Source organism: Peromyscus californicus, unplaced genomic scaffold (assembly GCF_007827085.1).
Source record: "Peromyscus californicus insignis strain IS unplaced genomic scaffold, ASM782708v3 Scaffold_2__1_contigs__length_46816999, whole genome shotgun sequence".
Lineage (NCBI taxonomy): Eukaryota > Metazoa > Chordata > Mammalia > Rodentia > Cricetidae > Peromyscus > Peromyscus californicus.
The window spans coordinates 29,086,418-29,147,365 of record NW_026294540.1 but is presented as its reverse complement, the minus strand read 5'-3'; the positions used below and the strand labels follow the sequence as shown (position 1 = coordinate 29,147,365).

The window sequence follows — 60,948 nt, the reverse complement described above, 5'->3', positions numbered from 1 at the left end:
AGCATGGTAGCAAACAGTAAGAGCAGGAAGCTGAGAGCTGACATCTTCAAATGTAAGCATGAAGACCAAAGAGGGAACTGAAAATGATATGAAGCTTATTTTCTTAAAGTCCACCTCTGGTGACTGTAGCTGAAGTTTTCCTGGTCCTACCCGACTCCTGTGGTCCCACAGTCTCTCAGCCGCTCAGACCCAAATGAACACACAGAGGCTTAATATTAATTGAAACTGCTCAGCCACTAGCTCAGGCTAACTACTGACTGTCTCTTACACTTAAACTCAGTCCATTTCTGGTAATCTATATGTCACTACGTTTTCTGTGGCTTTACCCGTGTGCCATTACATGCTGCTCCCTGGCTGGCATCTCCTTCTCAGTTCTGTTTTTCCTTCCCAGAATTCTCCTTGTCTGTTTATTCTGCCTATACTTCCTGTGTGGCTACTGGCCAAACAGCATTTTATTTATCAACCAATCAGAGCAGCATTATGGTGGTATTTTATTTGTACTGAAATGTGATTTTAATTGTATGTTAATAAATAAAGTTGCCTGGGGGTCAGAGCCATTAGAGCCATAGCAAAAGCTGGGTGGTGGTGGCGCACAACTTTAATCCCAGCACTTGGTAGACAGAGCTAGGTAGATCTCTGTGTGTTCAAGGATACAGCCAGCATTGGAGACACACGCCTTTAATCTCAATCCCAACCATAGAAGACCTGGAAGTCTCTACAGACAGGCAGCGACGAGGCAGTCATGTGTTTGGGTTTACAACCAATGAGAAGGCAGAACAGAAAGACTATCTAAAGACAAACACACAGGAAGTAGGTCTTTTTCGGAGAGCTCTCTTGACTGAAGAGGATCATCGCTGAAGCAGGAAGGGTAAGACTCTTAGCTCTGACCTCTTGGCTTTCTTCTCTGAATCTGCTCTGTGTTTCTTATTTAATAAGATGGTTGGTTACATCTACACAGCATATTCACAGCATACAGAACATCCCAGAGCAAGTGACACACTTCCTCCAGTAAGGATGCATCACCTACTGTTCCTCAAACATCACCAACAACTGGCAACCATGTGTTCAAAAGCCCAATATTATGAGGAATCATTCTCATTCAACCCATTACAGGCTGATATGAGGACTCTGGTGTAGATGGGGTCTTGAGATGACTCACAGTGAGGAAGAACTGAACAGGGAAGGAAGGAAAGGCTGATTAAAATGTGAAGCTCTGCCCCTCCCTCATAATCTACAGAGAGTTAATAATAGCTCAGGGAGATACGTTTTCTTCAGTGATGTAGCCCACTGGTAAGTGGTCCATGTTGCTGTAAATGTCCCCTTATCTTTATTACCCATAAACAACATTAATTAACTCATACACCCAAAAAGACAGGAAAGCAGAAAGGGGAGCTGGTTGGGAAGAGAGAAGGGATCAGTATGATGGAAATAAATAAAGTCAAAATATATTAAACATGTTTATAATATGCCATAATGAAACTCATTTTTATATACAATTAGTATAAGCTAATAAAATGCATAAATAAACTGAACAACAAAATAAACAATAAAAATAATAGATTTTGACTGAGTTTATCAACCCATGCTATTGTGTATTTATTTTTTTCTGAAATGAAAATTTCATCCAGGGAAAAACTCATTAAGATTCAGAAGTAAATGAGGCTTATCAGACTCAATAAGTAAATAAAACTCATAAGTCTCTAAAATTTCCTGAAACTTAGAAAAGTCATAGGCTCCCAACTTCCAGGTTGTGTAGGTAGTAGGATTATAAGGAATTATAAGGGAACTTCAGGGCTGTAGCTTTCTTGTATCAGAGATGCAGCAGTCTTCAACCAAGACTCAGTGGTGGAGCTGTTTTTTAATCGCCTTTGTGTATGTAAGCAAGCCCTCATTCATGCTCTTGTAAGTATCCCTAGAAATTCACTGGTTCTCTAAGCTAGACTGGAGTGGAATCATTCCTTTGGTCTCTCTTTGGTGCCATATCTGGAGTAGATAGCTGTTCCTTCACAACTCTCTAGGAAAAATCAACACCATTGACTTCTCAGTTTAGTAATTAATTGTAGTATGCTGCAAATAAAAATATTTGGTAAAAATTTAGTCATTAGTTTACAACCTACAGCTCTAGAAGATCTAGCTAACAAGGAGGACCCAAAGAGGGACAAATGGATCACCCTGGGAAGAGGAAATAGATGAGATCTCCATGAGTAAACTGGGATGAGGGGTGGGCAATGGAGGGTAGGGGATGGGGGATGAGAACATAAGGGAACGGGATGGTCGAGCTAGAACAGAGATGGAGTGGCAGAGCAATAAAAGAGATACCATGATATAGGGAGACATCATGGGGATAGGGAAAAACCGGGTGCTAGGGACATTTCCAGGAATCCACAAGGATGACTCTACCTTAGACTACTAACAATAGTAGAGAGGGTGCCTGAACTGGCTTACCCTAGTAATCAGATCTGTGAATATCCTAACTGTCATCATAGAGCCTTTCTCCAGTAACTGATGGAAACAGATGCAGAGATTCACAGCCAAACACCAGGCTGAGCTCCAAGAGTCCAGTCAAAAAGAGAGAGGAAGGATTCTATGAGCAAGGGGCATCAAGATCATGATGGGGAACATACAGAGACAACCAAACCAAACTAGTGGTAACTCATGAAATTAGATCACCAGCTGTGGAGCCTGCATGGGACTGGACTAGGCCCTTTGCATAACTGAGACAGTTGTGTAGCACAATCTGCTTAAGGGGCCCCCTGGCAGTAGGATCAGAATCCATTCCTGGTGCATGAGCAGGCCTTTTGGAGCCTACTTCTGTGATGGGACACGTCTCACAGTCCTGAGGCAGGGAGAGGGGCTTGGACCTGCCTCTACTAAATGTACCTCCCCATGGGAGGCTTTACCTTCTTGTAAGAGGGAATGGGGGTGGACTGGGGGGGGGGGAAGCTGAAAGTGCAAGTGGAGGGAAGAGGGGGAATCTTTGGTATATAAAATGAATTAAAAAATTCTTAATAAAATATTAGTTATTAGCATCACTATAAAAATTCTCATTTTCAGTAGTAGTTGTTGATAAAACTAGTAACTGATGTTTATTTTATCATCAGAAATCAGGGGATTTGGTAGTAACAATGAAGTAGAAATAGAGTCCCACAAGAACCAGGGAGTTGAACATATCTATCTTAGATTGGTGTCATTATATCCTTATGCTCCATGACAAGCTCAATGAACACCCAGAATCCTGCATGAGTACACAAGATTACCACATCTTCATCTTTGTATTTATTCACAATCTGAATTGGTTTCTGGTCCAGTGGGATGCAGCATCATAACAGACCACTATGCATCAAGCTCCACTTACAGTCTCATCTCTTGACACAACCTTTAGAAGGATTGGTTTTTCTGGTTGAAGAAGTCCTTGCTTGGCAATTTTTAAAGGGATCTGCAACAGTCCAGCAAGTACAAGAAGCAGTCAGTGAAACAACACCAACCACAAATACCAAGAAGAGACATACAAATGCCAAGAGTGTTTTACAAGGACACAAAAACTACTTTTACCTCCCATGTCCTTCCTTAGGTGTTATCTACCTTTTTGGAGACAGGGCTTCTCACTGGCCTGGAACTCACAAATTATATAGTCTAGCAGCTTAGTAAGCCCCGGGAATCTGCTGGTCTGTCTCCTCAGTGCTGGGATTACGAGTGCATGCCAACACACCTGGTTGGTAATAGGTGGGTTGGTTGGTTGGTTGGTTGGTTGGTTGGTGTTTGGTTGCTGGCTGGATTTTTTGGTTGGTATGTTGGTGGGTTGTTTGGTTTGTTTGCTTGCTTGCTTACTTGCTTGCTTTGTTTGCTTTGTTTTGCATGAGTTATGGGGATTAAGTTTAAGTCCACATGCTTTCAAGGCAAGAACCTTACTGACAGACCTATCTTCTGAAGCCCCTGAATTTAGACAGTCATTATACTTAGGTCTTTATAAAGCAAAAGATGCAACTCTAAAACTGAAATACTTAAATTATCCAATAGATATTGCAAAGAAATTCCTTGGACAAATAAATCAATATGCTTTTCTGCAAATCAATGCCCCAGTTAAAAAGCAAAACTCCCCAAAAATATAACTTCTGAAAAAGCACACTCACCTGAGTTTCCTTACAAGGCTGGAAGGAGAAGTTCTGCAGGACTCTGACAAGAGCAATTTTCATGTTCATGAGAGCAAACCTCATGCCAATGCAGTTCCTGGGTCCATCCCCAAAGGGCAGATATGTGTAAGGATTAATGCTACCCTGGTTTTTCTTGCTGAACCTGGTCCCACAGGAGTAAATGAAGACAAGTTAATGAAGCCTAAGAATCCACAACAGTCACTTGCTTGATATTTTTTAGATACCCATAAGCAGTAGTAAACAGGAAGCTTTCCTGAGCCAGTTGTGGAAATTCTGGTGTGACTTTTAGAGTTTCTTACTTGTATACAATGCATTGTGATTGTTTCCCTGCCACATTAACTTCATGTATACCCTCCCTAACTCTATTCACTGTCTTCTTCACAACTTGTCCCCTCCTATTTTCATGTCTATTTTGTGTGAATCTTTCACAGGTTGTCACAGACATTGTGTGTTCATGACGGCAAAGGCTATGTTCTAGCCAGAAGACACTATTGCCACACCTCCTCTACTCTTTAGCTCCTACAGTCTTTCTACCACCTCTTCTGTGATGTTCTCTGGGCCTCAGAGTGGGTGATATGCCATAGGAATTATACAAGTCACAAGTGTGGGTGATATGCCATAAGAATTATACAAATTACAAGTCTTCCCTCTTGCTTTACCATGGAGGAGCTTTTAGTCATATTGAGATGAAGTAAATGCTGTCTAAAACAAACATTCATTTTTAAACATGATCTTTGCATTTAGTATGATGTGTTCATTCTCTGAGACATAAGAAATGAAGGAAGAAAAGTATGTTATTGGCTGAACTAACACTCGTTAAAGCAGGAGGATAAAATTCTTACCACTACTGAAATTGTTTCCCTTGCACTGTCCTCTCTCTGTTATTCTTCTTTCTCTTCTCCATTATTATTTTTTCTACTTTATTTCTCTTATTTCCTTCACTGCTTACCTTCCCTTCCTCCCCACTTCTTTCCATCTCTCACTCTGTTCCTTCCAGCTTCCCATCCTCCCTTCCTCCACCCTTCCTTTCCCTTCCTCTTTCCCCTCCCTTTCTTCCTCTTCCTTTTCCTTCCTTCTGTGCCTTCTAGCCTCCCTTTTTCTTCCCTTCCTCTTACTTCTTTTTCTTCTTGCTCTTCCCTTCCTTCTTACTGAATAGTTTAAGTCAGATGATTTACAAAGACATACAATGCTACTCTAACATAATATTATCATTAATTTATTTCTCTATGTGTTCCTTTGAGTATAAAAATCTAGGAAGATAGACAACTTTTATTCAAATTATATAACATATAAATGATACTTAAGAGAAATTTTTTGGTTTCTAGAAAAGTGGCAATTGCAATATGACTATGTGTTTTAAGCTATTTTTTAATAGTTTGGAAAAATTCTAATGTATATAAGACTATTATATTTCCAAAATCATAATGATGATTTGTGGAGGTATGTGAATAAACACCACACATGGACAAATGGTTACTGGTCACATAGAATTCCATTGAGAGTGCTATGGATATTGATTTGTATACAGTACCCTCGTGAATTTGTCAAACATTCTCTGTTGTAGACATTCATCAACATATTGCTTTATCAGTGTTTGGAGTAGTCCCTAATACACAATAAACACAGGCTATCTGTCTCATTATTAAATGAATATAACAACAGTATGGTCAATCATCTGTGTGTTACAAAGCTATAGGAGATGTAATTGCTGAGACTGGAAGGAACACAAAAGTCATCTGGTCTGGAAGACAGAAAAACTAATGAGCTCTGGTTAAGTTCTTTAGCAAGTACTATACATAGACTTAATGATGTCTAAATGGCACATCATGACCAACAACATAAGGTACCAGAAATCAAGAGGTATATAATTAGAAGCAATGAATGTCTAAATCCTAGTCCTTTTGGCTTGCCAGCCTCTGCCCTAAAAACACTATTCTTTATTTTGCTTACCAAAAAAACAATTAGACTGTAGAACTATGACTGAAGCCTGACCTTGCCTCTGGGTTTCCAGAAGAGACCACCTGAGCCACATCCAAAAGAAGAGTGCCTCAGACTCCTAGACAGCAGGCAATATGGCTTTGAAAAAGTCACATAAGGTAAGAAAGTGGCCAGGACAACAGCCAGAGGCAAATAATGGAAGGACCTGTGGTCTCCTCTGTCCTCAGCAAGGCTGCTCAAATGACAAGGCCCTCAGATGACACCATTACAGCTTCAGTGAAGAACCCAGGAGGCAAAGTGTAGTCAAATGGAAAATGTAAATATTCTCTAAAGGTGAGGGGAGCAGCTAAAGGGAACAGCAAGAAAAACCTAGGCATGAAAAGCCTAATGCATAAAATGAGATAGTGTGGAGGACATTGTGACAGATGCTACTCTTGTCTTAAAAGTTTGAATAGGTAGATAGGTAGATAGATAGATAAGTAGACACAGAGACAGACTGCTCTTGCTACTTATGTGACTTCAACGCCAAGAGACAGCACATCATGCTTGGACTAGTCCAGTTCTGGGTAATTTATCTTTCCCATATCCCTGTACCTTTCAGGGTGGAACTCCTCAGGCTCTGGCCAATGCTTTGGGTCTCTGTGAAGAGCAAAGGTTGGTACTACCATCACAGTCCCTTTGGGAATGAGCACCCCATTGATTTCAACATCTTTCTTACAGACCCTCTCAAGTCTTCCAGCAATTGGATATAATCTGAGAGTTTCATTCACCACCATGTCCAGATACTCCATCTGGACCAGGGTATTATAGGTGGCAGGTGCCTACAAAGGGAGAGAGAGATTTTCATAAATTAAGATTTTGAGCTAACTTTCATCTGTAGAGAACTACTAAGGGGTTACACTACCAAAGAAAAACTCCTGTTGATGAAAGACCTTAGAATTTAAAAAGCATTTTAATAACTGATACTTGAAAATGCTCAATGCACCTATAAGAAATGTAGGGTAATTATGAAATATGGACACTTTGTGACAATCCCAAACCCAGGACCTAAAATCCTCAGCATTACTATATACTACTTTTTCTTTCTTATGTAGGGAACCATAACTAACAGATCATAATAATTAGAGTCAACAACTTGACACACTTAGAGTTACCTTTTCACAGAAAGGGCACATACATGTACTTGAAGGTATATAAACATCGGAAGAAGAAAAATCCTTATTGTACTTATTTGAAAATATCCCATGTGGCCATTCTTTCAAATATATATAAACTGTGGAAGCATTAATAGGATAAAATTTTAAATGATCTGAGGAGATACTGGTCTCTTCTATATTAAAGGTGACAAAAGACAGATATAGTCATTGCCATCAAAATGCTCAGTTCCAACCCTGGTAAAAAGTTACAATGAAAACAGGATCCATCACTCAGCCACATTCTCTATTGCTGGTCCAGTCCACTGGTTGTTCCCTCAGGGCTTGCCTGGGAGCTCTGAAGAGAACGATAAGCCAGACAGATGGCCCCACAGACCACATAACCTCACATCCCAAGCCTCCCAGTTTGGGCAGAGTTGTAAAGACCAATGTGAGAAATGTTTGACTATTACTTTATGGGACTTTCAGACAAACCGTAATGTAGGGTTAAGAGTTTGACTCAGGCCGCCTATGAGTGGAGAGAGATGTGTGGGACAGAACTAAATCAATCTGCCTAGCCCATTCCAGCCAAGGCCAGTCACACTCAGCCAACAGCAGGCAATAGCACACCCCATGACATCAGCAGACCTGACTACCGAGACACTTGACTAGCCAAAGTTCATCTTCCATGCCACTGTGATTTGGTGGTTGTTTTTGATGACAGATAATGGATAAAGCTGTACCAATATTCATGAACAAAGACATTGTTTTCCTAAAAGCAGTAAGTAGCCAATGCCTGTTTCCCATTCATTTCTCTTTTTAGAACCTTAAGTAATGGTGGTAAAGGAATCGATGCTTATCACTTCATTGAAAAAATCTCACTGATAAGGAATCATTCATGTCAATGTGTCTCCTCTTCCCTTCCTCCCTCTCCAGGTCCCGTCCCCTCACCTTATTGGGCAGAGCTGCATCAATTTCATCCTGCAGTTTCTTCTGGACATCAGGGTGAGTGGCCAGTAAATACAAAGCAAAGGAAAGAGCGCTGCTGGTGGTCTCATAGCCAGCAAAAATAAAGATAATAGACTGAGCCACAATCTCCAGATCGGATAAAGCTAATGGGAAAGGAAATGCATTTTATTTTATTTCATTTGTGTGTGTGTGTGTGTGTGTGAGAGAGAGAGAGAGAGAGAGAGAGAGAGAGAGAGAGAGAGAGAGAGAGAGAGAGAGAGAGAGGGAGGAGGGGGGAGTATGCCATGGCATTCTTGTGAGGGTCAGAGGACAATTTGCAGGAGTGATTTCTCTCCTTGCAACATTTGGGTCCTTGGGTATGAACTCAGGTCTTTGGCTTGGTAGCAAGTACCTTTATCTGTTGATCTATATTGCTGGCCCAATAGACACATTTTAGGTAAAGGAGATCAGTATTTTTTTAAAAAATTATGATTTGTGGCACAGGAGACCACTTCCTAAATATAACACCAGTAGCACAGACACTGAGAGGAACAATTAATAAATGGGTCCTTCTGAAACTGAGAAACTTTTGCAAGGCAAAGGACATGGTCAGTAAGACAAAAACAACAGCCTACATAATAAGAAAAGATCTTCACCAACCTCACATCTGACAGAGGGCAGATCTCCAAAATATATAAAGAACTCAAGAAACTAAATATCAAACTACTGAACAATCCAATTTAAAAAAAAATGGGCTACAGAGCTAAACAGACAATTCTCAACAAAAGAATCTCAAATGGCTGAAAGACTTTTAAGGAATTGCTCAACATCCTTAGTCATCAGGGAAATGCAAACCAAAATGACACTGAGATACCATCTTACACCTGTCAAAATGGCTAAGATCAAAAACACTGAAGACAGCTTATGTTGAAGAGGATGTGGAGCAAGGGGAACACTCCTCCACTGTTGATGGGAGTGCAAACTTGTACAGGCACTTTGGAATCAGTATGGCAGTTTCTCAGAAAATTGAGAGTTAATCTACCTCAGGACCCAGCAGTACCACTCTTGGGCATATACCCAAGGAATGCTCAATCATACCACAAGGACACATGCTCAACTATGTTCATAGCAGCATTGTTTGTAATAGCCAGAACATGGAAACAACCCAGATGCCCTTTAACTGAAGAATGGATAAAGAAAATGTGGCACATATACACAATGGAAACTACTCAGCAGAGAAAAACAATGACATCATGAAATTTGCAGGGACAGGGTCTCTTACTGAACTAGAAGCTCATCATTTCAGCTAGTTTGTCTAGCCACTCACTGAGTTCTGGGGCCTCCTGTTCCCACCCTCTGGCTCTAGGGCTATGCAAGCACATGTAGCTTTACCTAGCCTTTTTTGTGGGTGCTGGGGATCCAGACTAAAATTTTCATGTTCACAAAGCAATTGCTCTTAACCACTGAGCCATAACCCCAGCCCTGGGAAATTGACTCCATATAAGTAAAATAGATGACACCATTTGCCCTTTTAAAAAAATTATTCTGCCTAAAACTTAGTTTCAAACATTTTGAGTAAGTATGAAATAGAAAGGTTTGAGTGCATGAAACATTAGCAGATCTATGAACTATATTGGTCTTAAGAAACCTGAGGCAGTGGTATGAAAGCTACTCAAAGTGTGGTCTGTGGACCAGTAGCAACAACTTGGAAGCTCTTAGTAGAATCTCAAATCCACCCCACGTCTCCCTGGTCAGTGTTTGAACTTTTATGAGCTGTGATATTTATATGCATAAACCATTGGACAAATGAGTATTACCAATCTTCAAAATGTAATTCAGAAATGAGAGAAATACAGAAAAAAGGAATAGCTACAGAGTATTTAGAGTGATGGGGTAGAGAAAAGGCTCAGCCTGTTAAGAATATAGGCTACATACCCTGATAATCAGATTGGTGACTACACTAGCTGTCACCATAGAGCCTTCACCCAGTAACTGATGGAAGCAGATGCAGAGATCCACAGCCAAGCACCAGGCTAAGCTCTGGGAGTCCAACTGAAGAGAGGAAAGAGGATTCTATGAGCAAGGGCAGTCAAGATCATGATAGGGAAATCTACAGAAACAACTGAACCAAGCTCATGAACTCATAAACTTTAGACTGACAGCTGTGGAAGCTGCATGGAACCAGACTAGGCCCTCTGCCTGTGGGAGACGTTGTGTAGCTTGCTCTGTTTAAGGGGCCCCTGGCAGTGGGATTGGGGTCTATCCCTGGTGCATGAGCTGGCTTTTTGGAGCCCATTACCTACGGTGGAACACCTTGCACAGCCTTGATGCAGGGGAAGGGCCTTGGACCTGCCTCAACTGAATGTACCAGGCTTTGCTGACTCCCTGTGAGAGGCCTTACCTTTCTAGAAGAGGGAATGGGGAGTGGGTTGTGGGGAAGGCTGGAGGGGAGCAGGAGGAAGGATGAACATGGGATCTGTGGTCGGTATGTAAAATGAATAAAAAATTTTAAATAAAAAAGAGAATGTAGGTTGTAGTTGAATAGTGGTGGCACATGCCTTTAATTTCAGCACTTGGGTGGCAGAAGCTTGTGGATCCCTAAGTTTGAGGTCAGCTTGGTCTACAAAGCAAGCTCCAAGACAGACAGAAAAAGTCTGTCTAAAAAAAAAGAATGCAGGCTGTTCTTGAAGAGCACCTGAGTTCGGTTGTGGGCAACTCACAGCCACCTGTAACCTCAGTTCCAGGGATGCTCTCCTCTAACCAACACAGGCACCTGCACTCATCCATTCACACAGACATACACACATACACAGAAATAAATTAGAAAATAATTCCTTAATTGAAATGGTAATGACTAGCAATATTCTAATAAATGGAGCCTCATTAGAGATTTTGTTTTTAATCTCAAATGGAAGAAACATCAACTCCAGATAAACTGCATCTGTGGAATGCTGCACCCTGATGCTGTGAAATGCAGCCCTGTTCCCTAAGACCCAAGCTTTTGACTAAAGCTAAACTTGACCAAGCAAGACTGTCCTTATGTATGTGCTCCTTATTTAACAGTTTTTCTTTACAGTACAGGGATTACAACAAGGTAGTCATCATGTTATCTTCCCATAAAGTATAAACTAGCCGGTCAAGTATAAACTTGCCCACAGTCATTGAGCATGAATCAGATGCCATGGACAAGACCAAGAATGAATCCTAATTATAACTATGGGCCTTCGGTGATAATATGAACATGTAGGTTCAATGCTCATAACAAACATATTGCTCCATTGAGGAATGTTAAAAATGGGAGAGTTTGATGGTACAGCAAGATGGCTCAGCAGGTAAAGGGCCTGCTGCCAAGCCTGATGAGCTGAGTTCCATCTCCAGAAACAAAGGGCAGAAGGAGAAGACAGAATTGTGCAGATTTTCCTCTCACCCGCACACGCACACCATTGCATGTGCACGCCCACATATATACACAAACAAAATAAGTGAATTTCTAAAATTTATTCTAAAAAGGATGGGAGACTGTGCACATGAGGGGGGCAGGAACATATGAAAGCCTGTATAAACTCAACTGAAATTGACTGTGAGCCTATAATTTCTCTAAAATTTGTAAACTACTTTTTAAAATATATAAAATTAGAGTAGAATAGGAAAGAACTTAGTCTGTTCCAAAGACAAGTTTCCTTGATGAGGGATGAAGAGTGTACTCATCTGATGCTGTAAGGCCAAATGTTTAGACTGTTGTTAGGGATTATGCTGGTTTAATAAAGTGGTGGTTGTAGATTCTCCTCTAAGATCCATGACTTTACCAGCCCTGAGTAGTTAGCTGGGTTTTCAGTACCAGGCATGGTTTCCCTCTTGATGAGAAGGTCTTAAATACAATTAGAGAGCTGTTGGTTACCACCAAGGTGTGTGTGCCACTACTGCTGTGGAGCCTAGTCTGAGTAGATATATCTACAAAACACTCCCACACCCAAGGTTCAGGGGACATTGCAGATGAGGGAGCAGGAAGAGCCTCTGTGATCAGGAAGTCCTCTGTGAGACTGTCTCCTAGTAATATCAGAAGCTATGCCTATAAAGTCTCAATAACATGACTGCCCAAACACGAGCTGACAAGGATGACACCAATAGATATGCCAAAGTGCACGGGGAGAGTTCATGAGGCCTCAACACTACACAGAGAATGACAGGCAACTAAGCAATGCTGAGAGGGGGAGAAACAGTCTTCTCCAGGGAAGAGCACAGTTATTCGGTACCAAATTGCCGTTGCTGAAGGCATACATATGTATAACGTCATACAGACTTAGCAGATTATATTTAGGCATTTATGTATATACATATGTGCATTCAATAACAATGAAAAAAGAGAACGTGAAGTTGAAAGAGAGCATGGAGGGGTATATGTTAAGGGTTTGGAGAAAGGGAAAGGATAAATCTTGTGATTATATGTATTATGATCTCAAAAAAAGAGCTCAGATGCCCATATGGAAGGCTTATTCAATGTACATGCCTGAACGAACCTGAGTGTCAAAATAAGTAATGATAGTGAGGGAACAGAATTAATACATGGGATTGTGCAGGGGAGGTGAGGAGCAGGAGCAGGAGAAAAACAAAGGGGAGAGAGGAGAGAAGAGTAGGAGGGGAGAGAAGAAGGAGGAGGAGTTGTGGAGGATGAAGGAAGGGAAGGAAGAGGAAGAAGGAGGAAAAAGAAGAAAATGAAACAGAAAACAGACGGCTTGCCCCTCTCTTACACAGAACAAAGCTCATAGCTGCATAGGATGGGATGGCATTAGAAAGCCATCATTCTTCAACCATCACAGCAATGGTTTCCTCAAAAGCCACCCATGATGGGATAAGGAGCAGGTGAAAAGCTAGTAAGAGTAGTGGGGTATGTGCTTAATCCCAAGGCTTTCTCCACACGTTCCATATCAACTACACAGGAAATCAAAGCTTGGCTGTAAATCAAGAGCTGGACAAGCATTCATTCCAGGTTTCCAGTGACCATCACCACTGTAGGGCTGTTCCTCTCACTGGGTGTCTACATGAAAATCTCCACGCAGAGCTTTTGACTCGGGCGATCTAGATGAGGCCCAGTTGGTATCTGTTCTGTAGTACCAGATCCAGAGACCACTGGTGATCTCCAGTCCTGAATTGCATGCTTACGGCTGCCCTTCAGGCTTTGAACACAGTAATAATCCTGTGCTTCTAGAAAGTTCCTCTGGCTGCTGTATATAATGTCTACATCTGTGGGTTGGGGTGGAGTTTTTTTTAAGGGGTTGGAATTGTTTGTTTGAAATTTGGAGACATAGTCATCTACTTGAAAATCCTTCTGAATATTTCCAGGACAAACTCCTCACTCTGAGGTTCCCCATCAGCAAACATAAAACATTCTTGCTTACCTTTATGAGACTCCTTGATGTTGGAACTCTGGGAGTTTATCATCAGCTGAAGAAAATCCACTCTTTGCTGAAAGAATAATTTTTGAAAGATTCAAGGTCAGTTGAGAGGTCAGAGTGAGTCACAAGTGCAGAACTAGTCACCATTCTGATAATAATGCTTATTGAAAGTCCAGAAGTCTGGCTGGGCTTCCCAAAGTCAATGATAAATAAACAAACAACAAAAAAAACCATACACATGTCCATACACATGCTTTGGAGAGCAGAATGCTTTCCTGGGTGAACACTGGCTCTGCATCCAATGGCTTTCTTTGGTCTTTCCTGTCTTTGACCCTGAGTTCTCTGGCTTCTGAACAGTCCAGGTTGGCCCCTTCCCTTTGCATGTGTGCTCACACAGAAGTTCTGGACTTCAGTCTGATGTCCTCCCATTTTAATCTCAAACCATTGTCCTTATGATGAAACTTGGAGGCAGAATGACTGAGAGAGACAAGTCTGGGCTTCATAGCAAGATTATCTCAAAAAACTTAAAAGTAAAATGATAAGCTTGGAAATGAAGTGATTTCTTGCCAGTATGAGGTCTGGGGAGTTAAAGTACCTGGAAAGAATTTGTAAGCAGAATCATTATCCTTTTAGGAAAAGGAAGTGGTAATTTTGTCTCACTTTTTTTAAATTTACATTAAATGATGCACACGAAAAAAAATTATACATAGAAATGGAATGAAATGAAAATTTGATGCATGTATATATTGAATGTTGCTTAAATCAGGTTAAGTATATTTTTCTCAACATCCATTACTCATCTGTGATGAGAACTTTCAAAGTCCATTTCTCTATAGCTTTGGGGATTTTTAGAATGACTTCAATGAGCATAGGAGTACAAATGTCTCCCACACAAGCTTATGTCATCTTATGACTGACAGGAAGATGGCTGGATCACATGGGAGTTCTATTTTTAACTTTTTGCTCATCTTTTTCCTCTGATGTGAACTAAGATCACTGAAGACTTAATCTTTGAAGAAATTATCCATTAATAATGGTTGTTCCTTCAACCACATCACAAGAGCACTTGTTCAGCTATGTTCATATCAGCATTGTTTGTAATAGCCAGAACATGGAAACAACCTAGATGCCCTTCAACTGAAGAATGGATAAACAAAATATGGTACATATACACAATGGAATACTACTCAGCAGAGAAAAACAATGACATCATGAGGTTTGCAGGCAAATGGATGGATCTAGAAAAAATCATCCTGAGTGAGGTAACCCAGACTCAGAAAGACAAACATGGTATGCACTCGCTCATAGGAGGATACTAGATGTGGAACAAGGATGACTGGACTGCTACTCACATCACCAGGGAGGCTATCTGGAAAACAGGACCCCAAGAAAGACACAGGGATCTCCCAATGACGGAGAAATGGAAGAGATCTACATGAACAGCCTGGACATGAGTGGGGGTAATGAAGGGCAAGGGTCGAGGGAAAGAGAGCTTGGGGGAGTGGGAGATCCCAGCTGGATCAACAACAGAGAGGGAGAACAAGGAATAGGAGACCATGGTAAATGAAGACCACATGAGAATAGGAAGAAGCCAAGTGCTAGAGAGGCCCACAGAAATCCACAAAGACACCCCCACAACAGACTGCTGGCAATGGTCGAGATACAGCCCTAACTGACCTACTCTGGTGATGGGATGGCCAAACACCCTAATTGTCGTGCTAGAAACCCCATCCAACTACTGAGGTATCTGAATGCAGAGATCCATGGCTAGGCCCCGGGTGGATCTCTGGGAGTCCAATTAGTGAGAATGAGGAGGGTTTATATGAGCGAGAATTGTTGAGACCAAGGTTGGATAAAGCACAGGGACAAATAGCCAAACGAATGGAAACACATGAACTATGAACCAATGGCTGAGGGGTCACCAATTGGATCAGGCCCTCTGAATAGGTGAGACAGTTGATTGGCTTGATCTGTTTGGGAGGCATCCAGGCAGTGGGACCAGGTCCTGTGCTCATTGCATGAGTTGGCTGTTTGAAACCTGGGGCCTATGCAGGATCGCGTGGCTCGGCCTGGGAGGAGGGGACTGGACCTACCTGGACTGAGTCTACCAGGTTGATCTCAGTCCGCAGGGGAGGCTTTCCTGGAGGAGGTGGGAATGGGAGTTGGGCTGGGGGGAAGGTGAGGGGGGCCATAGGGGGGAGAACAAGGGAATCCATGGCTGATATGTAGAACTGAATTGTATTGCAAAATAAAAATACAAATTAAAAAAAAAACAAAAAATGGTTGTTCCTGTCTGGGTGTGATGGCTCACACCTTTAATCCCAGCACTCAGGAGGCAGAGGAAGGTGAAAACCAAAATAATAATAATAATAATAATAATAATAATAATAATAATAATATGATTATTAATAGCTTCTCTGTTGGGATCTTCCAGTCCAACATCAAAGTCATAAACTCTGTTTCCAATATGAAACTCTAGAATAGGATTAAGCTGGATACCCAGGGCAACTTGAACCATTGTTCAAGGATGACATGTTTGCTGATCACATGTAAGGATCTGAATTTTATTTTATCTCCAGCACTGAGAAAATAACAAACTTTGATTTTTTTTAGATCTATCCATGTAGTTTTCCATAATTCCCCCAGTTTACATCCCCACAAATCATATGCAAGCAATATCTGTTTACTAGCATATGGTGAAATTCTTGCCCTAAAAATATTTATTCTGTGGTACACTAATTGTCAGGCATATCATTAATTTTAAATGCTTTCTCTGGCTCATTTTATTTCTCTATTCCCAACCACTACACTCTTCATTCTCTTCTAAATATCAAAAATTCCCTGTCCTTAACCTACACTCCTCATGTAACTTTTAAAGATGCAGAGGAAATATATATGCATATTTGTTTTATAGAAAGAGGGAGAAATGCATTATCAATAAATGAAAGTCCTCGTGTGAGTAGTTATTACCTTTGCTTTCTCTTGCATGCGATCCTCCTTCATTTGCTGTACAGAAGTTTTAAAAAAGCTTATAACATCTTTTGGAAACAAGCAGATATTTAATGCATCGAATACTGGGATAAGGAATGGAAAGAGTGCTAGAGGGGAAAGAGAAGAGAAACCGTGGTGAAAATACAAATTTTACCTGGAATGATTACATTTATTCCAAACACTCAGAACAGTAAAAGTTATCAGGATCTCAACCAAGACTCTCTCTCTCTCTCTCTCTCTCTCTCTCTCTCTCTCTCTCTCTCTCTCTCTCTCTCTCTCTCGCTCAGGTTCCAGGCCACTAGCTGGGAAAGGGTGTGTCAATGTACAGCCACTGACATAGAAGTGATATCAATGGCACCTGCTGCATGGTTTCAGGGTTAAATCCCTTGACCTCTCACCCTTGACATGTTGGACTAAGGTCTTTTTGGATAAATCAGGCTTCAGTCTAGTTGCTGCAATTAATTGTGATGTTCAAGAAAGAGCTGTCACGCTGGAGAGATGGCTCAGTGGCTTAAGTGCTTGCCTTGCAAATGTGAGGCTCTGGGTTCAGTTCCCAGAACCCACATTAAAAGCCAAGTGCAGTGCCTCGGGAATGGCAACATGAGAGGTGAAGACAGTGAATTCCTGGAAGCTTAATGACTAATGAAACTTGGTGAAGTTCACCTACCTACTTGGTGAAGTTCCAGGCCAGTAAGATAGCCTGCCTCAAACAAAAGGTGGCAGATGCCTGAAGTTGTCCTCTGACCTCTGCATACTTATATATACTCCAGTGCATACACCCATACACCCATATACTCCAGTGCACCTACCCACCCACCCATGAACACAGACACAAATAATGATGATGATGATGATGATGATGATGATGATGATAACATTAACCAAAAACACAAAAAAAAATGAAGAAAACCTTATAAGATAGAGACAAAACAATATCCAGAAGGATATTTATGGTATTGAGGAAAAACTGATGCCATATGACAATACTTTATAGCATGTATAAAGTAGAAGGAAAAACACACTTCAAGCAGAGAGAGAGTGGATACTACTGACCAAAGTGCAAACTAATAAAATAAAAAACATGGAGGAAATCAATGAAAACAAAAGATTCTTCTTTGAAAATGTCTTCAGAATTGGCAAAACATTAGCTGGGATTGTTCTAGAATTAGAGTGATGGCTCAGATTACTAGCATGCATAGTGAAGTGGGAGGAGAATAATGTTATGGAAAACACAAGGGCATATAAAGGAATCCCACTAGTAATTGAGCGACTAGGACAATAGCCTCAATTATACATCTTAGCCAGAATGTACAAATTCCTAGAAATACACAAATTGTAGAAACTGACTCAAAAAGAAATGCATACAATGCATAATAGACTGGTGACATAATGAGAAGTTATTTGTTGCAAAGCAAGCACACAGAGATCCATAGCATTCCTCACAATCTAGAGAAAATGGAAAACTATGACAAGAGGAGATTATCGGATCAATGTGTTCCAGGATCATACTTAATCTTACCTCCTCCTATCTAGCCTTAAGTACAGAATTTAAAGTGCTGCTGATTTTTTAAAAAACGCTATCCACAAGGAAAGCCTAAAACCAGAAGCTTTCAATGATGAATTTTGCTAAATATTTAAAGAAAAGCATATGCCATTTCTTCCCAAATATGTCCAAAATATAGAAAGGACATGAAAACATCTCCAAAATTTTCCATAAGGTGAGTAGTACCCTAACACTGAGACCAGTCGAATATCTCACAGGAAAAGAAATCTACAAACTAACATCACTTGTAAATGTGGTTGCAAGATTTTCAACACAATATTAGATACTAAATCAAGTGACTATAAGAAGAGTTATATTACCCTAACTTGGTAGGATTCATCTCAAGGATGCTCTGCTGTATAACTGAGTGTATCAATACAAATGAAAATGAGCAAAACAGATGAACAGATGAAAAAAAAACAGAAAAGCCAACACTCTTTTGTGATTAAAGACATGTCCTTAATTAGTTCAGCACATTGTATTAGATATTACTATACAACTCAGGACTTCCCCTTGAGTATACATCAAAAAACAACTGAAAATGTGTTGAAACACAAACTTGTATAATATTCATAGCAAGGCCGGATAGTGGTGGCAAACACCTTTAATCCCAGCACTTAGGAGGCAGAAGCAGGCGGATCTCTGTGAGTTCAAGGCCAGCCTGGTCTGCAAAGCGAGTCCAGGACAGGCTCTAAAGCTACACAGAGAAGCTCTGTCTCGAAAAACAAAAACAAAAAGAATATTCATAACAGCACTGTTTCACAACAGCCAAAAAAGTCAAAACATTCCAAATATCCATCAGTCACAGACAGAACATGACATGTCCATAAGATGGAATATAATTCTGTCATAGAAGAAATGAAATACTAATACACACTTAAGATGCATGAACTTTTAAAACATACTAATTTGAAAGTGAGATACAAAAGGTGACATTATACAGTTCTATTTGTATGAAGTGTCCAGAATAGGCAAATCTGTGCAGTTAGAAAATAGACTTACTTGTTGTTTATGCCTGTGAGAGGTAAGGAGTTAGTCATTAAAAGTACAGAGTTTCTGAGATGACAAAAATGTTCCACAGCTGACAACAATGATAGCTGAAAATATTTTAAATATACTGAAAACCGTCTTTTGGCCTGTTTAAGTAGAATACTGACAACATATGCAGATAATATTTCACTACACTGTTACTTAAAAAGACAGAAAGAATGAAACATTAGGTCACGTACTCACTGTGAGGAACAATGGATCAAAGATGTCAAATTTTAAGATCTTCTTTATTTTTTCCACAAAAGGATCCTGTGGATTGTTGAGGGAATCAACATTCACACCAAATGATGTGGCAGTGATCACATCCATGCTGTAGGCCCCAAAAATGCTGAGGACAGAGAGAAATGGAAATTAACAGCTACACCTCTTCCTACTCCGCCTAAGACACATAAGGTGTGAAGTAGGAGTAAATTCATGTCCAGCTAAGATAATCAGAGTGCCACACAGAAACCCTTCCTATGATGCCCTTGTTCCAATCATACTCAATTGTGAGAAGTTTTTCAGGTGACAGTGCTGTACCTGTCTTTGTGCTGTGCATGGATACTACGATGGTTAGTTTTAATTATCAAAATAACATAATCTAGAAATCCCTGGGAAGAAACTCTTAAGGAGGAATTGTTTATACCAAGTTGGACAGGCCTATGGGGTGTTGCCTTGATTGTGTTAATGGATGTGGGAAGACATGATCCACATTAGCATTCCCTAGATGTGGTGGTTTGAATGTAATTGGCCCCCAATAAGCTCATAAAGAGTGGCACTTTTAGGAGGTGTACCTTTGTTGAAGTAGGTGCAGCCTTGTTGGAGGAAGTGTGTCACTGTGAGGGTGGGCTTTGAGGTCTCCTATGCTCAAGATTCCACCCAGTGTCCGAGTTCACTTCCTGTTGCCTGTGCAAGATGTAGAACTCTCAGCTACCTCTCTACCACCATATCTACCTGCACACCACCATGTCCCACCATGATGATAATAGACTGACTCTCTGAACTGTAAACCACCCAATTAAATGTTTTCCTTTATAAGAGTTGTCGTGGCACTTTGCACAGCCTTGGTGCAGGGAGGAGGGGCTTGGACCTGCCTCAACTTAATGTACCAGGCTCTGCTGACTCCCCATGGGAGACCTTGCCTTGGAGGAGATGGGAATAGGGGATGCTCTGGGGGGGAAGGCTGGGGGTAGGAAGAGGGAGGACAGGGGAATCTGAGGTTGATATGTAAAATGAATAGAAACTCTCATAATAAAAAAAATAAAGAAAAAAGAAAAAAGTCGTTATGTTCATGGTATCTCTTCACAGCAATGGAAACCCTAAGACACTGGGTTCAGTCCTGAGCTTTGTAAGTGTGGGAAAGATAAGCTAAATATTAAGCTTGTGTGTATTCATTTTACATTGTTCTTCACTGTGGATGTCAATTCTCTCCCTCTACCATGTGGCTCCCAGGGATCTAGCTCAAGTTATCGCTTTGGTGGCTAGTGCCTTTACCCACTGAACTGTCTTGCCAGACCAAGGAAAGATTTACTATTTCATTGATAGTCTCAAAAAATTTATGATGGAATATAAATTGTTTGACATTTTAACTTTCCTGGTACACACACAGCATCCAAGTACTTTCTCCATCTTTTCTACTGAATCAACACTAGCAAGTTTGTTTAGATAATGTCCCTTCTTTCTAAATTATCTTTTTTTTCTAGAATTTCAAAAATGACAATTGAGTAGATGGATTTTTTCCACAAAAGGATCCTGTGGATTGTTGAGGGAATCAACATTCACACCAAATGATGTGGCAGTGATCACATCCATGCTGTAGGCCCCAAAAATGCTGAGGACAGAGAGAAATGGAAATTAACAGCTACACCTCTTCCTACTCCTGTATACAGAGGTGAGACTTGTTCTCCGTAAGTCACCCTACCTTCTTATAGGAGACAACCCTTTGTAGGCTGGCCCATTATAGGCCCATCCTAATACTGCTACAAGGATGTCTCCAGTTTCCTCTGGTCTCAAACTTCAGTAGTAGTCTGAACTGTTGTAATCAGTTGAAACACCATACAACTCACTTTCTACTGGTCCTGGAGTAACCTAGCAATGGACACTTTAACTCCACAGCTGGCAGTTATGGAGTCTCCTAGCATTATTGTTACGATTTGAATGTACAATATTCCCCCAGAGGATCATGCATTTGACCACTTGGTCCCTGGCTAGTGGCACTTTCTGTGAAAAAAATGTGGAAACTTGGAGGTAGAGCCTCATTAGAAGAAGCAAGTCATTTTGGGCAGGCCTTGAGTCTCTATAGTCTGGCCATACTTCCTTCGTCCTGATCGTAGATACAGTGTGATCCACTAGCCTCCTGCTCATGCCGCCATGTCTTCATGCTGTGACGTACTGTATCCCCCTAGAACTGTAAGCCAACATGAAGCCTTTCTTCCTTCAGTTGCTTTTGTCAGGGTCTTTTGTCACAGCAACAGAAAAAGAACTCACACAACAACCCAGCCCCCAACGACCATGCCAGAACTCACTCTTTCATGGAGATGGAATTCCCATTCTCTGATCCATGCCTCATATTTCTCACCAACACATCTGCATACTGGTTAATGATGGGGAGCATCTATACACAAAACAAAACACCATCCATAGTGAGCTGAGGGGCCTCAGTTCCCAGTGGACACAGCTTCCCCAAAGACAAAGCAGGAAGTCCCATTAACACAAAGAGACATTCTTAGGAAGTTTCAACTCAGAGGACACTGCTTGGAAAAGGACTGTGATCTTCCACTCTACTTGTCCCCAGATCTGTTCCTCATGTTTCCAATGACAAGCTTATTACTTCATTACCTCCTTGAGCTTTCCACTGGTGAAGGTTGGAGACAGTAATGCTCGAATTCTCTTCCATTCCTCATTCTCAGCGATGGTGATGGCTTTTTTCAAAATTCCCGATGGACCAAATACCTAGAATCCAAAGCAAAAGAGATGTTGCCCTATATAGATTTGGAGAACTGCCAGGTTGTGGGGAAATGTTAACAGGCATCACTTACAAACAAATTGTTTATAACTATGTCATTGAATGGCACAGGAAATGTGTGTTTCAAATGCCTTACTCTCTGGGAGGCTGGAGGTAGAGAAAGGAGGGTGTGTCAGTTGTGGAGGTTTGATAAAGGTAGGCTTGAGTTGATCGATGTATCAATATGCATGCATTTCAATATTATGCCTAGCTCTACTAATAATATGTAATTAATAAATGCAATGAAAAATTTTAAGTGTATGTGTTGTATGGAAAGTCACAAGAGCAGCAGCTAAAATTGAGCCCAACTGTGGAAGAATAAAGTTTATCTCCTTTAAAAGTAAATGCACACTCAACATTCTGTTCAACATTGTACTGGAGTGAAGAAAAAAATAAAATAAAAAGTATATAGAAAGAAAAAACTTCCCTATTTTTTATTAAATTAAGGTCAAGATAGAGAATTCATGGAAGATGTAAACAAATATCTGGAACTTACAAATGAGTCAATTTGCAAAAATTAAGGCACACTGGTAAGTGAAGAATATGCAAAACTACATTAAATACACAATGACTTCACAATCATTCCAAAGAAAATGAAATACTTTAGGTATGAATCTAACAAAATCTAACAACAGCAATAAAAATGCTCATTTAAAAAAATCAGTGAAAATTTGAAGGAATGAAGAAATGTCAAGAATTCACAGATCAAAACAATCTGCTGGGGAGACGGTTCCGAGGGTAGGGGGGCTTGTTCTTTAAGCATGAGGACCTGGGTTTGAATGTGCAGCAGCCACATTTTAAAACATTTTATGGCCAAGAGTGCCTGTAACCTGATATTGGGGGAATGGAGACAGGCAGATACCAATGGTTCACTGACCCACCAGACTAGCCAAAACAGCAGAGTAGAACAGTAGAACACGTAACATCCTCCTTGGGGCCTCTGCAGGTTCACACATGCACACACATGTACACACACATTTATATAACTCTCACAAATGCAAGATTCAGAATACTAAAATATTGTGCTATGGACATGCATACACACACACATACACACACACACACACACACACACACACACACACACACACACACACAAAATGGAGTCTTATTCAGCCACAAAGAGGAACAAAATTATATCATTTACAGGAAAATAGATGGAACCAAAGATCACATTAAGTGAAGACAAATTCAGAAACACGAATATTACCTATCAGTGTCGATAATAGTTTTTTTTAAAACTATGTTCATACAACAAAATATTATAGGGACTGGAGAGAGGGGTCAGCACTTAAGACTCACTGCACAGCCTCAGTGCAGGGGGAGGGGCTTGGACATGCCTCAGCTGAATGTACCAGGCTCTGCTGACACCCCATGGGAGGCCTTATTTTCTTGTAGGAGGAAATGGGGGGTGGGTCAGGGGGAAGGCTGGAGGGGGTGGGAGGAGGAAAGAGAGGGGAATCTGTGATTGGTATGTAAAATGAATGAAAAAAATCTTAATTAAAAAAAAAAAAAGAAGACTTGCTGCTCTTGCAGAGGACTGGAGTTTGGTCCCCAACACACATCAGCTGGCTCATAAATACCAATAACTACAGCTCTAAAGGATCTGTGCCCTCTTTTGGCCTCTGTGGGCACCTACACACATGTGCACATGCACACACAGAGAGAAACACATACAAACATATACACAAAATAACTATTTAAAAAATAAAAAAGTCACAAGAAAGCCCACTGTTTGTACAATAAATATATGCCAATGCTGTAGAAAATAAAGATAAAATATTTCCAACTAAAAAAAGAAAATACAAGCTATGTGTGGCAAATCTAATAGACAAGGATGTGGGAACCTCGAGGTGAAGGAACAGCTCTGTACCTTGGCTGTTGATGGTTATACATAGGTGCACCAATAAACATGCATGGGGTTACATACCCTTGTGCACACACACTACAAAATAAAGAGATGTAAGATTGGTACTGAATAAAATGTATGGGTTATACAAATTTCCTGTCACAGAAGCATACTAAATTTATAGTTATGTAAAATATCACTATTGAGACAAACAAGACGAGGAACATATGGACCATTGTTATGTATTTTGGGCCAATGCCCTATGAAATTATAATTATTTCATGATAAAAAACCAACATATTGCCAGGTGATGGTGGCTCACACCTTTTAGTCCCAGCACTTGGGAGGCAGATGCAGGTGGTTCTCTGTAAAAACAAAGCAAGTTCCAGGACAGCCAGAGCTGTTATACAGAAAAACCTTGTCTAAAAAAAAAAACCACTAACATATAAAAACATAGGATCTGAGTTTGAATATCAAGCACATATTTAAAAAACTGGACATGGCCCTGTGCAGCTATAACCTCAGCTCTGTGAGGGACAGAAACTGGAGAATTGCCAGTGCTTACTGACTGACAGTCTGGCTCCAGGTTCAGTGAGAGACCCTGTCTCAAGGGAATAAGGCAGATAGAGCAGGACATCCAACATCCTTCTCCAACTTCCATATGTGTGTAGGTATGTGCATGGGCACGCATATGCATATATCTCATGCACATGCACGTAAACATTCATGCCTCGAAAAGACCCTAATATATAAATAAATAGAGAATAGACACCTACCCGACGATTTGTGAAGGTAGAATAACATTCCTTCACCAACACTGTTTTGATCATGTCTGGATCCGTGATAGCCAACACAGGCTGTCGGCCCTCATAAAACCTGCAAAGCAAAGAGGATTAAACCCAGCCATCTAGATTTGATAGTTGGAGGCATGCCAAGGAATCCAGAATCTGATCCAAATGTTATATAACCAACACCTTAGTTATGCAACATGAGCACCTAGTTCAAGTTAGGGATTCTGACCATAGGTCACTGGCATCTCATGAAACGAAGTATAATGTAGGACATTCAGGGAGGGGCAAACACAAAATAGCTCTATACAGAGATCATAATTAGAACTAAATTGGAGTATATGTTACCTGGATGGTGCCTACATGAATATTGCCCATGTACTATTTTTCATAATTTTGCATGATCAAAATATTAGAATACCAAAAAAGATATGAAGTGAATGGAAAATTGAAAGTAAGTAACTTAAGTTCAAAATAGTGGAATATCCAGACACTGGACTGAAACTCAGGTGAACCATCCCTGAACTGTCAAGTCCTGGAGAAAAATCAAAATATGCGACTTTCTCCTCCAAAATCTGTCTGTGAAGCACAACACTGGCAGACATATGGGATCTTTGGTAGGAAAAGCCTCCCAAAATCTTCATAATACATAGCTTATACTCCTGTGGGCTTTGACATTTCCCGTCTTCCCAATGGAAGTTGCCATAATACTTACCCCCACATTTTCCCATATTTTTTATGACATTGTTTGTCAAATTCCCAGAAGCCCTGGAAAGAGAAAGAAAATAAAAATCCATAACTATTTTAAATATACTCTTCTCACCTCTAGTTGGGGCACAAATGATTTGGATCTTACAAAATCAGGTTTACTGTCTACCCCTAGACAGCAGTGAGAGGGGCATTGTTATTCGTAGCTGTCGGAGTAGAAAGGAGATTAAGTTGCTAGAGGTATTTGAAATGGGGATATTAAAGTTTCCCGAATTTTCTCCCAACATTGCAAATACACAAAAACTCACCCTTGATTGTGAATAATTGCCTATGCTTGGCCATTTACCCTTCACTACAAATAACAGCTAACAACATGTCTCTAAAGATTTCGCTTCTCCACATGCTGTTCCTAAAATCCCAAGACTCTTTGAACTGTTCCCTCCATAGACACAATGGAGAAACAGAAGCTAAGGGAATGCCAGTGAGATCCACTAAACTCCTTACCCAGCATCTTTTTCATTTATTTCATGCCTCTTTCCTTAGAAGACTAACAGAATTGTGACAGTGAAGAGACCAGTGGCCTCCTTTAATTTAGAGCATTTAGTCTCCAGCAACTTTCTGAGTGAGAAGGCAAGTGAATAAGAATGATAATGAGTGGGCTGAAGAGATGGCACAGTGGTTAAGAGCATTGCCTGGTTTGCCAGAGGACCAGGGTTCAATTCCCAGCACCCACATAGCAGCTATCTGTAATTCCAATTCTAGGGGGACACCTTTGTGGGCACCCAGAACTCATACACAGACTTGTATGCAGGCAAAATACCCATACACAAAAAAAAAAAATTTTTTTTTTAAATAACAAAGAGAGTTTGCCTTTATTATGGCTCTCTGGCAACATGGAAAAATGGGGAGAGGCCACCTCTACACAGAACACAGCAAAGGAAAGTACTTTCTCCTCTACACATAATGTTGGAAATGAAATACTTGCAATGAGTCTCTGACACCTCAAAAGAAAACTTCTGCTAAGTTTCAGTTATAAATTCTAATTATGCAAATAAAAATTCCAGAAGCGCCGGGCGGTGGTGGCGCACGCCTTTAATCCCAGCACTCGGGAGGCAGAGCCAGGTGGATCTCTGTGAGTTCGAGGCCAGCCTGGGCTACCAACTGAGTTCCAGGAAAGGCACAAAGCTACACAGAGAAACCCTGTCTCAAAAAAACAAAACAAAAAAAAAAAAAAAAAATTCCAGAAGCATGGCTGTCCCTTGCTAGAATCTGCACTAGGAACAAAGGACATTGCCCTTGGAGGATCACAAGTCTGAACATCAAGTCCTCAACATGAGTGTTGGTATGTCAAAGGTCTGAGCTGATGAACTGCGCCAAACCAGATTTTCCAAAGACTAACAGCAAGGCCTTCAAGAAGCTGATCTTGTCTCAGATGGAAGCCAAAAATAGTTTCTGAAATGCTACCTCAGTTCTACTCAAGATCTTGTCTTTTTATTGATGGACCTAAGCCAATCTTGGCAAACACAAGAAGAAAGATAGGGAGCCCAGTGAACACTTACCTTCTGGTGGTAAGCAAAAATTGAACCCAAGAAAGGCAGAGGCTTGGGCCCAGGAATTCCCAACTTTTTAAAAATCCCATGTGAATGGGTTCCATACCTATGAAGTAGAAGAGAAAACTAGTAGATTGGGATTGTCATTGTATGCTATAGTGGCTCACCAGTTGTGGATACAGACACTATAAAATTCAAACAAGGGAGGCAACATGTAGGCAACAAATAACAAAAACTCCAACAGCAATAATTATTTTTAGTCTTCACATCTTCTCCATGGGACTCTCAAAGACCACAACCAGCAAGTGTATCTGAGAGTTTTCTCTTGAGAGAGGAAGCATATTCTCCACTTCCTTGTAACTCATACCTGAAGGTATTTCATTTCATCACTGGCCCATCCTCTTCCTTATCCACCTGTACTAAGGGATTTACATGACCGGACAGACAGGTATAGCAAACACTGATGAATTTTTTAAAACCTGATAAGCAAGTTTATTTCAAAGCATACATGCGATCTATACCACGTATTTGTTTATGCATTAGGCTCCCATTCCTGGCATTATCATAAACAAATGAGTAAATACATCAGTTGTCGCAAATATTGAAAGCAACAACCCCATTTTAACTTTTTGAAGGAAGGTCCTGGGATAGCTAGAGCTGAGAGAAAGAAGGAAATGAAACATTTCCATTAATTGTAAAATATTATCAGATGGAAAAGATGTTGCACAATACTTTAAATACTTACCTATTGTTTAAAGATAAATAAAAATAAAACCACGTTTGAATTTTTCATTTTCACATCATTATGAATGTCTAACTTTCCTTAGAGTAAAATGGTGACAGAAGTCACAGACTCATAGTCTCTCTCTCTCTCTCTCTCTCTCTCTCTCTCTCTGTCACACACACACACATGCATGCATGCACGCACTCATGCACACACACAGAAAGAGAGACAGAGATAGAGAAAGAGATAACAGTGATTCTCAACCTTCCTAATGTTGCAACCCTTTAATACAGTTCCTCATGTGGTGGTGACCCAACTGTAAAATTATTTCGTTGTTGCTTCATAACTGTACTTTTGCTACAGTTATAAATCATAATGTAAACATCTGATATGCAGAATGTCTGATATGTGACCCCTGAGAAAGGGTCATTTGACCCCCAAAGTGCTCTTGACCCACAGATTGAGAACAGCTGCAGCAGAATGAGCTGGGGATGGTGGCCACATATGCTTTGAATCCCAGAAATCGGGATAACCTCTCTCCTTCCCTCACTTGTACAGGACTCCCTTCATTGAAAGGAAATCCTGGGATGGATGTTTTGACTGATGCTCCCAGTAGAACTTAGAATTTTGGTTACAGATTGCCTGCCGTTTGAGGATGCCAAGAGATCTCAAAGCCAGGGAGGAGTAACTCCTTATACTGAGGCTAGAGGATTTGAAAGAAAAGAACCAAAGTCAGGTCTCATTTGCTCTAAAGATTCATCATTTATGGGAACTAGAGAGATGGCTCAGTGGTTAAGAGCACTTGTTGCTCTTGCAGAGGATCCGGAGTCAATTCCCGGCATCTATATGGTGGCTCACAGCCATCTGTACGTAACTCCAGTTCCAAGGGATAAGATGTCCTCTACTGACTTCCATGGGCAAAAATAACACATGTAGTGCGCATATATACATGCAGACCAAGCACTCACATAAAATAAAATGATCAAATATAATACAAAAAGATTCATTACTTAGAAGCAAATAGTTCAACAAATTATAGGTAGAAGGACTGAATTGGGGGAAGACAGAGAGCTCCAGGGAAGGATAACAAAACAAGGAAGAGTCTGAGCCTACCATATAGCCTGGAGTATATTAGGGGCATTGTATAAATGGTCTTAGAAGTGGGACAAGGGAGCAGAAACTAGCCATGTGCACATGAGGCAACACTAAACATCTCGTGTATCAGAGGACACAGGTGAAGATGACACAGAAGCTCCTCCCATCCCCACAATCCCAAGACCTTGCAGAAGAGGCCTCCTCCTATCATACGCAGTGACCAGCTATTTGTAATCTGCTTCTGCTAAGCTCTGGTTGGTTAATCTGGGGAAAAACCGAGACTGAATCAGAGTATACCCCAAGTATAACTGAGGTCACTCAATCCTCCTATCCACAGAAAGTGGAGTTTAGTAGAAGGGGAAGGCCTACTTATCCCCTTGGAGGGATTTGCATAAGACCAATAGCAGCACCTTAGGTCTTAGCATCTTACACTCAAGCAATGTCCCCTTCATTTTCTCTTTGGATTTTCCAAACAGGTAGAGGAAAGAATTATCCAATTCACATCCCCAAGTCTTGATCACTGAGGAGAGGAGCCTGGGCAGTTTACTCACAGGTAGAGGAGTACCAGGCTGGTAACCAGGAGCATCCAGGTTTCCATGGAAAAGTTTGGGATCAGGTCCATTGCCGCTTTCTTTAATCAAGTCTCTCTTTTGTGTTTTATTCTCAGCTCTGTGTGTTGTGCCTTTCAGGTCTGAGCCTGATGAGTTCCCTTCCCCACCCAGCTGTGATTCAAGGAGGCCAGCCTGCAGTGCTTAAGTACTGGGAAAGGGGTTGGCCTGGCCTTGCAGCCAATGAAAACACCAGAGTGTTCCACCCACAGTTCCATGAGTCAAGTGCACTCTCTATCTTAGCAGTTGGCATGGTACCATGGATGTGCCCACTTTGATCTTTGAATTCATTTGGTAATAAATATTAACCAAAAAAAATGCAACCAGTGATTTCATTATCACTGAGTGCAAAGGTTATTGCTTCTTATCAGAAACTCAAACGAAATCCTTGGCTTTAATTCTTTTCTAGTAGTTCTGTCCTTGTTTGCTTTCTGTAGTTATGATAAAAAAAAAACCACTATGATCAAAAACAACCTGGAAAAAGGGGTTTATTTCATATTGCAACTTATGAAAGAAAGTCAGGGCAGAAAATCAAGGTATAAATCTGGAGGTAGGAACTGAAGCAGAGCCCATGGCTACTTACAAACTCGCTCCCTGTGGCTTGGTCAGCCTGATTTATTCCCCACTGGAAATGGTTCAGAGAGCTGGGAAGGGTCCAAGGATCAAAGACACTGGGACATGAGAGTTCCCCCTCCTTTATAGACAATTTACATAGTGCCTTCTGAGTTTTGTGTGTATGTGTGTGTGTGTGTGTGTGTGTGTGTGTGTGTGTGTGTGTGTGTGGTTTTCAAATTCTGTTTTGTTGTATGCAGCCCATGGTCAGAGGATGTGGTGGTTTGAATGAGAATGGCCCCTGTAGGCTCATATATTTGAACACTTATTCCACTGTTTGGGAATAATTAGGAGGTCTGGCCTTGTTGGAGAAGGTGTGTCACCGGGAGTGGGCTTTGAGGTTTCTAAAGGCCATACCATTCCCATTCTCTCTCATTGCCTCTTGCCTTCGGATTGGATGTAAACTCTCAGCTACTGCTCCAGTGCCATGCCTGTCTGTCGCCAAGCTCGCTGATCATGGACTCACCCTCTGAAACTAAATTGCCTTGGCCATGGTGTCTCTTCACTGTAGTACAATAGTTACAAAGAAAAGGGGGGTTCTATCCTTCCTCTGTCATTGGTTTACCTATTTGTCAATCTTGATGCCTCTGGAACCTCCTTCCCTGCTGTTCTCCTACATCAGGTGTAGCTGATAGGTTTATTTCTACATCCTCTCCTGCATTCCTTTCATTGTCAGGAAGACGAATGGAACCAGAGATCACCATGGTTAAGCAAAATAAGTCAGATTCAGAAAGACAAGTATTGCACATGGAATCTTTTTAGGTTTTACTTTATTTTTTCAGTCATGTTGGGAGTGCGTGCACATGTACACCCATGGGTGGGTACCTGCAGAGGCCAGAAAAGTACAGTGGACTAGAACTCCCCTAGAACTGAAGTTACAGACAGTTGTGAGCCACCCAACATGGATGCTGGGCACTCAGCTTCAGTCCTCTGTAAGAGCAGAAAGTGTTCTTAACCACCTAGCCATCTCTCCAGGTCCCTCATATGGAACCTTACAAACAAAAGGCCTAGACAGAGAAGAATGGTTATAAAGGAATAAAGAGGGGACCATAGGAGGGTAACAAGTTTGAGTAATGAGAGGAAATATGATCAAAGGGTCTTATGTAAAATTTCATACTGAACTCCCTTAGAATTTTGGACAATTTATTACACTCATTTTTTTTAAAAAAAAAAGGAAGCCAAGTAGTTTGTGGTGGGACAGTAGGAAAACTGTCTTGACAGCTTGACATCAGGTACTGCATTGCACCTCACCCATCACAGGCTCAATGGTGTAAAAAACATAAAGTCATTTGAAAGATTGCTTTGGGAGTTTCAGGGCAACCTGCTCACACAGAGCCACCTTGCTGTGACAGTTTCCCTAAGAAGATGGAACACAAACACCTATTAACCCCAGATAAGGAACTGATGACAGACCAAAAAACAATTACACCCAAGTCCAACTTGGCAAATCAGCTGGTTTATTGAGATTACCTGCAGGAGTAGGGGTGAGAAGTTCCTTATCGGAACATGGATAGCTCAAAGACATCACGCAAAGTTTGCTCATCCATCCCAGTATGAGTAATGACTCAAAAAAAAAAAAAAACTTGAGCCCTATAACTCTCTGGACATTTTTCAGGTACCTTAATAGGTCATAGAGTCTCCTCTCCTCAGCAATCCTTAGTGCTTATAAAGCTTTGAGACGGGAGAGCCTTGTACAACATCAACATCAAGGACTAACTGATCCTTTTGAGTTGTTTCCTTCCTGAGTCTTAATAAGCTTCCCTTTAGAATTTCGTGAGTGTTATGCAGATTCATTTTTGAATTTCCTGAGATTTAAGGCATTTCCTTCCAGGATGGAACGACTCAGAGAAAACCGCCGCATAACAACCCAAACAAGTGCTTGTCCACATTCAACGATCAAGCCACGCATAGGATGCCACAGCTGTGGTCCAAATTGGCCCTTTAACTGCTATATCTGTTAGCAGAACTTGTCGGCATCTGAATTTCATAGGAATGCAGATTGTGAGCATTGAGAGGGACGGTCACGGAGGTTTCCATAATACTGCACAGGAAAGCCGAGAGGACAGAGCCTGTGTTCAAGTCACAATCCCCATGGCAGTTCCTGAAAAGAGGACAGGTGAAACTGTGAGAGTGAAATTAATGCTGTAGTAGAGACCCCTATGAAGGGACTCTAGCCAGCCCAAGCATGGCAAGCATGGCTCTGGCAGGCCTTGACCTTCTCCCCCACTCTATCTGTCTTGCTAAAAACCATTAGATTACATTCCTAAAGCTAGCCACCAAGGTCTATTCCCTTATTTGACCTCTTCCTCCTCCTGAAACTGACCATTGAGGTCCAGCTATCAAAGTATTGAAGTTCAGCAATCAGAAGCCCCCTTTGGCTGCCATAATTAACATGCCCAATTAAAATTAAACAACTCTGCCGGGCGGTGGTGACGCACGCCTTTAATCCCAGCACTCGGGAGGCAGAGCCAGGCGGATCTCTGTGAGTTCAAGGCCAGCCTGGGCTACCAAGTGAGTTCCAGGACAGGCGCAAAGCTACACAGAGAAACCCTGTCTCGAAAAACCAAAAAAATAAATAAATAAATAAATAAATAAAATTAAACAACTCATCCTAACATGGGGTTTCTCATTTTACCTTTATAAACCACCCTTTGCCTATGAACATGTCTATCTCCCTCTATCCAAGTGCAGTCCTTTTGTTGTGCCCAGATTGTGACCCCCAGAGAGACCACCAAAGATGAGCATGCCGGAATGCAAAAGCAAGGTTTAATTCTGAATATCCAATACAAGCCTAGGCAGGGACTTCGTCAAATACATCCAATGCAGTGGAGGCTGGAAGAAGTGCCCGCCTGTCTGCAAGCTCAGTTTTTAAAGGAAAAAAATCACAAGGTTACATCATTTAGGGGTGCTAGTACGGGTACAATTCTGATTGGCTCGCTTCTAGGGGCTTTCTAGAAATCATGGCTTAATCTTACTTCTGAGGGAGTGGTTGCCCACCACCATTTCTCATTGGCTGCCCTCAGGTGGGGGCATTTCTGTGGTCAGTTACCCTGGAAACCAGGGAGAGGACATTCCATAGTCCGGCAGTCATTACCTAGTGACTACCTTGTGACTCTGTACTTTTACACTTCCTGGTTTCTGGAATCTGGACTGACTTGTTTCAGTAACTATTGGCCTATTCCTAGAAGGAGAAATCTTAGGCCTTAGTTTTTTGGGTGAAAGCATTTTGGTCTTATTTCTAAGATGGCTCATTTTGGTCTCACACTTTGTCACCACAAGGCAAAGGCCCCTTCCCCATCTCCCTTGTCCCCTTCCCCTTCTCCCTCTTCCTCTATCTCCTGGCTTTGTCTCTTATTACCTCCTTTTGCCCCTCTGGGGCAAATAAATCTCCCTTGTGCTGAGAACTTGGTCTTGGGGTGTCCTGAGCAGATACTGGTCCCTATACCCCAGATGCTAGAGATGGACATCTACAACATCTACTGAGGAAAGACAAGGCCATTCAGCAGAGGGTAACATGGATGGCAGCCAACAAGGCCATAGGGACAGAGAGAGCTCTATATGCTACCATCTGATCTGAATGACAGATGTGGAATCAGAGGACTTGATTCAAGGCCCAAAGTCTGAATACCCTGTGGACTAGGTGCACCACTGTCCTTTTTCACAAGGTCCTTCTATTTCTGTAGAAGGGGGCCTTGATTAAAAGCACACATGTGGTTCACCTCTGGAATCTCTGGGATGAAAGGATCCTACACAAAGGCATGAAAAGAAGTAGAAAGGAGCTTGGGTATTTCTTGCAGGCCGCAAGAATATATTATAGAGATTCAGCTGTGTGTTAAAGCTATTCCATGACTGGCCAAGAGTCCTGTCAAGAGGCAAGCCATTTATTACAAATATTTGGTGCTACCCAGCCTTTAACATTCCAGCTGTCTTCTACTATAAAATTCCTACGTGCTAAAATATTTTCAGACCTGCTGAACTTCTAGGTAACTTCCCTGCGGGAGCCAGTACCTGGATAAGGTCAAGTAAGCAAAGACAAGCTGGCAGGAGACTCATAGCTTTGTTTCTTGTGCAAATGAAGCCCAGACCATCCCCCCTGACCCAAGGCCCAGTGGCTCTCCAGAGCAACTGACTGAGAACAAAAGAGGTTTTTACATATCTAGGTGAGAGTTAGAATAACATTCCTGAGGAGGCAGAGAACCATGTGACCAGGGAAAGAAAGGGCAGGCATTTTCTGTAGAAACGGATAGAACAGCATGGTGAGAGAGAAGAGAGGAAGACAGAGGTTCCATAGAGGGTAAGCAGATCTCAGGTAGAGTTTTCTGAGTGCCAGGAGTAGAGAGTAGCAGTGATGGAGAAAGAGGATACAGAGGACGAAGATGAGGCTGGAAGCATAGGAGTTTAGTTGTTACAGGACTATATGAGCTAGGGAGCTGGACGGAACTGCAGTTATGGAGACAGGATTTCATCCCAGAGAAATAGAGTAGACAGATATAGAGCTTGGTATGTCTAGAGTTATTCCTCCTGCCTTGAATGCCTGGTGGAGCTATAGCTGAATTGATAGAATTTTGTCTTAGAGGAATAAAGTTAATACACATAAGAACATAGTGTACGTAGATTTTTTTCCCTGATATCCCACGCCAGATGTAGCTAACCCCCGGGAACCCTGGGTACTCCATAGGTATTAAAGGCACACATGGGAACCTGAAGATGTGCAGATGAACTAGGGTTGAAACTCCACTGAATTCTCATACATTTCTGTCATTTTCTTTCACTTCACCAGGCAACGTCATGTAGAGTTATGCTGCTATCTCCATTTCAGAGGTGTTAAAACTGAGTTTCAGTGACTGTCAGCAGCTTTACAGTTGCAGTTTTTTAATTTTTTTTAGATTTTTTTCATTGTATGTGTGTGAATGTTTTACCTATGTGTATTTATGTCCACCATGAGCATGCCTGACGACCTAGGAAATCAGAAGAGGGCATCAGATCCCCTGGAATTGGAATCACAGGTAGTTTTGAGCCACCATGTGGGTACTGGAAATCGAACCTAGGTTCTCTGTAAGAGCAACAAGTACTCTTAACTGCTGAATCATCTCTCCAACCCCACATATCAACCTTTATGGCCACAAAAACATTATCTATTATGTAAATATGGGGGGAGATTTAATTCCTTTAGTTGGGACTGGGAATATGACTCAATTGGTAGAGTGCTTGCCTATTATGCCCAAGACCCTGGATTTGATCCCAATTACTAGATATAACCTGGCATGGTGGCACAAATCTGTAATCCCATGGGAGTAAAAGATCAGGAGTTCAAGGTTATCCTCTGCTATATAGAAAGTGTGAAGCCTGAAAGACCCAGACACAGTTCCCCCAGAAACCCAAAAGAGTTGAGGAAAGAGATATCTTAAAAGTGAGTCAGTTCCCCCTTCCTGGAGAGGGTAAAATCAGGTGCTTTCAAAAGAACAAAGTCAGGATGTCTGGTGGTAATCGATTAACCACGAGATGCCCCTCTCCGGAGATAACATGACCAGACCCCAGAGATGAGTTGTAAAACTCCTGACAGGGCAAACAGATAAGCTAAAATAAGACAAAGTCCAGGCCCGGGAAAAACTGGACCAATCACGGATGGACTCGTACTAACCCCCTCCCCTCTAAGAAATTTTATGGGTTTTGCCTATAAAAACTAACTTCCCCAAGAAAGAATAGCTCCCCCCTGCCTCACTGCGCTGAGGCCAGTGAGTGCTGGAGATGAGTTCCCTGTCGCACAACTTGTAACAAAGATAAACCTTGCTTTTGCATTCTGGTATGCTCGTCCTTGGTGGTCTCTCTGGGGGTCATGATCTGGGCACAACAAAGCCCACTAGTGGAAGCCCATGAACTGTGGACTGGTGGCTGTGGAGCCCCCATGGGACTGGACTAGGCTCTCTGGATACGGAGGACTGTTGTTTGGCTCTAACTGTTTGGGGGACACCCAGGCAGGGGGATCGGGATCTGTCCCTGGTGCATGGGCAGGCTTCTGGGAATCCAATGCCTGTGGTGTGACGCCTTGTGCAGCCTTGGTGCAGTGGGAAGGCGCTTGGACCTGCCTAGGCTCAGTATGCCGGGCTCTGCTGACTCCCCATGGGAGACCTTGATTTGGGGGATGTGGGGATGTGGAGTGGCTTGGGAGAGAGGGCTGGGGGGTGGGAGGAGGGAGGAGGTGGGATCTGTGGGTGATACATGGAGTGAGTAGAAAATTTCTTAATAAAGAAAAATGAAAAAAAAGTGTGAAGCCAACCTGGATACATGAGACTCAGCCTAAAAGAGGGAGGAGCTTGAGAGAAGGCTCAATTAATAAAGTGACTGCCATGCAAGCACCAGGATATGAGTTCGGATCCTCAGAACATACATGAAAAGTCACATAGGGTTGTGAGCCTGTAGCCCCAGCCTGGTGAAGACAGGCAGATCTCTGAGGATCCCCAGCCCATCAGCCTAACCTAATCAGTGAGCCTCATATTGAGTGAGAGACGCTGTTTCAAAACATACAGCTGAAAGGTATGGAGAGATGGTTCAGTAAGTAAGAGCATTTGCTATTTTTTTGTTTGGGTTGGGTTGGGTTGGGTTGGGTTGGGTTGGGTTGGGTTGGGTTGGGTTGGGTTTGGTTTGGTTTGGTTTGGTTTGGTTTGGTTTGGTTTGGTTTTAGACAGGATCTCATTATGTAGCCCTGGCTGGCCTCAACCTCCCTATGTAGAACAGCAGGCCGGCATCAAACTCACAGAAATTCACCCACTTCTGCCTCCCAAGTGCTAGGATAAAAGGCATGGGACGTGTTTGCTGTTCTTGCAGAAAATTGGAATTCAGTTTCCAGCAGTCACTACAGGCAGCCTGTAACTCCAGCTCTAGGAGGTCTGGAGCCTCTGGCCTCTGTATGCCATTGCGTGCATGTGGCATACACACACACACAGACATAAGACATAAGGGTGTAAAAATAAAATAAATCGCCGGGCGGTGGTGGCGCACGCCTTTAATCCCAGCACTCGGGAGGCAGAGCCAGGCGGATCTCTGTGAGTTCGAGGCCAGCCTGGGCTACCAAGTGAGTCCCAGGAAAGGCGCAAAACTACACAGAGAAACCCTGTCTCGAAAAACCAAAAAAAAAAAAAAAATAAAATAAAATAAAATAAAATAAATCCTTAAAAAGAATAAAGGTGGAGAGTGATTGGTAAAGACAATTGATGTCAGTCTCAGGACTCTTCACACACATGCTTGCACATGTTCTCATGTGCATACAGCACACGCACACAGAGAATCGTTGTGGCAGACTAATAGCATCGCCCATTCCCTGACTGTGGGAAGATGCTGGAGATTCAAGATTGCGACAGCAATCTGACTGAAGTTCCGAGTCTTGCCTGTGGCTCCCCACTCAGCAAACCCAGTACGTGTCTTCTAGAACTAATACTCATTCTTATCATGGCAGGGGCAAACAAGAGTGAAGTCACAGCAATGTAAGGGTGTTGTGTGGAAGCTCCCTTTCTATGCCCCCAACCAAAGAGCACAGAATCCATGAAAACAGGAAGGGATTACTTTGTCGCAGCTGTTGAGGACTTAATGAGCTCACCCAAATCCAAAACCCTTTTTGTACTTTCAAAATGTAAATCCAGGCTAAGGAAAAAGCTCAGTGAATGGGGTGCTCACCACCTAAGTCTGAGGATCTGAATTGGATCCCCTTAAATCCAAGCATAAAAAGCCACTCCTGTGCCACCAGCACTTGAGAGGCAGAGGCAGGTGGATCCCTGTGAGCTTGACTCCAGTCTGGTCTACAAAGTGAGTTCCAGGACAGCCAGGACTGTTACACAGAGAAACTTTGTCTCAAAAAAAAAAAAAAAAAAAAAAAAAAAAAAGCCATGCCTGTGATCCCAGTGATAGGAAACAAAGACAGGAAAGATCCCTTGGGGTTACTGGCCAGTCAATGTAGCCAAATCAACAAGCTCCAAATCCAGTGAGTGACCCTGTCTCAAAAAGTGAGGTGGTCATGGGAGGCCAGTCCCCGTCCTGAACAGAAGAAGAGGAGGAGTGGATTGGGGGTTGGGGGAGGAGGGAGAAGGGAATGGGATGAAAGGAGGGAGGGGAAACCATGGTCAGGATGTAAAATAAATGAATAAATTTCATTAATAAATAAATAAAGTGAGGTAGAGAACAATTGAGAAAGACTCTCGATATTGACCCTTGGTTCCAAACATGCAGTTTCACAATGCAAGAGCAAACAGACACACAACCATTCACAAGAGGTAAAACCCATCTGGAACTAATTACGTTTTGCTCTGAAAAACACACTTAGTTAAGAGGCTCTTGTGACTATATATAATATGACCTTCCCCTGTCCTATCCACCTGTAAGCCTGTAGTCTCACTGGGTGGGATAGCCTGGTTATTCCTTGAGATTAAAGCCCAGGCAACATTAAGGCTAACTCACTGTGTAAGGTCTTAGCCTATTAATGAAGGAATGCTTTTGAAAATTACAAGGTAGTAATTTTCAGCATGAAGAAACAGGTACACTGAGAACTGAGCTGAAGATGTGAAGGTACATACTGTGTGCTGGAAGTGCATCCTAACCTCTGACGTGTACCGAAGCATTCACTGCCTGCTGAACGTGGAATGGACAGGTGACTCACAGCCAGGCGTAAGCTGAGTAACAGCCAGATGCAGCCCTGGTTGCAGATAGGAACAGTTGTTAATGAAAATACACTGAGCTGAAATTAATCATCCAGGTATTAGATACATACAGCCTTATCAATATTGAATTGCTTATCTTTTTCTGTGTCCCTACCAAGACAAAGTTCGTTCTTGCATAACAGTAAAGCAATCATTAGGCTCAGAAATAAATATAATCATGCTTATTGATCTATTCCCAGTTTTAGTACAAAAGCCTGGACTCTGGGAATCCCATGAGAAGAGGCTGAGCCACCCATCCCCCATGTGATAATTAAGGAGACAGATAAATGTGAAGGACAAAGGAGACTTAATCCCTGACACCATATTAGGAACGGATAAAAGGATTCATTGACTGCAAGTCTGTCTCCTAAAGTCTAACAGTTTTTGGATTGTGTGTGTCTGTCTGTCTGTCTATCTGTCTGTCTGTCTGTGTGTGTGTGTGTGTGTGTGTGTGTGTGTGTGTAGTATATGCATATGTGTGTGCAGTTGCACCCACCCTTATGAACACAGGTGTCTTCCTCTATTGCTTCTACATTTTTGTATATACTTTTTAATTTTATTACATTTTAAAGTCTGGTTTGGGATGTGTGGGTGTGTGTTACAGCATGCATATGAAAATCAGACTGACAATTTATTCTCTCCTTTCACTGTGCAGGTCCCACAGATGGAGCTCCAGTCTTCAGACTTGGCCACAAGTGACTTTATCCGCTTGAGCATATTATATTAAAATTTCATAAGTCACAATCTTTTTTAATATTTATTTTTAATCATGTATATGGGGACAAGAGTGCACATGAATGCAGTTGCAAATCCAGGCCAGAAGAGGGAGACAGATCCCCTGTAGCTGTAGTTACAGGTTGTAGTCAACAGTCAGAAGCAGAAGCTGGGAATGAGGTCCCCTGAAAGAGAAATACACACTCTTAGCCACTGAACCAGCTCTCAGTCCCACCCCTTTCTGTTTGTAGATATACTCTTTTTTTTATGTGTATGAGTGTTTTGTCTGCGTGTGTGCATACACACTACACACATGCTTGGTTCCTGCGGAGGTTAAAATAAGTGTTGAAAGCCCTCAAATTGGAATTACAGATAGTTGTGAGCCACCATGTGGGTGCTAGAAACAGAGCCCAAGCATTCTGCAAGAGCAACACGTGCTCTTAACTGCTGACCCATCTCTCTAGTACTCCCCCCGTTTTTAGTGTGTGTGTGTGCACACACGCGTGCATGTATGTATATGTACCCACACATGTATAGAGTAAAGTGCATTTTATTAAGATAAGGTGTCTCACAGAATCAACTAAGCAGATTTCATAGGGCTCACAGAGACTGAAGCAGCAATCACAGAGCCTGCACGGGTCTGTGCAAGGTCCTCTGCATACATGTTATAGTTGTTTAGTTTGGGGGTTTTGTGGGACTCCTAACAGTGGGAGTAGGCGTTGTCACCAACTTTTTTGCCTGCACTTGGGACCCTTTTCCTCCTGCTGGGTTGCCTCATTCAGCCTTGATACAAGGGTTTGTGCCTAGTCTTATTGCGTCTTGTTATGTACTGTTCAGTTGATATCCCTAGGAGGCCTGCTCTTTTCTGAAGGGAAACAGAGGAGCAATAGACCGGGGGTGGGAGGTAACTGGGAGGAGTGGAGTGAGGGGACACTGCGGCTGGGTTGTATTGTATGAGAGAAGAATAAAAATAAAATAAGTTATCATTGAATGTGAAAAAAGATAAGGTCTCTCAATTGATAGTTTTTAATATGTCTGTATGTGGTGTATGTGCATGTGTGTGTGTTCATATCTGCATGTGTGGAGATGCACATGAGGTTAGGGCGGTTCATGTATGTGTGTGCACATGCCTGTGGAGGCCCGAGGTTGGTGCTGAGTGTCTTCTTTGTCACTCTCTACTTGTTCTAGTTCGATTTCTCTTGCTGTCATTCAAAACTCGGCCCAAAACCAACACAGGGAGGAAAGGATTGCTTGGCTTATGCATCCAGATCGCAGTCCACCTTTGAGGAAAGTCCGGCAGGATGCCACTCGGGAAAGCAGAGGCCGGAACTGTGGAGGGATGCTCCTGGCTGGCTTGCTCACTTGTTTGCTTGCAGACCCATGCTTAGTTTTATACAACCTGGAACCACATGTCCAAAGAATGGTGCGGCCCACAGTGAGATGAGCCCTGCATCAATTAATAATCAAGACAATCACACACACACACACACACACACACACACACACACACACACACACACACACACACACGTGCCCAGGCCAATAGTCTCTGGCAACTCCTCAGTTGGGGTTTTCCCTTTCGAAAACACCACTCCGGGCTGAAAACTAAGGCTAACCACCGTTGCCTCATATACTGAAGCAGGAGTGGTCAGTTGAACCTGGAGCGAGTCAATATGGCTAGTCTCAATAGCTAGATGGCGCTAGGCATGCTCTGTCTCTTCCTTCCAAGGGTAGAATTACAGGAGGCCTGTCATACCTACGTGAGTTCTGAGAATCTCAACTCCAATTATCATACTCGTGCTTAGAGCTTTAACTGCAGAGCCATCTCCACAGCCCTGGTTGTTTTCTTTAATTGTGCAGATTAATAAGGTTTGCTCTGATACCACAATATGCATAATTGATTGTATCTCTCCATCCTCCTTCTACCCCCACCCTCTTTGCTCCCATCACCTACTTTTTAGTCTCTGATAATCCCTCCTCTAATTTCAGGGTGTCGCTGAGATCTACAATAACCTCACATGCTCAGATATCAAAAGTGTGGCTCCCAGTGGGATAGCGTTGAGACACAAAACCTTTGGGAAGTGACTGAGCATGAGGGCTCTGACCTTATCAGTGGATCAGCTCACCAATGGATCCATCGTTTCACGGGCTACTGGGAAGTGGTGGAGACTTTAGCATGTGCTACTAATTGTGCTATTACCATCCCTTGCCAGGAAGGTCTGGCTGTGGGAGTTCCTAAAAGTCCAAGTCTGGACATGAAAACAAGAATGGAAAAGAAGTGAAACATGAAAGTGATTATGTTTGATATAGTAAAGCCAGGAAGGAGCAGAAGGGATGCCAGCCACCCTGAGTTCTGTCTCCCAGGTAACAGTGGTGGGGAATAAAAGTAGGAGGCAAAAAGCGTGCACGGTCAAGCAGTCTCGGCATTTAGAAATTTTCTCTGGATTGACTATACACTATTGACAGCAGTAGGAATGCTGTTGTTGCCTGGGGGCAGTTTCGTCTCTAGTCAAAAGATGATTATTCGTCACACCTGCTCTTCTTGGAAGCCAAGGTCAATGGAGGAGAATGTGACTCACAGAAAAGGACAAGTCTGAACAGAAAGATGGAGCTGGTTCCCTTAGGGTTAGTGCAATGACTAGGGAATCCTAGACCGTGCTCCGGTCATGGGGAGCAGGATAACGTAAACCTTGTGGTTGACAACATGCTCATTATTGTGTCCCTGTAAATCCTGAAAATATCTTAATAACCTTGGTGTCTTCAACCTTGAATAAGGATTATTTATTATCTATCTGAGTGCTTGTTCAGGGATTGATTGACATGTGTACACGCAGAGTTGAGCAAGAATCCAACCCAAAACTGAGATACAAAATGAACACTTAGATGGCAAGCTTTCATCCTCTCACCGGGACATTTCTGTTTACTAGAAGATGCTGTCTCTAAAGTTGGAGGGAGTAGATTACAGGAGCCAGGCTCTTGAAGGGCATATTTTTTCCTTAACTCCCTGTGTCTCTTCCTGACTGCCGTGAGGTGAGCCAATATCCACCACCTATTTCTTGAGTCACCACAGACCTGAAAGCTACAGATCCAAATGACTATGGACTGAACCCTGAGAAAAGGAGTGAAAATGTTTCTTCCCATGAGCTTATTCTTCTCAGGTCTTTTAGCAACAGAAAACTGTCTAACACAAACTGCTGAGAAATAAGGTAGTTGCTGTCTCTAGACCTAATGCTGCGATTCACAAGCTTTTAGAATTGATTTGTGATGAATGATGAGAAAATATACAAACTCACAGAAGCTGAGCAACTCACCACTGGATGAAAACTGGGCCAAGACAGAAATCAAGAAGGAAATTTAAAACTTTTTAGGATTGAATGAAAGTGAAAATACAGCATACCCAAACTTTCGAGACACAATGGAGGCAATTTAAAAAAACAAGTTCATAGCACTACATACCTACATCAAAACACTAGAGAATTCTTGCATCAATCACTTAATATTTTTTTCTTTTTTAATGTTCTTAAATTAAATAGAATTATATCACTTCCCCCCTCCCCTTTCTCTCCCCAAGCCCCTCAGCCACCTTCCCTTCAAACCCTGTCATGCCCCCCACTCTCCACTTGATAGCATTTTTCTTTTACTATATATGTAACATACACAGATAAATAAATACAACCTACGGAGTCCATTATTGTTGTTTACCTGTATATAGTTTCAAGGCTGACCACTCTGCACTGGGCAACCAATAATGGGGCTCATCATTTATCCACCATTATTGACATCGTCCCAGAGATTCAGAAATAGTTCAATACACATAGACATTATAAACATAATCCACCATATATAAACAGACTAAAAAAATGATCATCTCATTAGATGGAGAAAAATCCAATATTACTTCATAACAAAATCCTGGAGAGACTAGTGATACAAGGGTCATATCTCAACATAATAAATACAATTTACAGCAAGCCCACAGCCAACATCATCCTAAACAGAAAGAAAATCAAAGTATTTCCACTAAAATCAGAAACAAGGCAAGGATGTCCACTCTCCCCATACCGATTCAATACAGTCCTTGAAGTCTTATCGAGAGGTATTGTAGTTTTATCTTAATATTTTGGGGTATGTCATTAGCCTTTATATGTCTTATTGGGGGTTGGTTGTTTGGTTGTTTGTTTGTTTGGTTGGTTGGTTGATTGGTTGGTTTTGTTTGGGTGGGTTAATTTTGAGGCTAAAACTCACTATTTACCTGAGAAGGACCATGAACTTCTGATCCTCATGAGTTCAGAGATCACACACATATACTACCATACCTAATTCCATGCACTCCTGGAGATCCAAGCCAGGATTTTGGGAATGCTAAACACTCTACCAACTGAGCTGCATTTCCCTATGCCTCCTTTCAAAACATTTTTTTGTGTTGGGTTTGGGTTTGGGTTTTACTTTTTCCTTAGTCCTTCAAGAGCTTCATGGTGTGCACCCAATAGTGTTTGTGTTAGAAAATAGATGACAAACCAGAGGAATCTGAAGTCAGAGCTTGTTCAACAGAAGTTACGAGCTTATTGTGGAAAACCTAAGAAGGGCTCACACCCATATTCAGATAATGAGAGTGTTTCTCTTACAAGCTAGGGAAGTTTTGTTGGGCTAGAAGATTGAGAAGGGAAGGGGATGTATGTGTGGTCAAGTGTGTAACACAAATATTAAAAGGTCTTATTAATAAAAAAAAACTCAGAGCCAGATATTGGGGTGAAAACTGAAAGATCAGAGTAACAGAATAAGCCAGCCATGTTCTTACCTCTACAAAATCCTCACCCCCAAGAGAGAGACTTCCTGTTTACTTATGCCTTATATAACTTTCTGTGCCCTGCAATCTTCCTTCATTCCTAGTGCTGGGATTAAAGGCTTGTGCCACCACACCTAGCTCTGTTCCCAGTGTGGCTTTGAACTCACATAGATCCAGACAGATCTCTGCCTCCCGAGTGACAGGATTAAGGGTGTGTGCCACCACGGCCTGACCTCTATGTCTAATTTAGTAGCTGGCTCTGTCCTCTGATCCCCAGACAAGCTTTATTGGGGTACACAATATATCACCAGACAGGTGGCCAAGTTTCCTCTTTCTCTGAAGGCATTGGTTATTGTGGTGTGGTTGAATTCAAGCACTTAGAATGTTTTGTAGAATACTCTGTGCCAATCTTAGAACAAAGAGTTCATGTTCAGGGTCAAAGATGGCAGCACAGTTATTCTATCAGTTTGCACGATGGAAATCATACTACAATAGTAGAGTTACAGATTATCCATGTTATTGATGTGCTAGTCAAAAAGCAACAGGAATCTGCTCAAATCAGTTTAAGGAAAATCCTATTCAAGTATATATTCTGAAAAACTACAACAGTAGTCACTAGATGAGAATATCTCTCCTCAACACTTTCTTCAGAGCCTTAGCAACATCCTTATTCCTCAGAGTATAAATAAGAGGATTCAGGGTGGGAGTAATGATGCTATAGAAAACAGAACCAACTTTGTCTTGCAATGGAGTGCGCTGGGACCTGGGCCTCATATAGGAGAATATGCAGGCACCAAACCAAAGGGAAACCACAAGGAGATGTGAGCTACATGTAGCAAAAGCGTTTCTCTTACCCCCAGCTGAACGCATCTGAATGACACTGTGGAGAATGAATCCATAGGATGTAGAGACAAGGATGATGGGGAGGAGGAGAAGAATAATGGTGCTGATATAGACTGTGTTCTCATACACAGTGATGTCCCCACACACCAACTTCAAAACAGCTGGAAATTCACAGTAGAAGTGGTGGATGATTCTTGAACCACAAAAAGGGAAGCTCATCAAGATGGATGTGTGGATTAGGGAGTTCACAGATGCACTCAGCCATGACATGGCAGCCATCATCACTCCCACTCTTTTGCTCATGAGCACAGTGTACCTCAAGGGGTGGCAGATGGCAACATAGCGGTCATAGGACATGAGGGCCAGGAGGAGACACTCTGCACCACCCAGAGACAGGTACAGGAAGTGCTGGGTGGCACAGCCCACAAACGAGATGGACTTCTTGCCAGACAGGTAGTTGTTAGCCATCTTGGGAATGGTTGTAGAGACGTGCATCAGATCCATGAGGGACAGCTGGCTGAGCAGGAAGTACATTGGTGTGTGAAGACGGGGATCGGCGCAGATGAGGAGGATGGTAAGGCTGTTGCCACTCACTGCAGTAAGGAAGACCAGCATGATCAGGAGGAAAAGACAAAAGTGGTTGAAGGAGTCATCAAAGAGCCCTTGAAGGATGAAGTCCTCCAGAGAGGTCTGGTTCCACCTCCACATGCTCCCTTTCTCAGCCCCTGAGTGAACAGGGAAAAGACAGAAGTGTCATGCAAGAAACACAGCTTTACAATGAGCACTTCTTTTCTCAAGAAAAATGTGAAGAATATTTTCTCTTTATTTTACATATTTGAAATGTCTTTGTATGTATTCACTGGACATGATACTAGGTCACATGTGGACATCTTGTACAAGTGTATATCTATTTCTAATGTGCAACAATTCTAATATCCAAATCATACTTTTAAAAAGGGAAACCTAAAACTCTTTCTTAAAAAATCATCATCACTGTGAAGTTCCAGAATATCTGCATTCTATTGAAAGCCCACTTTGGGAGCTGAGGTGATATCTCACCAGAATAACACAAGGTACTATGCAAGCCTAATGACCCAAGGTTGATCCCCGAGACTTAACTGAAAATTATCAGATCTGGATGGGGAGAAACACTGTCAAATGCTGTCTTCCGGACATACTATGCTCACTGCACTCATGAACTCACCACAGTTAGGACCACAAGCACAAGGTCAAGTCAGCAAAATCAACCAGCATCCCATCAAGGAGTGTAAACCAGACTGAGTAAGCTACAAATAGAAGGGGGAAAGAGCTCATGAAGATAGGGGAGGAACTTGATGGAGGAGGGAGAGGAAGGAGTCAGGGTGGGTCTGATCAGATACATATGGAATCCTCTGAGGGTTGCTGCTTCTGCATTCTTCTTTTCTTAAAAGATTAGCGGGTTTTGGTTCTATAAGGGACAGTCATATGAGAGTCACTGTATTTCATACTGTTCTTCTGCAGAGTAAAGGACAGTTTAAAGTAGTGGTTCTCAACCTTCCTAATGGTGCAAGCCTTTAATACAGTTCCTCATGTTGTGGTGACCACCCAACTATAAAATCATTTTCAATCCTGGTAATTTTGCTACCAATATGAATTGTCAGGTAAGGATTTTCCGTGATGATTCACAGATTGAGAACCACTGGTTTAAAGAAACACCAATGAATAGTAAGATAAAACATAACGAAGCCACTCCATACACACACACACACAGAGAGAGAGAGAGAGAGAGAGAGAGAGAGAGAGAGAGAGAGAGAGAGAGAGAGAGAGAGAGAATGAGCAGGAGATATCTCCTGCATATATTTGTGTCCATCAAATTGTGAATCATGAACAGGAGAAACTAGGATTGTAGCATTTCATCAGCCAAGCTTCCCCATCTATACTTTATCCTCTCCCATCTGAACACTGCTATGATTGGCCACTTAATCTCCATGGTGAAGGCTAACAAACAATTCTAAATTGATCTTACAAGTATTACCCTATCTCCCTTTGGTTTTCTTTTTTCCCTCTCTATTGTTTTATAGCAATGTCCACCTGATTGAAACACTCCCTAAAACATGAAGGAGGGAAGATGCTGGTGAGACTCAGGAAGTAAACAAACTTCACACATCTAGGAAAGCTGAAATTTGCAAGAGCCTTAAGGGTCCCTTCCCAAAGACGTGGAAACAGTAAAGAGAGGTTAGCTAGGCAGGAGACTCTAAGCAGCCATGTTGCTAAGAAGAGACTCTCTTCCAGTGTTCTCCCACTCTGTCCCTCCCCCAGCTCAACCATCCCATTCCCTCATGTTCTCATGCCCCATCCCCTTGATAGAGGCAGACATTACGGGATTAGGCAGAAACTGGGTGCTAGGAAATTCACAGGAAGTCACAAGGACAACCTCACACTAGACCATTAGCAATAGTGGAGAGGGTATCTGAACTAGCTTTCTTCTGTAATCAGATTGGTGACTATCCTAACTGTCATCATAGAGTCTTCATCCAGTAACTGATGGAAGCAGATGCAGAGATCCACAGCTAAGCACCAGGTCAAGCTCCAGGAGTCAAGTTGAAGAGAGGGAAGAGGGATTATATGAGCAAGGCGCATCAAGATTATGATGGGGAAATCTACAGACACAACCAAAACAAGCTCTTAGGAACTCAAGAACATAAGACTGACAGCTGTGGAACCTGCATGGGACCAGACTATGCCCTCTGCATACCGGAGACAAATGTGCAGCTTTGTCTGTTTGAGGGTCCCCAGCAGTAGGATCAGGATCTATCCCTGGTGAACGAGCTGACTTTTTGGAGCCCATTACCTATGGTGGGTTACTGTGCTCACCCTTGATGCAAGGAGAGAGGCTTGGTTCTGCATCAACTGAATATATCAGGCTTTGCTGACTCCCCATTGGAGGCCTTACCCTTTTGGAGGGAGGGCTTAGGAGTGGGGGAGCAGTAGGATGAGAGGGGAATCTGTGGTTGGTACAGAAAATGAGTGAAATAATTTCTTAAATAAAAAAAGAGAGAAGAGACTCTCCTACCAGTGGGGCTGGCTGCAGGTCATGCACAGAGCTCCAGGGCTGTGTTGCTCTCATGAATCATCATGAGTGTTGGAATGGGCTTTTCTGCGATGCAGCTACTTTTGAGTTCTCCCTGTTCCTGCAAGTAGACATTCCACCATTCTCCAATAAAATCCTTGGTTCACCACATTAAACTTTACTGTAGTCATTACTTTGGTCTCTCATGGATTCTGAGATGAATAGATGCAGTGTTGCCATGTGTCCCTGGAGAAAAGTCTCACACAGAACTCACTAAAGACCCACCAAGGTCATCATCTATTCCAGATTGTTTTTGTTCTCAAACAAAGAACTCAGAACTAAATGCATTCTTCAAAGAATAATTGAACCAATGAAGAGGCATATTTCTTAAGCTATATGTTGACCAAGGCACTCAATGTCTCACATTTAGGGCTATCGCCTTATTTCAGTCTTATCCTATGAGGATTAACATATGAAACTTTAGTCCAGTAAGATAGTTCCTGGATGAAGGAACCTTCCTCCAAGCTTGACAACCTAAGTTCAACCCACAAAGTCCAAATGACAAAAAAAGAAAACTAAATCTACAGTTGTCCTCTGACCTCCATACACATACCATTGAAGGTCATGGACATACAAATTAAGTAATTAATTAAAAAATAAATAAATAATGAAATAATTTTAGAGACACAAATGAAGTTCTCCTCTGCTACTCCTGATTACTTCAGTAGTTGAGAGATGTATATACATACATACTTAGCCATGTACTTCTCAATCTCTTACCTCATCTGTATCCAGCCAATGTTCTCAGTGGACACTCATATCAGAAGCACATCTCAGTATCGGGTTCCTTGCTTCCTCTAGGCATTTCCTGACATTTCCCCCATTCTTCTTCTGGCTCTTCAAAGACCTTTTTCTCTGCCTTCTATGGAAGCTGTCCTCCTGTGCTGCCTCAATAATACTTTCTGACTTAAGGGATAGCTGATGTTGGACAATTTACAAATAAAAGTTTCCAGGACACTGCAAACCCAGCATTATCATACCTGGCATTTCGTTAGCAAAGACCTGGGGTCAGAACAAGCATATGTGTGCAGTGGAGCTGGCAGGAGAGTCCAACCTGACACACTCACACAATGGCTACTATTATGCCAAACAAGCCCTCCCTTTAGTGCACATCACACTCCTTTCTCTAAGCCCAGACATCTTCATTCACCAGTGGAGTTGCATTATTTACCCTAATAGCAGCAGCACAGGAGCAATAGGACTCTCACAGACTGTCCACAGTCAGAACTCCTCCAGCAAACACCACCTCAATCTTGCTCAGATCTGTGTCCTTATCAGCCTATTGGCAGGACAGATTGAGCAACACAGCTTCTGCCATCCATGCTAGTTGGACATCACATGCCAAGTGTTCTCTCTGACTCTAAATCTCTCCTGTAGTCCTTTCTATCTCAGCTTCAGACACTGGGCAACAGGGATTTCCAGGGATGTGATACAGTTTTGATCATCACATTCCCAAAGCCAAGAAAAATTAGAATTTGGGTTTGCCTGCCATTTGGATTCCTAAAGCTCTCTTTATAGATATACTCTGCTTCTGTTATTAAGATTGAAATCAGCAGATCTAGTCAAGAAGGCCCTTTCTGACTCTAAAAATGTCACTAAAGACACCAGAATGGACTTGGCCTGGTGTGAGTCAGACATGAGGAAAGAGGAGCACCATCTATGAGAAATGAAACCTCTCCAAGCACATGGGACCTATGATGCCAGCTGAGCCAAGATGACAACACTAAATTGGCAGCTTAGGGACTCTCCCACAAAGAGTGCATTCTGGACCTCTCCTGGGAATGCCTACCCCAGACACCAGCTATTATATGTTCTGCCAAGACTTTATTTACTTGGAGTTTGAGGGGTCAGGGGAATAAGGTATCTGTGAAGCGTTGGCCCTGAGGATAATGCAGAAATAGTCTCACTAGGGATGAATTAACTATGATGAACCATTGCTAGTCATGGTTTCTTGTTTTAGAACACATATCTCTCTTGCCTCTGTCTGTCCAACCCTTTGATAGGTTCTAAGCGAACATCTGAGAAGGAGTGTGTCCCTAGAATGCTGAGATGCAAGCAGAGCATGGATATCTGTATTGAAAGACTCTAGAGAATCAGTCACTATGCTAGGAAGCCTCAGGAATCATTCTCTCTCCCCATCTCCTACACAGGATTGGGGTTATAGGTGTTCATGGCCATGCTCAACTTTTTACATAAGTACTGTAATTTAGTTGATACAATGCTTGCCTCGAATACATGGAGCCGTAAGCATTACATAAACCAAGTGTTGGTTACAGGTCTGTAATCCCAAGTGGAAACAGGAGGATCACAAATTCAAGGCCATCTTCGACTGACATAGCAGGTGTGAGGTCAGCATGATCTGCATAAGACCCCACCTCAAAAACAATGGCAAGGTGATAAAATGGTGCCTGAATAAGAAAGCAGGAGATGACACAGAACTGTAGTTAGTTTTATATGAAGGCTTTCCTGGTTCTGATTATTTTCTAAGTATTCTCAGCCAAGTCTGTAAGAAGTATAAGAAAGAAGAGATCTGTGTTTGGAAAGAATCATTCTAGCTCCTGTGTGGAAGTAAACAGCAGAGACAGGGATACCAGATTGTTGCTGTGGAGCTGGAAAGAGGGGTCAGCGATTAACATGCCTGGGTCTCCAGTTTGGAGACCTGAGTTTGCACCCCAGAACCCATGCACAAGTCACACCTGATACAATGCCTCTGTAATCCCAGCATTCCTATAGGCAGATGAGAGGGGGAAACAGGACAGTCCTTTCCCTAGTATACAGATAGCTGTCTCCTCTTTGTGCCCCCACAGGTCTTCTCCATAAAATCTCTTATTTGTCTACTTGGATCTGGGTAACTCTACCCAGGATGATTTTTTCTAGCTCCATCCATTTACCACTCCACAAGATGTAGCCCACACCTGACATGATTGGATGGCCAAGAACCTGAGATTAGATAGGCCATAGGCCAAGGAACAAAACACAGACTATTGTTCTTCTAAAGGAACACAGCAGTAATATGACTCCTAATGACTTTCTGCTATACCCATGCATCAGTACCTAGCTTGGCCATCATCAGAGAGACTTCCTCCTGCACTACATGGGAACTAATACAGAGACCTGGGATAATAATGTGAATTGAGTGTGAGACTTCATAATGTTCAGTCCTAAATGAGATATGTTCATAAAACCTCTCTGCTCAGGGATCAGGGAGCTATGTGGAAGAGGAGAGAGAAAACTAGAGAGACACCGGGCGGTGGTGGCACAGCCGGGCGGTGGTGGCGCACGCCTTTAATCCCAGCACTCGGGAGGCAGAGCCAGGAGGATCTCTGGGAGTTCGAGGCCAGCTTGGGCTACCAAGTGAGATCCAGGAAAGGTGCAAAGCTACACAGAGAAACCCTGTCTCGAAAAACCAAAAAAGAAAAAGAAAAGAAAAGAAAACTAGAGAGCCAAGGCTGATGGGTAATACCAAGGAAACAGCATCTTCCACACACAACAGGACTGATGCACATATGAACTCACACAGACTGTGGCAGCATGTTCAGGGCCTGGGCAGGTTTGAGCCAGATGGAGTCCCATCCTGAGTGGGGAAGCAGACATGAGTTCTCACCCCATCCAAGAAACAATCTGCAATTGACACCTGCTCTCAAAGGAAACCTTAGTGATCTCTCATGGAGTCTCCCTGGGTAAATAAACAATGCTTCCACCCAGCAGTAATGACCAACAGGAAGTGACCTCAGTGGGATAGTTGTCGACTTTGTCTCATATTGCTCTCTGCCTTTGTTGTCACGCTGCTCTTTTGCTTGTATGTTATGGTTTCTGGGTTTAAGTTTTTGTTGAGTTTTGGTGTGTGTGTGTGTGTGTGTGTGTGTGTGTGTGTGTGTGTGTGTGTGTGTGTGTGTGTGTGTTTTATGATTTTACTTTGCTTTTTTTAGTATTTTATACAACCCGATCACTGCTACCCCTCCTTCCTCTCCTCCCAGTCCCTCCCCTCCCAGGTCCCCTCACCCCCTCCCCATCCACTCTTCCTCTACTTCTCTTCAGAGGAGGGTAGGCCTCCCATGGATTTCAACCAAACATGGCATACCAGTTGAAGGTTGACCCAGGCAAACAAATGTGAGGAAAAATGTCCGAAAATACAGCAAAAGAGTTTAGAGACAGTCCCAGCTCCCACTGTTATGAGTCTCCCAAGAAAATCAAGCTACTCAAAAGTAAATTATATACAGAGGGCTAGTTCAGCCACTTCAATCTCTATGAACCCCTATGAGGCCAGGTTAGTTGGTTCTCTTGTGGTGCCCTTGACCCCACTGGCTCCCACAATCCTTCCTGCCCCTCTTCTGCAGGATAAGTCTGCACAATGTTTGGGGGTGGATCTCTGCATCTGTTTACATCAGTTCCTGGATGAAGCCTCTATGATGACAAATAGACTAGACACCAATCTATGAGTAGAGCAGATTATCATTAGGAACCATTTCATTAATTTTTTTGCCAGTCATGTTTGGTTTTATCCTAGGTCTCTGGGCAATCCAGACTTTGGGTCCTGGCCCTGCAGGCAGTCTCAGGGGTAGGCTCTCTCTTGTGGCATGGGTCTCAAGCTGGACCAGTTACTGGTTTGCCACTCCCACAGTTTCTGCACCACCTATATCCCAGCACAGGACAAATTGTAGGTTGAATGTTATGTGGCTGGTTGGGTATCCCAATCCAACACTGGAAGTCATGCCCTGTTACAGGAGATGGCCTGTATGCCCTATTCCTAGGGTCACCCTCGTACATTCTTGGAAATTTCCATTGCACTACGTTTTTAGTTTGTCCTGAGATGCCTCCCAATTCCAGTTGTCTCTGTGAGGACGCTCTATCTCCATCCTTCCTCCACTTAATCTTTCCTGTTCTCATACCCCCACGTCCTCTTCCGCCCATAATGTCTATTCTATGTCCCCTTCCCAGAAGATTTCCCCCTGCCCACTTGAGCCCTCCTTGTTAATTAGCTTCTCTGGGTCTGTGAATTATAGAATGGGTATGCTTTACTTTACAGCTAATATCCACTGATGAGTGAGTTCATATCATGTTTGTCTTTCTGAGTCTGGGTTACCTCACTCAGGATGACTTTTTCTAGTTCCATCCATTTGCCTGCAAATTTCAAGATGTCATTGTTTTTAACAGCTGAGTAATACTCCATTGTATGAATATGCCACAATTTCTTTATCTGTTTTTAGTTTGAGGGATATCTATGTTGTCTCCAGTTTCTGGCTGTTACAAATAAAGCTGCCATTAACATAGATGAGCAAGTGTCCTTGATGTATGATGGAGTGTCCCTTGGGCATAGGCCAGGAGTGGTATAGCTGGGTCTTGAGGTAGATTGATTTCCAATTATCTGAGAAACCACTATATTGGTTTCCAAAGTAACTGTACAAATTTGTACCCTGCACTGGGCTTATAGAGTCCACACCACACCTTTCTGTACCTTGGTTCTGGACGGTTGAACTCATATCCTCAGGCTTGCTCAGCTAGCATTTAGAAAATGAACCATCTACCCCAACCCAAGCTTAATTCTGTAGGGCTCCCTCCAACTCTGTCTTGTTCCCAATATCCCTTCAGTAAAACCATTCTCCAGCGATGACATTCAGGTCTCATGTCTCTTGCTCAGAACTCACACCAAAGCAAACACAGAATATCAGATACTTGTGTTTTATATATAAGATTGGTTATACAATTTATTAAATAAGCTGGTTGTGTAAGATTGCTGAGGCATAGGAATGTTAATTTATCCTACGCTATAGGATAGTGACAAGTGACAGGTTCCAATTCAAATATTTCTGACTTCCAATCAAAATGCAACAACAAATCCTCAGAAAACACAAAGTATTTTGGTGTTGTGGGCTTTGAGATATTGAATCTTTAGATCCCTATTTGGTGCTGCAGGTCCACTGCAGAACGAAGAAATCAGAAGCATCCCAAAAAGGATGTGAGATTTCATAAAGACAAATCCCAAAGCCCCACGAAAGCACTTGGCTGATAACAGACACTCAGTAAATTCTGTGTGAATAAACACTCATTATAAAAATTGTACATACATGTTTTCACTAAGAAAACACAAAATATGGCCAGCCATGGTGGTGAATAGCTTTAATCCCAGCACTCTGGAGGTCAAAGCCAGTGGATCTCTGAGTTCAAGCCATTGTGGTCTATATAGTGAGCACCAAACCACCCAAAGATGCATGGTGATACCCTGCCTCAAAATTATATATATATATATATATATATATATATATATATATATATATATATATATATATATATTCATTCTGACTGACCTCATTTTTATGAGAATGAGCTTTTATTATTTATTTGTGTGTGTGAATTTAGAGATGAAATGATAACCTCTTCCATCATGTGAGTTCTAGGGACTGAACTCACATCATCAGGCTTGGTAGCAAGCCTCCTTTACCCATTTAGCCATCTCCTCAGCCCCTCTCTCAATTCTTGTCTACTAAGTAAAATGACACTTTAAAGTCCTATAAATATGGCTTTCCTACCATCTATGCTTTCTTGTTTATTTATTATTTTGTGCATGTGTTTCTGTGTAGGTAAATGCTACAGCATACATGTGGAAGTCAGAGAACAGCTTTCAAGGGTCAATTTTCTCCCTTGGACAAGGTGGATTATGGGGATCAAATTTGAACTGTCAGCACCTTTGAAGCAAGAACCTTTTCATTTTGAGCCATCCTGGGCCCCACATCCACCCTTTCTTCTAAAACTTGCTTTAGACACATTTTCAATAAAAAGCAATGTGTCTGTCTTAGTTAGAGTTTCTATTGCTGTGAAGAGACACCATGATCAAGGCAACTCTTATAAAGGAAAACATTGAATTGAGGCTGGCTTATACTTCAGAGGGTTAGTCCATTATCATCATGGTGGGACATGGTGGTATGTAGGCAGACATGGTGCTGGAGAAGGAGCTGAGAGTTCTACATCTTGATCCACTGGCAACAGAAAGTGAACTGGGTCCCACAGTAGGTGTAGCTTGAGCATATGAGACTTCAAAACCTGGCCCCAATGTGACACATTTCCTCCAAGAAGGCCATACCTACTACAACAAAGTCACACGTCCTAATAGTGACACTCCCTATAGGCCAAACATTCAAACACATGAGTCCATATGGGCCATACTTATTCAAACTACCACAGTGGACCAATTATACTCTCTCTTTCAGCATGTTTTGCCTAGTTAATATAAACAATAATTGTAAAAGACCTTTGTTTCACTACCATACCTTTTTTTTCATTTTCATTGGCCTTTATGTGTCTTCTTTACCTATTTTATAATCTGTCCGTCGGACTCTCTGTCTCTATCATTTGGTTTCGATCAATTCTATCCCCCCTCATCATGTGTATGTGCATGTGTTTGTGTGTCTGTGTGTATGAGAGAGAGAGAACGATAGATACAGAGAATCCAGACCAGAGCTCAACCTTGGTTGTTACTCTTCTGGAGTCATCCACCCTTTCTGAGCCTCCTTAACCTGAAACTGCCCATTGAACCAGGCTGGCTAGACTGGGAGACACAGGCATCAGCTTGTCTCCACTTCTAAAACACTGGGATTGCGAGTTCATGCCACCATGTGAGGCTTTTTATACAAATTTCTGGGTACAGAATTCAGCTCATGCTTGCACAACAAGCACTTTACCAACTGAGCTGCTGCCCTGTATGAACTCCTCTAAAGAGATATTTTAGTATTGCCCCCCACTTCAAACAGCTTACTGGACCATAATTTGTTGTATGGCCTGCTGGAAAAAATATTGTAATAGTGAACTTCGAGCTTAAAATTTCACTCATGTCCTCCTCAAAGAGCATCAGAAATCTGGATCCTAAAAGTCTTAGTGTTTTGCCCTGATCAATGTAAGGAGTATATTTACCAAGCACTGTATCCAGGCCAGTTATAATTGCAATTCCTAGGCAACAATATCCCTCCTCAACACTTTCTTCAGAGCCTTAGCAACATCCTTATTCCTCAGAGTATAAATTAGAGGATTCAGGGTGGGAGTAATGATGCTATAGAAAACAGAACCAACTTTGTCTTGCAATGGAGTGCGCTGGGACCTGGGCCTCATATAGGAGAATATGCAGGCACCAAACCAAAGGGAAACCACAAGGAGATGTGAGCTACATGTAGCAAAAGCGTTTCTCTTACTCCCAGCTGAACGCATCTGAATGACACTGTGGAGAATGAATCCATAGGATGTAGAGACAAGGATGATGGGGAGGAGAAGAAGTATAATGGTGCTGATGTAGGCTGTGTTCTCATACACAGTGATATCCCCACACACCAATTTCACAACAGCAGGATACTCACAGTAGAAGTGGTGGATGATTCTCAAACCACAAAAAGGGAAGCTCATCAAGATGGATGTGTGGATTAGGGAGTTCACAGATGCACTCAACCATGACATAGCAGCCATCATCACTCCCACTCTTCTGCTCATGAGCACAGTGTACCTCAAGGGGTGGCAGATGGCAACATAGCGGTCATAGGACATGAGGGCCAGGAGGAGACACTCTGCACCACCCAGAGACAGGTACAGGAAGTGCTGAGTGGCGCAGCCCACAAACGAGATGGACTTCTTGCCAGACAGGTAGTTGTTAGCCATCTTGGGAATGGTTGTGAAGACATGCATCAGATCCATGAGGGACAGCTGGCTGAGCAGGAAGTACATTGGTGTGTGAAGACGGGGATCGGCGCAGATGAGGAGGATGGTGAGGCTGTTGCCACTCACTGCTGTAAAGAAGACCAGCATGATGAGGAGGAAAAGACAAAAGTGGTTGAAGGAGTCATCAAAGAGCCCTTGAAGGATGAAGTCTTCCAGAGAGGTCTGGTTCCACCTCCACATGCTCCTCCGTTCCTTAGCCCCTTAGTGATCAGGGAGAAGACGGGAGTGTCATGCAGGAAAGGCAACTTCACAATGAGTACTTCATTTCTCAAGAAAAATGTGAAGAATGTTTTCTCTTTATTTTACATATTTCAAATTTCCTTGTATATATTCATTGGACATGATGCTGGGTCACATGTGGACATCTTGTTCAAGTGTATATCTATTTCTAATATGCAACAATTCTAATATCCAAATCATACTTTTAAAAAGGGAAACCTAAAACTCTTTCTTAAAAAATCATCATCACTGTGAAGTTCCAGAATATCTGCATTCTATTGAAAGCCCACTTTGGGAGGGAAACCTAAAACTCTTTCTTAAAAAAATCATCATCACTGTGAAGTTCCAGAATATCTGCATTCTATTGAAAGCCCACTTTGGGAGCTGAGGTGATATCTCACCAAGAATAACACAAGGTACCATGGAAGCCTGATGACCCAAGGTTCATCCCTGAGACTTAACTGAAAATTATCAGATCTGGATGGGGAGAAACACTGTCAAATGCTGTCTTCCGGACATAGTATGCCCACTGCACTCATGAACTCACCACAGTTAGGACCACAAGCACAAGGTCAAGTCAGCAAAATCAACCAGCATCCCATCAAGGAGTGTAAACCAGACTGAGTAAGCTGCAAATAGAAGGAGGAAAGAGCTCATGAAGATAGGGGAGGAACTTAATGGAGGAGGGAGAGGAAGAGTCAGGGTGGGTCTGATCAGATACATATGGAATCCTCTGAGGGTTGCTGCTTCTGAATCCTTCTTTTCTTAAAAGATTAGCGGGTTTTGGTTCTACAGAGACAGTCATATGAGAGTCACTGTATTTCATATTGTTTTTCTTCAGGTTAAGGACATTTTAAATTAGTGGTTCTCAACATTCTTATTGCTGCCATTCTCTAATACAGATTCTTGTGTCGTGGTGGCCCCCTAACAATAAAAATATTTTTATTCCTGGTAATTTTGCTACTGTTATGAATTGTCATGTAAAGATTTTCCATGGTTACTCACAAATTGAGAACCACTAGTTTAAAGAAACACCAATGAGTAGTAAGATTAAGCATAATGAAGCCGATCTATCCACACCCCCCGGAAAATGATTAGGAGATATCTCCTGCATATATTTGTGTCCATCAAATTGTGAATCATGAACAGGAGAAACTAGGATTGTAGCATTTCATCAGCCAAGCTTCCCCATCTATACTTTATCCTCTCCCATCTGAACACTGCTATGATTGGCCACTTAATCTCCATGGTGAAGGCTAACAAACAATTCTAAATTGATCTTACAAGTATTACCCTATCTCCCTTTGGTTTTCTTTTTTCCCTCTCTATTGTTTTATAGCAATGTCCACCTGATTGAAACACTCCCTAAAACATGAAGGAGGGAAGATGCTAGTGAGACTCAGGAAGTAAACAAACTTCACACATCTAGGAAAGCTGAAATTTGCAAGAGCCTTAAGGGTCCCTTCCCAAAGACGTGGAAACAGTAAAGAGAGGTTAGCTAGGCAGGAGACTCTAAGCAGCCATGTTGCTAAGAAGAGACTCTCTTCCAGTGTTCTCCCACTCTGTCCCTCCCCCAGCTCAACCATCCCATTCCCTCATGTTCTCATGCCCCATCCCCTTGATAGAGGCAGACATTACGGGATTAGGCAGAAACTGGATGCTAGGAAATTCACAGGAAGTCACAAGGACAACCTCAGACTAGACCATTAGCAATAGTGGAGAGGGTATCTGAACTAGCTTTCTTCTGTAATCAGATTGGTGACTATCCTAACTGTCATCATAGAGTCTTCATCCAGTAACTGATGGAAGCAGATGCAGAGATCCAGTCAAGCACCAGACCGAGCTCCAGGAGTCAAGTTGAAGAGAGGGAAGAGGGATTATATGAGCAAGGGGCATCAAGATCATGATGTGGAAATCTACAGAGACAACCAAAACAAGCTCTTAGGAACATAAGACTGACAGCTGTGGACCTGTATAGGACCAGACTAGGCCCTCTGCATACAGGAGACAAATGTGTGGCTTGGTCTGCTTGAGGGTCCCCTGGCAGTGGTATCAGGATCTATCCCTGGTGCATGAGCTGGCTTTTTGGAGCCCATTACCTATGGTGGTTTACCGTGCTCAGCATTGATGCAAGGAGAGAGGCTTGGTTCTGCATCAACTGAATATATCAGGCTTTGCTGACTCCCCATTGGAGGCCTTACCCTTTTGGAGGGAGGGCTTAGGAGTGGGGGAACAGTAGGATGAGAGGGGAATCTGTGGTTGGTACAGAAAATGAGTGAAAAAATTTCTTAAATAAAAAAGACAGAAAAGACTGTCCTACCAATGGGGCTGGCTGCAGGTCATGCAAAGAGCTCCAGGGCTCTGTCGCTCTCATGAATCATCATGAGTGTTGGGATGAGCTTTTCTGCGTTGCAGCTACTTTTGAGTTCTCCCTGTTCCTGCAAGTACACATTCCCCCATTCTCCAATAAAATTCTTGGTTCACCACATTTAACTTTGCTGTAGTCGTTACTCTGATCTCTCATGGATTCTGGGGTGAGTATATGCTGTGCTGCCATGTGTCCCTGGAGAAAATTTCACACAACACTCTCTAAAGACCCACCAAGGTGGTCATAAATTCCAGGTTGTTTATGTTCTAAGCAAAGAACTCAAAACTAAATGCATTCTTCAAAGAATAATTGAACCAATTAAGAGTTAAGCTATATGTTGACCAAGGCAGCTCAATGTCTCATCTTTACAGCTATCACCTTACATGACTATTTCAATCTTATCCTATGTGGATTAACATATGAACCTTTAGTCCAGTAAGATGGTTCCTGGATGAAGGAAACTTCCTCCAAGCTTGACAAACTCAGTTCAACCCATAGAGTCCAAATGTAAAAGAAGAAAACTAAATCTACAGTTGTCCTCTGACCTCCATACACATACCATTGAAGGTCATGAACAAATAAATTAACTACACAATTAATTAAAAAATAAATTAAAAATAAAATAATTTTAGAAACACAAATGAAGTTCTTCTCTGCTACCTCTGATTAATCAGTAGTTGAGAGATGTATACACATACATACTTAGCAATGTACTTCTCATTCTCTTACCTCATCTGTATCCAGCCAATGTTCTCAGTGGACACTCATATCAGAAGCACTTCTCAGTATCTGGTTCCTTGCTTCCTCTAGGCATTTCCTGACATTTCCCCCATTCTTCTTCTGGCTCTTCAAAGACCTTTTTCTCTGCCTTCTATGGAAGCTGTCCTCCTGTGCTGCCTCAATAATACTTTCTGACTTAAGGAATAGCTGATGTTGGACAATTTACAAATAAAAGTTTCCAGGACACTGCAAACCCAGCATTATCATACCTGGCATTTCGTTAGCAAAGACCTGGGGTCAGAACAAGCATATGTGTGCAGTGGAGCTGGCAGGAGAGTCCAACCTGACACACTCACACAATGGCTACTATTATGCCAAACAAGCCCTCCTTTTAGTGCACATCGCACTCCTTTCTCTAAGCCCAGACATCTTCATTCACCAGTGGAGTTGCATTATTTACCCTAATAGCAGCAGCACAGGAGCAATAGGACTCTCACAGACTGTGTCCACAGTCAGAACTCCTCCAGCAAACACCACCTCAATCTTGCTCAGATCTGTGTCCTTATCAGTCTATTGGCAGGACAGATTGAGCAACACGGCTTCTGCCACCCATGCTAGTTGGACATCACATGCCAAGTGTTCTCTCTGACTCTAAATCTCTCCTGTAGTCCTTTCTATCTCAGCTTCAGACACTGGGCAACAGGGATTTCCAGGGATGTGATACAGTTTTGATCATCACAT

The 60,948-nt window shown here is 42.2% G+C and overlaps 3 protein-coding genes across 4 annotated transcripts; all 3 read right to left on the bottom strand.

Annotated features, from left to right (window-relative positions):
* Positions 1 to 3,214: 3,214 nt before the first annotated feature.
* LOC128120628 (cytochrome P450 3A9) lies at positions 3,215 to 29,466 on the bottom strand. Of its 2 annotated transcripts, none has more exons than XM_052754785.1 (13): positions 29,396 to 29,466; positions 27,029 to 27,131; positions 25,483 to 25,535; positions 24,756 to 24,855; positions 21,965 to 22,078; positions 21,652 to 21,740; positions 19,327 to 19,475; positions 16,534 to 16,661; positions 13,567 to 13,633; positions 8,174 to 8,334; positions 6,684 to 6,910; positions 4,131 to 4,293; positions 3,215 to 3,436 (listed from the first exon to the last, which is right to left on the bottom strand). In XM_052754785.1, the coding sequence occupies exons 1-13, from the start codon at positions 29,464 to 29,466 to the stop codon at positions 3,341 to 3,343; spliced, it is 1,521 nt and encodes a 506-aa protein (XP_052610745.1). In that variant the 3' UTR covers positions 3,215 to 3,340. The 2 variants fall into 2 exon arrangements, with proteins under 2 accessions (XP_052610745.1, XP_052610746.1); XM_052754786.1 differs by having other exon boundaries at positions 27,035 to 27,131.
* A 14,808-nt stretch (positions 29,467 to 44,274) lies between these two features.
* On the bottom strand, positions 44,275 to 45,813 carry LOC128120670 (olfactory receptor 2AE1-like). The gene has a single exon (XM_052754821.1). It carries the CDS (start codon positions 45,800 to 45,802, stop codon positions 44,867 to 44,869), a length of 936 nt encoding a protein of 311 aa, XP_052610781.1. The 5' UTR covers positions 45,803 to 45,813; the 3' UTR covers positions 44,275 to 44,866.
* A 10,331-nt stretch (positions 45,814 to 56,144) lies between these two features.
* LOC128120803 (olfactory receptor 2AE1-like) lies at positions 56,145 to 57,080 on the bottom strand. The gene has a single exon (XM_052755011.1). It carries the CDS (start codon positions 57,078 to 57,080, stop codon positions 56,145 to 56,147), a length of 936 nt encoding a protein of 311 aa, XP_052610971.1.
* Between the last annotated feature and the right edge of the window lie 3,868 nt (positions 57,081 to 60,948).

Excerpts from the sequence above, each read along its gene's own strand:
- LOC128120670 (XM_052754821.1), bottom strand. The coding sequence starts at position 45,802 with ATGTGGAGGTGGAACCAGACCTCTCTGGAGGACTTCATCCTTCAAGGG.
- LOC128120628 (XM_052754785.1), bottom strand. The coding sequence starts at position 29,466 with ATGGACCTGATCCCAAACTTTTCCATGGAAACCTGGATGCTCCTGGTT. Across the intron at positions 24,856-25,482 it reads AAATATGGGAAAATGTGGGG|GTTTTATGAGGGCCGACAGC; the intron begins GTAAGTATTATG and ends TTTGCTTTGCAG. Across the intron at positions 4,294-6,683 it reads GAGGAGTTCCACCCTGAAAG|GTTCAGCAAGAAAAACCAGG; the intron begins GTACAGGGATAT and ends CTGTGGGACCAG.
- LOC128120803 (XM_052755011.1), bottom strand. The coding sequence starts at position 57,080 with ATGTGGAGGTGGAACCAGACCTCTCTGGAAGACTTCATCCTTCAAGGG.